This window comes from Hibiscus syriacus, unplaced genomic scaffold (assembly GCF_006381635.1).
Source record: "Hibiscus syriacus cultivar Baekdansim isolate YM2019G1 unplaced genomic scaffold, ASM638163v2 tig00110344_pilon, whole genome shotgun sequence".
NCBI classification, from domain to species: domain Eukaryota; kingdom Viridiplantae; phylum Streptophyta; class Magnoliopsida; order Malvales; family Malvaceae; genus Hibiscus; species Hibiscus syriacus.
In genome coordinates, this window is record NW_024062695.1 from 73,210 (window position 1) to 145,298 (window position 72,089).

The 72,089-nt window shown below is 33.6% G+C and overlaps 2 protein-coding genes and 1 pseudogene across 2 annotated transcripts in view; 1 reads left to right on the forward strand and 2 right to left on the reverse strand.

Annotated features, from left to right (window-relative positions):
• Window positions 1-22,143: 22,143 nt before the first annotated feature.
• On the reverse strand, window positions 22,144-22,386 carry LOC120120669 (protein RADIALIS-like 1). The gene has a single exon (XM_039140244.1). The coding sequence runs from the start codon at window positions 22,384-22,386 to the stop codon at window positions 22,144-22,146; it is 243 nt and encodes an 80-aa protein (XP_038996175.1).
• A 9,686-nt stretch (window positions 22,387-32,072) lies between these two features.
• Window positions 32,073-33,102, reverse strand: LOC120120662 (annotated as a pseudogene).
• Window positions 33,103-68,196: 35,094 nt separating this feature from the next.
• LOC120120663 (probable LRR receptor-like serine/threonine-protein kinase At2g16250) overlaps window positions 68,197-72,089 on the forward strand; it is a 4,721-nt gene continuing 828 nt past the window's right edge. Inside the window, 6 exon segments of the mRNA XM_039140238.1 lie at window positions 68,197-68,899; window positions 68,902-69,279; window positions 69,282-70,377; window positions 70,525-70,653; window positions 71,444-71,466; window positions 71,885-72,089. The exon segment at window positions 71,885-72,089 is cut by the window's right edge and continues 828 nt beyond it. Coding sequence (XP_038996169.1) covers window positions 68,419-68,899; window positions 68,902-69,279; window positions 69,282-70,377; window positions 70,525-70,653; window positions 71,444-71,466; window positions 71,885-72,089 — 2,312 coding nt within the window. The 5' untranslated portion in view covers window positions 68,197-68,418.

Sequence of the window (72,089 nt, forward strand, 5' to 3'; positions counted from 1 at the left end):
AGGGGCTGCTTAGCTTTGATCTCATCAACCAAGGTTGGCTTAACTTGCAATTCTGCTAACAAAGTGCCATCGTCATATAAATTCATCTTGGCCATTAAAGACCTCAACTCCGATATCGTCTTTCGACTCAAAGCATCCACTACAATGTTAGCTTTACCAGGGTGGTAATCAATCACGCAATCATAATCCTTTAGAAGCTCTAACCAGCGATGCTGTCTCAAATTAAGTTCCTTCTGGGTCAGAAGATACTTTAAGCTCTTATGATCCGTGAAAATGTAACACTTCTCTCCATAAAGATAGTGTCTCCAAATCTTCAAGGCAAAAATTACTGCTACCAACTCTAAATCGTGAGTAGGATAGTTACTCTCATGCGGCCGCAGCTGACGGGATGCATAAGCCACCACCTTACTTTTCTGCATTAAAACACAACCAAGTCCTGAATGTGAAGCATCACTATACACTGTAAAATCCTTCCCGGACTCTGGTTGAATCAACACCGGTGCTTGAGTCAAAATCGCCTTTAATTTCTCAAAGCTCTCCTATTGTGCCTCGCCCCAGTCAAACGGCACATTCTTCCTTAACAACTTTGTCAAAGGAGAAGAAATGATCGAGAAGCCCTCAACAAAACGTCGATAATAACCAGCCAAGCCCAAGAAACTACGGATCTCAGATACGTTCTTAGGTTGTTTCCAATTCATAATAGCCTCTATCTTGCTGGGATCGACCTGAACACCTCGCGCAGAAATAATATGCCCCAGAAATGACACTTCTTGAAGCCAAAACTCACACTTGCTTAGTTTGGCATATAGACGATACTCTCTCAAAGCCCGCAGAACGATCTTCAAATGCTCGTCATGCTCTGCCTCAGTACGAGAATAGATCAGAATATCGTCAATGAAAACCACCACAAATTGATCCAAATATGGTCGGAGCACCCGATTCATCAAATCCATGAAAGCTGCAGGAGCGTTCGTCAAACCAAAAGGCATCACTAAAAATTCATAATGACCATATCTAGTGCGAATGGTCATTTTTGCAACATCAGATCCTTTAACTTTCAATTGATAATACCCCGAACGAAGATCAATCTTAGAGAATACAATAGCTCCTTGCAATTGATCAAATAAGTCATCAATCCTGGGTAATGGGTATTTATTCTTGACCGTCATCTTGTTCAATTTCCGATAGTCAATACATAATCTTAGCGACCCATCCTTCTTTTTCACGAATAGAACTGGAGCTCCCCATGGTGAAGTACTATGTCGGATAAATCCTCGATCGAATAATTCTTGCAATTGGACTTTCAACTCCTTAAGTTCATTTGGAGCCATACGATAAGGTGCCATAGAAATATGCGAAGATCCCGGATAAGTCTCAATCTCGAACTCTACCTCTCTATCAGGAGGTAACCCAGGCAACTCCTCCGGAAAAACATCAGGAAACTCACTAACTGTACGAATCTCCTCGATCATGGACAATGCACCTTTGGTGTTCAAAATACAAGCAATGAAGGTCTGATATCCCTTCCGGATCATACGATCAATTTCCATCGCTGAAACTATATTGGAGAGATAACCACGCCGTTCACCAATTAACACAACAGTCCGACCATCTGAAGTCTTCAGAGTAGCCCGCTTGTATTCGCAATCCAGCTTTACCTTGTGTTTATTCAACCAATTCATTCCAAGAATTAGATCGAACTCCCCTAAAGGAAGTTCCATAAGATCAGCGAGAAAAATTTCTCCCTGAACCTCGAGAGGACAACCCCGAAATACTTTATTCACTAATACCGCTTGTCCTACTAGACTTGTAACTGTAACAGTATTTTCAGTGTTCACGATCGGAATCTGAAGGTTTCGAGATACTGAGCTCGATACATAGGAGTGAGTGGAGCCATTGTCCAATAATGCAAAGTATGGGGTAGAATAAATAGTAAATGTACCTGCAATAACCTCAGGCTAATCTCTGTCATCACGACGTCTAGTTGCATAAACCAAAGCTGGTTGTCTAGCCTCAGAAGCTGTTGGCCCTCTATTTTGCTAAGGTCGGGCTCTATTATCTGTCCTGGACGCTGATCCTCGAGTCTTTCCTTGACTACGATCTCTAATTGGGGTCTGTACTGTAGTCTGCGAACGCACAGGAGTTTGGGTAGTGGTCTGCTCAAACGAAACTAGCTGAGGACAATCCATCCGATAATGACCACTAGATCCATACTGATAGCAAAGACCCATCTTCTTACGACACTCTCTTGAGTGCTGTTTACCACAATACTCACAAAGGGGCCCATTATAATAGGATGAGTAACCGCCTCGACTGCCAACTAACGGTGAGGATGCTGCAGGCCTGAAACGTGTATTGCTTCTCTGAGGGGCTGAAGTACGAGTCCTCTTCCCGGACTGTGCTGATGACTCCATCGGGCCTGAAACTTTTTTAGATCGTTCCTGATCAACACGCTCTCTACCAGAACCTAAAACCTCCACCTCTTCAGCATCTTTGGCTCTGCCCACCAGCACATCAAATATTTCATCCTGATGGGTTACAACTTGCCTACGCAGCTCGTATCTGAGTCCAAGGGCAAATTTACGACATCGATCTCTCTCAGTAGGTACCATACTGAATCCATACTTCAGCAACTTCAAGAACTCGATCTCATACTCAGAAACAGTCATGTCTCCCTGAACCAAGTCTTGAAACTGTTGTCGTCTCTGAGCTAAGTAGCGCTCTCCCAGAAAACGACTCCGAAAGCGATCCTTAAAGAAATTCCAGGGCAAACGATCGGTAGGAACACTACTGATCACTGACTCCCACCAAGTGTAGTCATTACCATCTAACATTGCTACAGCAGCCAGATATCTCTTAGTTGAGTCCAAACCCAACTGATCCATACGTCTCTCTGTATCATGGAGCCAATCCTCAGCTTCAGTAGGAGCTCCACCAATCTGTCCCCCAAAAGTTCTAACTCCATTGGCAATCAACGTCTGTGAAATAGGAACCTCAGATACAACACCAGTAGCTCTAACTGCTCCTTGTATTAACTGCAGAAACTGTCTACTAAAATTCTCATCCAATGCAACTCCAGTAGACTCTGACTCAATATCGGTCGCTCCTATGATCGGTGTAGTCATGCCAATACCATCGGTAGGTGGCATATTCGTTGGGGTCGTAGGAACAGGATCACCTATCGGAGGTGGGGGATCTACTCGTATCTCATCAATCGGATCTGCAAATCTAGCCACTCGACCTCGTCCACGACTAGTTCGACGACCACGTCTAGCACTCATTTTGGTAGATCTCGAGATTACTACAGAAGATAAACTTAAGGTTAGATAAGCACTTGGAGTCTCGAACATAGTTAAAATCTTAATAACTTTGTGACATGGCCTTAGTAACTCGTTTTGTAAAATATTTCAAAACTGTATTTTCAAAGTGGACTCATACACAGTCCGAGGGTTAAAAACCAAAAGCTCTGATACCAATAAATGTAACCCCCTAGACCCGGCCTATGCGTTTCGACTAAGTCTAGTGGATCACATTATGATTATTAAAGATATTTTCCGAAATCGTTATTCCATCACATTATAAATAACATGAAATTATAAACAAATTATAATATCAAAATCCAACTCGTAAATATAGTACCAATAAATAATAATTTAATTTAAAACATGTCTTCAAATTCAAAATCATAATAAACCGAGCAGTAATAGCAAAAGAGTCATCATTATAAAATCCGATATTTTAAAATAAGGTCCATGTCACCAAAATAAAGTCAACTTGCAAGATAAAAACATTACTATCTGATTTTACTTCAAGAGATATGTTGATCCTCCAAGTGCTCGAACCGAGGTATCTAACCAATAGTATCTGAAAGGGGGAAAACATTTTCAAAAGGTGAGCTAGGCTCAGTGTGTCCCAACATTTCCATAAAATCACAATAGGTACAAATCATAGTCCTGTAATCTCACAAATTCGTAAAAGAGTTTAACTTTTGAAAATCATAGTTTAAACCCTTTTCTGGTACACCATCAGTAGTTCCCAAAATTATTTTCCATATAGCTTACTTTATGCACATAGCAAAAAGAAAGCCGACTTAAGGATAGGCTCTGAAGCTTGTATCCTTAAGCACAAGTCAATAAGTCCATATAGCTTACCCTAAGCACACAGCAAAGGAAAGCCGACCTAATGAAACATCTTGGGGCCCTCAAGAGTCACATTAGGCCCATTTAGCTTGATCAGAGCTATTCCATCGTAATACAATTCCAAAATTCAATTGCACCGTGACATAAATTCCATAAATCCAAAAACATGGTAATCATATACCATTTCAAAACAAAAATTAGATAGCATCCATATTCCATAAATTGTCGCATAAAATTGGTGCATCCATAAAACAATAACCAATGAATTCGGTGTACCATATATTAAAACCAATAAAACAGTTCAGTAATAAGTAGGGAACACACCTCGACAATAGGTTCAAATAGCAAATCTACTGATTGCTGGTTTCATCACGCTCTGCTACAGTTTTCGAACGCGTGAATAATGGAACACGTGGTTTAACTGATCTAAAAGAGCTGGGTCGAGCTATCGAACGATCCGGAGAGTCTCTTGTACCTTCAAACAATAATAATCTATCAGTCTCAAATCCTATTTAATTGTTCAAAACTAGACTTCTTAAGTATATAAGCATTTTTCGGGTTTGACTATCAATTTGGGGTATTTCGAGTCTGAATTTGGCCAAACGGATTGCGGAATCAGAATCAGGACGTCGAAAAACATAAAGTATGACTTTTCGAAAATTCAGATTCTTGGTCAAAGTCAAAGTCAACCACTTTGACCGTCGATTTGGAGGCCTTTGAGTTCGAATTTGACAAAAGGAACAGCGGAAACGGATTCGGCACGTCGAAAACTATCAGGATAGGTATACTCGGAAAAGATTAACGGTCGTTTAATGCTCGGTCAATGCCATTTTAAGTTTTGGTCAAAGAAAGTCAACGGTCAACGGTCAACGGTCGGGTCGGGTCGGCTCAACGGTCGGGTCGGGTTGGTCGTGTCAGACCGGTCGAAACCGGTTCACACCGGTCAAAACCGGTTAAACCGGTTTCCAGCAGCCACTCTCCCTACGGCGGCGCGTGTGGCGTTCTCCGGTGCCCTAAAAATCCCGAAAAAATTTCTAAAAATTATTTTGAGCGATTTCGAGATACTTACAACGATCGGTTCAAATTTTTGAACGGCGGAGAGCTCGATTTCAAATCGGCCGAATCTTTGACTGCACCACCTCCTCACGCGCCGCCGTCGGCGGCGGACAAGGTTGACACCGGTGAACTCGAAACGACACAAGGAACACGATGGTGCAGGAGGTGTCGTAAACTGAGCAACGATCGGCGGTGAATTTGAGATTTTCTCGGCGATAGAGCTAAAAAAAAGTCGATGTTTTGACTTGAAATTCCCGACGTTTAGCAGCGTTTCGCTTCAATTAATTTAAGTGGATTGTTCCTGACTCGATAACGAACACGATGGTGGTTTCAATTTGACGATCGGATGTCGAACGGCGTCGGAATCGGACTTGAAAGTCGAGATGCGGGAGGAGTGAAAGTTTAAGAAAAGCTTACATTTTTAGGGGAAATTCAGGGCTTGGTCCTTGAATTTCCTTTACTTCGAAAATGGCATACAAGTTTTCATAAATTATACTTTAGTCACTTAATTTCACATATTTTCACAATTTACCTCCAATTTTAATTAATATTATTTTGTAAATAGTCGAGTTGTTACATTCTTGGTCTTTCTTTATCTTAAATATTTATTCGAAAACCCACCGAAAGAGGAGGTCGATGAACAATAAATAAAAATTTTGCTTAGATCTAACTTATCTCGAGGCTCTCCAGTGAAATCCATTAGAGTATTATCTTCGTAAACCCTCAAATTTCTTTTAAAAATTCATTCTGACTTCTTCTCTTTTAATCCCATATTGGTTTCTATTTATCTTTGTTACGTTTTATTATTCAAATAATAATTTTTCATAATGGTAGCATGTTGGTATTGTTTCATCATAATTTATTTTTAATTCAATTTATTTCTGTTTCCTTTTCTTTATTATGCTTAACTTATACTCTAATTTTTATTAATTCGTTTGATTTATATTATATGTCTTGATTTTAGTGTTCTACTTTAATTTGTCCAATGACCTTTATTTCCTTGTTTTGTTATGTTTTAATTTTTAATTTTTTTCTTTATGCTATGGGTTTTATTATTATTTATTTGTTTTTATGATCTATTTATTTTCAGTATTTGTATGTATTTACTTTGCATAAATTTGAAATATTACGGTATTAATTTATGTATGTAGATTGCATTGTTTTTTATATACATCGGTACCCGTGAACCTTTTAGTTTCTTTTTGCAGATTAGACCTAATTTTTTTCTTTTTCTTTTAATCATAATTTTTTTTAATAAAAAATCTTTAAAGGTAAGTAGTATGGATCAATGATTTAAATTTTTATCTAAATTTTAATTTTCGTAGTTAAGATAACTGATAATCGTGTTAGTATCAGAAGGGCAATTTGAGAGTTCTTATCTTTCCTCATTCGTAACCGAATCCGATATTTCTAATATGACACATATAAAATAAAAATAGTAAGTCTAGGGTGTCGGATCTACTAAAGTCAAAAACCATCGGTATAGACTCCATCATAAATCCAAAGTTGAATCGCGAACATGAGATCACCCAAAGGACCCTTGCGACATCTTGGTGATTAGCTGGGGAGATTTGAGGGTCAGTCCAAAAGCGATTATCGGTTGTCCTTTTAAGCGAAAATTGTAAGTTTAGATTTTAATTTTTTTTCAATCCTTTGTATTTATTTATCTTTGATTTTTTTCCAAATAAATAATTGTATTGATGTGTGCTCTCAGTGTTTTCAGATTTTTCAAAAAAAAAAAAACATTTCAAGCTTAGCAATTAGCCTTTGGAATTCATATATCATATATTTTCGTAGGAATTTATTATTTGCGTGGACATAGGGGAATGTATTTTCTCGAGTTTAGCTCAGTCTGCGTAAGCCTACGGTAGGTTTAGGATCGAGGGTCCGAAAGGCCTAAGAGGTAACGACAAGGAGAACTCATGTCCCTTTTTAGAACCAAACTTGTTGCTTCACAAGATTAGAGCCTATCCAAAGTCACATGCAAAACTTATGATGCTTGTCTTTTTATTTTTCTGCTTTAATCTCACTGTTCCAATAATGCTAGCTAGAAATTCATGCGATTAGGTTATTTTTTTGTCGAAAAGCATACATGATAGAAAATCATGATTGGGTAGGAACAAAATTATGTGGGTAAATATCATATGAGGTAGAAATCATTATAATTTTGTTTTTACCGTACTAACTCATTTTTATTTTTTGTTTTTCTTTTTATCTTTTCTACCGTTTATCATTTGCACATTTCATAGAGAAGTGTTTATCAAATCCAGATAGTTTTCATTTTTGGACAATGGTGTTATGATGCAAGAGGCCGAGAATGCAAAAGTATGGCAATGGTTAGAAAAGACTTGAAAAGAAAAATGAGATAGACTGCAAGACGACTATGTTAGTTGGTTATACTTCGATATGGTAGAACGATGTTTAGGAGCTGCGAAGTATGAGTAGCAAGTAAAAGCACGAGAGAAAGCAGAAATTCTCAGTATTTGCCTTATGAACAAATTGGAGAGACTCTAATCCGAGTATATATTAATTTGTTAAATACGTTGGCACCAGTGATTAGGGATGCACAAAGTCGGATTTAAATTCGATCCGGATCAGATAAAAATCGATACGGTTTTTTCACCTAACCAAAAAACTAGATTTTAAAAAAATCGGTTCGGATTCTAACCGGTTTGGATGGTCGGATGGTGTAACCCGATCTGGTTTTTTCACCTAGCCAAAAAATCGGATTTTAAAAAAACCGGTTCGGATTCTAACCGGTTTGGAGGGCCGGATGGTGTAACTGGTTTCGGTTTGAAAAAAACCGATTTTTTAAAAAACCGATTTTTAACCTGGTAAAAAATCCGCTCCATCCAAATAATCCTTCAAAGCTAGTTTTTTTAAACCCCAGACTGAATTTTTTTCGGATAAAAAACCAGTTTTTTATCCAGTTTTTTTCAAACTGATTTTTTATCCGATAAAAAATCCGGTTGTTCAGTTTTTTCCCAAACCGGTTATATTATCCGATTTTAAAATATCCGATCCGGTTTAAAAAAAACTGGTTTTTCCTAAATCCGGTTTCGGATATTTTTTGCACAAAATCGGATATTCGGATTTTTTATGCACCTCTACCAGTGACATATAACATCATTCGATTGGAGGATTAAATTTATTTTAATTTATTAAAAGTAAGATTAAATTAAGAGAATATATAAATAACAATGACCAAATATGTGATTGTACCAAAATATTAAATTGTCACGTCTCTTAATATGTTAAATGGTAACGACAGTTAACCCGTGATGATCATATTTTAATTAAATAAAAATAAAAGTAATCATATATTATATTTTTTAAAATAAAAAAATAAAAAAATAAAATACATACGTAAGCCCACTTATTTATTTCATGAACGGAGTTGAAAAAGAAGAAAAACCGGAAACTCGAAACTTTGTTTGATACCTACGCTCTTAAATAGATGATGACATGCGAGGATTTCATAAATATCAACCAAATGTCATCACGTAAATTGCTTGTAAGTCAGTGCTACGTGTGATGGATGTGATATATATATATATATAGAGAGAGAGCGAGAGGGTCACAACATGCATTTAATGTACTGATTATCTACAGCTCTGTTACGTATACATATAATAATTTAATTGTAAAATGAGGACGTTGTTTAGGAATTGGACATTATTAATATTTAAATATAAATGCTTCATCATTAAAACTTGGTTAACTATATTAAAGGAAGCCTAGCAAAAGATTGTTCACTGTTGGATCACGTTTCTACAATCACAGAATATTCCCAAGTTTACGCGTTTTTGGCATTTGCTTGAATCTCGGAATGGAAAGTATGTTTTGCTTATACATGAATATATATATATATGGGTTACAATTAACAGAATTTATAAAGTGATATTTGGTATAATCATATATTTGATATATGTTATTTATATATTCTCTTAATTTAATTATATTTTTAAATAAATTTCAACATAATATATATATATATATATATATATATATATATATATATATTAAATGAGAATAAAAAATAAAATTTTTAAATTAAGTTAATAATTAAATATGTTTAATAAGTTAATATAAAATATTTTCAAGTTAATATATATAGAATATTATGAATTTAAGTATTTATACATTGAGATACAAAATATATATACTATGTTTTATATTGTCTATTTTAGACCAAACAATGATCTTGACATGACATGTGACATTATTCAATTGAATGATTAAATTTATTTTAATTTATTAAAAATTTAATTAAATGTGAATAAAACATAAATGATCATTCGTGTAATTAACTATCTAATGATTAGCGAGTTATTGATTGAAGTGATCATAAGAGTTAACTTTTGTTTTAAAATATAAATTTTAAAACTATTTTTTTTATAGAAAAATATTTTGAACACTTTCGGTCCATCAAAAATTAGTTTCGAGTTCATAGTGAGTCGGAAATACCTTAAGTTTAAACAAAATATGTATATATAAATCCACTGTGGTTATATTCATGGAGATTGGGGTTCACATGGTAAATAAACACTTAAAAGGAGAAACAAAGATTGTCATTTCGTTTTTCTCGAAGAAGAAAATATACTCAGGTGAGGGGAAGTCTCACATACAATAAATTTAATATATAATTAAAGAAAAATGTTATCGGTTTTATTATTATTATTTTCACATTTTTGATAAAAATTATCTAAAATATTATTATTTCTATCGATTTTGTTAACATATTTAGTAAAGCGTTACTTAAAATATTATTTTTTCTATCGATTTTGTTATTATTAAGTAATTTATCGAAAATATTAAAAAATATTAATATTTTAGATAATTTTTTACCAAAAAAATATTAAAATAATAATAATAAAACCGATAACATATTTTTTTTAATTGTATATTAAGACTGTCTTGAGATAAAATTTAAAAAAAAGGTGAAGGTAAAAAGTAAAAAAGTTTTTAACATATTTGATGTGCAAAGCATGCATTTGATTCTCAAGTTTCAACCAGTAGCTACCTGACGTCTGATGCCAACACATACAGTAGCCTCCACTTGCTCCCTTGTAATCTTTTCTTTCCCCTGTGAAAACTACAGACCCGGAAAAATTAACATGAAGTTTAAATGACTATTTATTGGTAAATTGGTTGTAATTAAACATAAAAAATATTATAATCAAAATTTTAAGATTTTGTTATCGTATTAATTGCTAATTTAAAAGTTAGTTATCTGTCATATACGGCGTGATGTATTTTTGAAGCATGTAGATCAAATTATTCTACAAAACAAGAGACAAGATATTGGGACAAATAAAGAAAAAAAAGTTCCCTCTTATCTCTTATTGAAATGTAAGATGGTACTAACTATAAACTTCGGTGATAAATAAATTATTATTATTTATTGAAGATTCAAATTCGAAAATTATAAATATCAAAGGTATAACCATTTATTGTTAAATGATTAAGAATTATCTATGAACATATATTACCATATATTTATCTTTAAATTAATAAAAAAAAATGTATGCACCCGATACTTACGTTAATTAGCTCTTTGTTGTTCTAAAAAAATGGGAGAAAATTTCTGTTCAACTTTTTTAAAAAAAGTCCTCTGGGTTTTTTAATTTAAATATATTTTAAATAAAATGTATTTTTAGGATACCTAAAATAAATTAATTCTTAAATTAATATCATTTTCTACCACATAAATTAAGCTGTATTTTACAAAGAAATATATTTTTGATGATATGGTAGAAAGTGCATTTGGTATAAGTGTTGATAAAATCGACTACAAAATCACACCGTTAGTACTAAATAAAAAAATAAATAAAAATAAATATTTGATCAATCAAAACTATGTCGTGGTAAAAATCACTGCCTTAGAAATGAATTCGTCTCGATGTGTGTTATCGCTCCAATAGGAAGATCGTCCCCCGAGGTTCACGATCACTAAAAATTCTGTACACCCGGAATTGGAGTGGACAATTGGTGGTACTGATCCTCTGGTCGCCGAAAAAACTAAGAAGCTTAGAAAGCTTTGAGAGAGTTGAGAGATATTTTAATGAATTGTGGGATGAGTTGAGAAGCCAAATAAGCTCTATATTAATAAGCTAGATATAAGGGCATTTTTATCCAACAAAAATCAGAAATAAATCTAATTCTATTTCCCGAAATTAACTTTGTGTAACTGCTATCTTTAAACAAAAGAAACTGTTGAATTAAACAAGTGAATCTGGCTCTAAAAGCGTTTAGATACATTGTATAACTCATAGATATTTGTAACACTTGCAGTTACTTATTTAACCCTCGTAACTGACATAATTAACAACTCAATTCTGATCTTGAATAGAGACGTAAAATTGACCAGGTTCATTCTAACGTTTACATATTAGTTTAAAAAAATTGTTTGTTTAAATTTTAAATTTCAAAAATCAATACAGCTAATTAAACAGTTGTTACTCTATGAAAATATAAAATTCGTATAGACTTAATAGCCTATAAATACCATACAAATTCTTTCACATTTTTTCATTTGATATTTCAGAGAAAAATTCTTTACGACTTTTCTCTAAAAAGATAGCAACCGCACGGACGTGTCGAAGACACATATTGCCATGAGCCACAACCAATACCACTATCATGAGTCGAGCCGAGACGGACGAAAGGACGGCGGCGGTGCGCAGAAGTGCCCCTTATTCTTTATCACTCAACAAACAAGTGGAGAATGAAAACCTTAAATACTCAATCCTAATGTATTTCCCACTCTATGTAGGATTGAGCATTACTAACATTCCCTCACTAATGCGAAAGTATTCTTCTGAAACTCAAAAACAATATTTCCAAAAGAGAAATAGTGAGATTTGCTGCTTAAGCACTAGTGAACATATCTTAAACTAGTACATAGTGATAATGGACAATTATTCTCTTAGACAAATAAAACTAGTCTTGAACCTTTCTAAGATATTGGTAAACTCATAACACACAACTAACCCCTTCATCCACTTGAGTCCTCGATGTGTAAGATATATATATATACACAAAAGTATATATTTGGCCATCTTACCTCAGGATTCTAGTAAGTGTGCTAGAAAAACGACCCAACATTTTTCATAGCAAGTGGTTAACCCTTTTCATTTACGTAGGCTATTTCATCAAGTTTTTCTCGACAAAAACCACATTTAACATGCAAATAATTCTAGATCGTTGAGATTTTTGTTACGAGAGAGTAGGTATCGAAAAAGTCTATACTGAATGTTTAAGTGAAACTTTTGACAACTAGCCTTGCCTTGTACCTCTTAATAGAACCATCTGGCCTCAGTTTGTTTCCAAATACTCATTTGTTGTTAATAGTTCTAAATCCCTTAGGCAAGTCAACCAATTCCCAAGTATGATTAGACATTATCGATTCTAGTTCATCATTAATAGTGATTTTCCAGAAACTAACATCGATAGAACATAGCTTTCTCATAAGTCTTAGGATCCTCATATAACATAAATATTTGAGTTATATGATCAAAAGAGAGTCTAAATCATTTATCTCATAAATAAATAAAGTTATGAAATCTGGTCCAAAAGTGGTTTCAGTTATTTTTGTTTTACTTCTTATAGGTTCAAGTTTAATTTATTGAGTAGACCTGTAGGTACACTATAAGAGTGGATGAGATGTTTTCTATTTGTGTTTATTCGTTCAGTTTAGGTTTCTTTAAGGGAAAAAATCTTCGAAGAAAATTGCATCTCTCGACTCACTAATAGAATAATCTTGTAGAAGCATGAATCTATATGCGACGCTATTTGTAACATGCCCTATGAACATTGAACCAACGATTTTAGGTCGATGGTGGGCTTCTTAAAATCCGATAATCCTACTTTAGCCAGACACCCCACACTTTCAGGTATTATAGATTTGGAGTGTATCCTTTCCACAACTCGTATGGAGTAGAATCTAACTTCTTATGAGGTACTCGATTCAATATATGATTAGCCGATAGAATGACATCCCTCCACATGTTATCAAACAATCCAGAACTTATCAACAGTGAGTTTATCATCTCTTTTAAAGTTATATTTTTTTTCAACTATACCATTTTGTTAAGAAAAATAAGGGGATTAAGTTTCGTGAATTATGTCATTATTCTCACACACATCTTTTAAGAAATTCAATCCGTATTCACCACCTCTATCAGATCTATGACGTTTGATTCTCTATCAAAATAGTTCTCAACTTATGTCTTATAAATAAGAAAGAAGTTTTTAGCATCGTCTTTAGTTCTAAGGAGATAAACCTTTGTGTATCTCGAGTAATAATATGCAAAGGTTATATAGTAGTGTTTTTATCCTTTACTTTCAGTGTTTCTAAAGTTTTTTAGATCAGTATGAATGAGTTCTAACAATTCAATATTTCTCTTAGAAATAGTCTTAAAGTGAGGCTTAACGTGCTTGGCTTCTACACAAATTTCACATTTGTTAAAGCTATCTATGTCTACTTTAGGCAGAAAATTCATTTTCATCAATTTATTTAAAGCATGAACGTCAACTTGTCCTAATCTAGCATGTCGCATATCAACAGATTCAATAATATAAACGGAAGTGATAGCTTTATTCTCATTAAGTTGGGTTTCTATGACAAATAAACTCCTGTTTAAAAAACCTTTCTCTACATAATCACCGTTTCAGGAAAGTACAAGTTTATCTGCATAAAAAACTAACTTAATGGATACCTTATTCAGAAGCCTGACAATTATTAAATTTCTACGCAATGCAAGTACGTACAAAACATTATTTAAGGTTAAAGTTTTACCGAAAGTCAGCTTGAGTAAAACCTTGCCTTTACCCAACATTTCAGAACTGTTGGAGTTCCCCATATACACTCATTCACCTCAGTTTCCATCATCAAACTTGGGAAAAAAATCCTTCCTTGCGCAGAAGTGTTTGAAAGTATCGGTATCAACCACTCACTTCAAACTATTCTCCACCATGTTGACTTCGGAAACCACTATAGTAATGATGTCATCATCGTTCTCTGCAACATATATTTTTGGCTTGTTATCATTATGGCAGTCTGAGAGGTGTTGGCATTGATAAGCTTTGTGACCGACTAGACCGTAAACATAGTACTTGAGCGTCTTTCTATCAGCATTGGCCTTTTTTGGTTTCTTGAAATTGGGGTCTTTATAAGGTTTCGACTTTTTATTCGGATTCACCGTGAGTTTCACGGTCTTTTTAAACTTAGACACTGAGGCTCCACCAGATTCAACCAAGTTAGATTTAAAAGACATATTACTAAAGTAACTTATAACCTTATTCTTTAGACGGTTGGCCTCCTCAATTTTCATGTGGCCTACCAGTTTCTCAAGTAAAATATCTCTCTTTTTATGCTTGAGAGAGTTGCGGTAGTCGAACTAGGACTTGACCAGCTTTTCGATGAGGACATTGGCTTGGAGTACTTCACACAATTGTATTCCTTCAGTAACGATGTCAGCTACCAGATTCTCGTAATCATGGACTTGATCCATTATGGGCTTAGCGTATGTCATTTGGAATTTGAGTCATTCTCCGACAACGTATTTCTTTATGTTAGCATTGTCAGCGCCATACTTTTTCTCCAGAGTATCCTATATCATTTTTGCATTTCTTTCTCTAGGGAACATGTCAAACAATTTGTTAGACATGTGGCTAAGAAGATGTCATCGCACCGTCTTATTGTCCTTCTCATATTTCTTGGTAGTCGCAGCAGCATTGACTAAGGCGGCATCAGACTGGACCGCATCGACATTATATCCGATAACTGAGGTGGTTGGTGAAATGATAGGTGGTGGCTTGAGTAAAACGTAATACATGTCAAGCTGCTCGAAGAATATCAACAATTAGGTGGTTTCAACATATGCTTCCGAGAATGATTATGTGGAAGAACTACAGTGTACGATTTCAAGACAAAATTTTGAAATTGTGCATCTTAAAGAAGAAATTGAAACACATGTTATGAACAAGTCATACTCGTAACAGAGGAAAACAGAGTTGTTTGAGGTTATTTGGTTTGGAAAAGATTATTGTCGTCTTGGAGGTAAAGAGTTTATTGAAGGCCAAAATCCTGTTGGTATCAATTGTCTGTTTTAGAAAAGCAAGTTAACACCCAGTTGTTGGAGGCTGAAAATTCAAAATCTAAAGCAGAGGAACTTGGTACCAAGTTGGCCGAAAGCCAAGGTCGTGAATGTTATAGCACACGAGGGCCCAGTGAGGGTACAGAGGCCAGAGACGTACAAGCAATGGCTAATTAGTTGGGATGTACTTCCTTTTTGCAATCTGAAAGGATTTTGTGGTCTTGCTATCACAAATTCAATACTTTGATCCTTAGGGACAAGGATCGTCTAAAGGGAGAGGAATTGTCACGGTTGGGAGAGAGGAGGAAGTACGAAGCGAAGGGCATTGGAGATTCAGAAAATGAATTAGGATTGAACCAGGGATTGCACATTATGAATATGGGAATTTTGATCAAGAGGAATTAAAAAGGGAGCACATTACTCACATGGGGAAAATTATGAAAAAGAGCATAATTACTTGAGGAAGTGAAACAAGGGCATTGAGATAAACCTAAGCCAAAATAGGAGGAAACCTAGTGCATTGTGATTAAATAACCATGTACTGCATAATATAATTTTCACAACTGAAAAGAATGATTTTTTTTCTCTCTTGAATCTCCATTCTCTTGTCTACTCTCTCATGTTTTCTTTTGTTCTTCTTCTATTTTTTCTCTATTTCTAGAGGGTCATAACAATGAAGAAAAATAGTTTGGTAAAAATATGAAAAAATATACAATTTTATAATAAAAAAACATAATATGCGTTGGAAACACATAATTACATGAGTACGACTCACTAATATGAACAAGACAATAACAATGAGGCACATATACTAATATCTAATCATTCATTAAATGTATTTAAAACTTATATTTAAACCCTTCGATTTAGTTGTAATGTGATTTTTTTCTCGACAGAACAAATACACAGGGTTAAAACTTAAAAGATTGGGCACTAAAGAATCTGTCCAAGCCCCAAGGATTTTAATATCGTTCTCCATTTCACCGGAAACGCTAGGCAAAGCCTTAGATGATAGGCTAAAGCATAGACTGTCAGATTGGCAGTTTTCAGGCCACAATTAACACTTGACGTACGTTTTCCATAAAACTTCGTGGCTCTGCCCTAGAACTGTGGTTGTATTTCCATGTCTTCTACAATGTCGCTTTCTGCCTTTAATATGGGTTCCTTCTCATTATATACTCTATCGTGTTGAGGCCCGTGGGTCTCACCCTCGAACCGGTCTAGGGTTAGGGTTTCAGGAAGCAGAGATGCTATTTTATTGGCTCGTATATGTATATGGGCCATGTTAGGCATCTTTCTTTGGTGGCAGAGCTCTCATGTGTAAACAACGTCTAGTCTGAACATATTTTTTGTTGTTGAAAATAGTCTGAACATAAATTTGGTTGAATGTAATTGTCCATTTTCTACGTAGAATGTCAGATTGCTCTCATTGTTCATTTTATTAATAGTGAAATGGATATTAAATTACTACATGGCAGAACTCAACAGCAGTAAAGACAAGGTTCTCTTACGTATATATGTCGCACATGTGTACGTGTATATATACAGCTACGTGAGCATTATCATGATGAGGTCGGTTGCTGGTGAAACACTGAAAACTGCAGAAGTAAAGCTAGGAGCTGGTCCATCCACGAATGACGACCCCATTAGTTTCAATGTCAGTTAATATGATTTATATGATAGGCATCAGTGCAGAAAAATAAAAAGAAACTACTTATTTAATCATTCAATTATTTTTTAAATCATATTTAAACTTACATTTTTTATTATTTTGGTTAATCATCATTAAAAAATAAACGGTAAATTGACGTGTCAACATAAGATTATACAATTATTGAAAGAAATAAAATATCACGTCAATAGTTTTATATATTTTTTTTAATGACGGTTGACGAAATGAAACAAAATAATTTTATTTATGATTTTGAAAAAAAAGTTAAACAACTAAAACGAATCATGAGAATAGTTGGATGATTAAATTCATAATTTACCGTAAAGCAAACAAATAAATAATTTTTTGTGGGACAACGGTGCCAAATGTTCTGGTTAGAACTAATTTTGAGGTCCTCACATTAATGGCGCCCATTGAAGATGTTAATTCTTAAAGATTGAGCAGACTAACATTGGTTAAACACCAAGCAAGCATCGCTGCATGAAAATCTGATGAAGGATAAGAACTTGCCTTAAACTATCTCTTTAGGTGATTTAGTCACAGAATTATAAGATCAAATTTATTCTAGTCACTAAAATAATTATGAATTAGGTGATTTAACTTTCAGTTTGATGTCAATTAAGTCGGTTACCTTTAAGTTTTAACAGAGTCGGTGATGTGGCTTTTTTATTGGGATAGTAACAATTTCGATCCTTTACATTCACACGGTCATCAATTTGGTCCGTCCTTTTAGATTTCATGCTCAGGAATGGCCATTTTTATGGACCCAATATGGGCTACCATTCATTTCACATCTTATTATTCTTATATTGTACAATGCATAGCAAAATTGACCCAATATCGTAGGCGGTTAAATTTCGCCTAATACAGGTGCAAAGTAAATTATTTAGGGTTTATCCTAAACTGTAACATTTGCGTAGATTACAAATAATTTTAAACTGACCTATTAGTCAATTAATTTTTCCACCTGGTCTAATGGCCGAAAAACCTATAATTCATGGTTATCAAAGGCCCATATCATCCACAATACTGGCACCAAATTATGGAGTTAAATCCATATAAAATTTAGGGTTTTTGGGCCCAATAAGACAAACAACTTAATTAACTAGTCTAACAAACATATAAAAATTTATTTAAGAATTGTGGCATTCTGTATATACAGAGTTAAACTCGTCCATCGAGGTAATGGGTTTCATAAAAATATTTTTATTTAAAGTTTTTATATTGATGATAAATTTAATAAAATATATTTTATTAAAATTCGTCTTCTCAATGTGACGAGTTTAAATAAAAAATATTATTTGGACGAATAAATTTCTTGAACATTGTAACAAATACCATATATCCCAAAATAAACTTTTATATGCCCTATTGAGTTAATTAACAAATAAACAGTTTAGTCTTGTAGAAAGATTGAGGTGTCATTTTAGTGACTTTTCTTGTTTCCATTCTTCATACAACACCATATTTCTTAATTTTTTTCTTGGGGCGTTTGCCGGTGCTATTCTACCATGCTCTAGTTTGATTCTGATTCCAAGTCTTTGATTCCTGATTGGACAACTTTAGATTGATTAGCCAGAGTAAAAGTGTCTTCAAGTTGTTTTTTTCTTGGAGTGTTTACCAGTGCTTTAATGAATATTCACCTATTACTTTTATTCTTTTGACTAGCTTGGTCATGTATTTGTGCCATCTTTTTTTCTTCCAAATTCAGTGTCTTCTTCTTATACTTGATACTCTCCTTGTTCAAATATTATTTCTTGATATGAGCATTTGATTAAAATGACAATTGAATGCCTGAATCCTGCAGAATAGCTGCTTTCAGAGATAAAGAAGTTGACAAATGGCAGAGGAAGACAGAAGTCACAATTGGTGCTGCTGCAATAAAAAAACAATTGCAAGCTTTTAATCAGGTTTGATCCTTGGCTGACACCGACTCACTGATATTAAATCCATGCCCTATTGGATGTAAAATGAAATTTTCCAAGTTCCTTTCCTATGCCAGAACATTAGTGAACAAGTACAGCCTGTAGGAGGGATCCAAACTAGATTGATAAAGCAAATGCAACAAAGAATCAACAATCGGCATATTTGGGGTGCAAGTTACAATTTCTTGTTTGAGGGTTCTGAATTTACCCAAAACATTAGACATAGTTATGGTCTGCATTCTACACTATGACTTTTCGTTTCATGTTTTCTGCTTCTATTATTTACCCCACCTTTGTTTGACAGGTTACTGAGTCCGGTAGTATGCTAATGGAGAGGTAATGGTTTCTTTTTTTACTCTAGGCTTTAATGAACATGGTGTTTGTATTCAACTGCTAGGTTCTGGCCACTAACATACACCATGTAGAATGCATGATAGGCTATATGGGTTTGCTTTCGAGGATGGAAATTTTGCCCATGCCATTTAGAATTCAGGGTAGTTGGATAGGTATTACACCTATAGGATACAGAGATGCTTGTTCTTAAGTTCCTGTTCGGATAAAACTTAGGAAAGTGAAGTTGCTGATGATGAAGTCGTGAGGAGTGATGGTCCGTATTTAGCTAAAGTAAATGATGATTTGGATACGTTAGAATATGCTTTTGTTATCAATGCATGTTTTCTCCTCCTGTCAAAATTTTTATCTTTGAATCGTTTGTATGCCCAGGAAGCACATCCCGAAGGTGATCCCGAACTTCTAGATGATTGAATTTTACCACAGTTGCTGACGGAATTTTTTGAGACTGTTGACCCTACATCGTCAGGTAAATGTTCTCTACCATCTTTTAAAATTTTCTTGCATTATGAAGAATATTTTAATTTTTACTTAAAATGACATACTTTTTTGACCACAGAGACGGCCTTCTATGCCTTGAAAAGACTGCAAACTAAGAAGAGAAAATAGTTGATCATCGTGCATCAAAGAGTCGAAAGATCAGGTACGCTTTTCAAATGGATTGGATCGGCACCTTGTATAGAGTCGAGTTAATCTAACGTTGGAATTTTGTCTTAAATAACACCTTGCAGGTACCATGTTCATGAGAAAATAGTCACTTCATGGCTCCAGAGCCCGTGAACCTTCCTCCCATGGCTCTTTGAGAACTTGTTTGGACTGAAAGCCCAATAACCTAATGCTGAAATCTGATCCTTTTTACCAGGGCATTTGGAATTTTGTAGTGTTCATTGTTTGAGCTATTTAAGTAAAAGACATGTTTTTAACTATGAGTATAATATATTTTTTTCACAAGTCCAAAGAAAGGGGCTTTCGCATCATAATTATAATTGTGTGTGTTGGAGGAGGATGTAAAACCGGTCCTTTTATGCCATCATTAAGGGCGCTTTGAATGTTAGGGAAGGGTATATTTCATTTGTATTATAGCACATTTTATATGCAGTTAATTACAATGTGATGCGTCTGCTTCATTCTTTAAGCAATTAATTTCAGTTATTTTTCTAAGGTGAATCTTCACCTCTTTCCCACGTATAAATAAAGAATAAGACATCATTAAAAATTATTTAAAATTGACGGATACGATTCACTGAAACCATAATGATGGGTGAGTGAGAATCATGAAATAATTTCTCCATTTGAATGGTCTGAATTTTGATTTCCTAACGTGACGTGTTTTACCAATGGAAGTTATGGGCCGAGTCTACTGTTATTGACTTGTTATTGATGTTCATTATCTTTTTCATTTTTTTTATATTATACATAATAATTTAAATCTTATATGTATTAAGAAATTTAACATCTCGTAATAATCTTATGATATGCTAATTTTTTATATTTTATTTATCTTTATATAAAATCCACAATTACAATAAAGATCTCTAGAATTGATCTAATTAAGCAGATTGGGAGGGTTACTCAGTTTTTATTTTCATAATTTTTAAATAGTAATATAGTTTATTCGTGAAAATTAATATGTAATTAACATAATAAATGAAATGCGTTAAAGTACTATAAGCTGACCTTCATATCCCCTTCTGTTTTGTCAAATTGTTTTCGGACCTTCTCATCCTATAATAATTTGAGGGCTATATATAAATTTGACATATCAATAGTCCCCCATACAACTTTATATGTCTATTTTAAAAATTAATAATATTAGTACTACTGGATAAAGAGAATATAGTAAAATTTATAACATTGGAGTAGATTAATCAAATTAATTAATTAATTTTAAAAAATATCAAAATGTACAAATTAATTAATAAAGATGAAAGATGAGAGAGGGCAATGGGGTTCATCCCGCATATTGAGAGAGGGTTGTTCACCAGACGTACCTAACAGCCACGCTTCTCACTGTTGTTGTGCACCTCACCCCCATCGTCATTATTATCTTCCCGACTTAATTAGGTTCATTAATTATCCTAAACCTCAGCATCTAAAAGAATTGCGGATGCTGTCGCCTACTAGCATGCATGCAAGCTTAATTAACTCACACTAGTTGAGGTACCCATGCTTAATCTTATCCATCAATGATCTAGGTCTTGATCCCTTTTTCTTATAATTTTTCAATCGATTAATTCGATATGATTGTTCCATTTTAGGTAAATAAAGGATGACCCAAATCTTAGCATCGACGACATGATATTGATTCTTGGACAGTGAAACGATCAGTTACACTTTAGGGAATCTATAATGATTTGCACTATCAATTAAAGTTGGTCATATAGAATATATTCCGAATCAGAAAGATGGCAGATTCTTCTTGGTAAACGAATTGAGTTAATCTTTTAGTTAGTAACGAATTGAGTTAATCTTTTAGTTATGAAAGATCACGATTCTGGTCGTGTGCTTATATTAAGAAATAGTTTCACAACACGGAGGGAGGAAGCAAGTATCACAATTATGTGCCACTTTCCTCGTACAACATAAAATATAAGAGCACAACAAAACTTAGAAGATAATCACTAATGGCAGATTCTTCCATAAATTAATACTACTAGCAGATCATCGTCTTATTGTAGCTGAGATGCAAACCCATCCTGCATATCAAAACTACGGTTAAAATAATGGAAGGTGCTGCAATTTGAGCAATGTGAAAAAGTGCTTCACATGAGAGGAAAAAACCAGAAAGTTTGTAAGTAATGGACCCCTTTGTGCATATATTGTTAAAAAATTATGCAAATGAGTCCTCATGTAGGAATATACTGGTTTACATTGTACGACATATAGTTAGTTACCTTGGGCTAATTGGCAGAGGACCTATAGGGGAAGGGAACTTGGCCAGACTCGATGTACTTGACATCGGCCACAAGCAGCTCGTAGTGCCTCTTAACTTCGTCGGCAGTTTTCCCTCCGACGGCCTTGGCGACATTGTACCAACGGTCGGGAGTGTCCTTGTCGTAAACGGCCAAAGCCCTTTCGAAGTCTTTGTTCTGCTTGGCAGTCCATGAAGAGGACCCACGGGAGGACATTGAGCTTGATGCCATTATGTTAATCAATGGACTGCACAAGCTACAAAGGGGGGTATGAGCAAAAGAGTTGGCAATGGCTGCTCTTTTATAGGCAGCGAGGAGAGGTGGGCTATATGATATCTGTTGGCGTAGAGAACCTTGGAAAGAGAATTTGTAGAATTTTAGTGATTTGTTTCCTTCGGAACCACAAGAATTGTTGAGGACCAAGAAGTAGAAGAAGAAGAAAAGAAGAAATGCAAGAGAATCAGTAAAAAACAAAGACAAGTATATTAACAGTCAATAATATACGCATGCTAGCAATCCATGTCCTTTTCTTCGATTATATTATTCTTCCAATGATATGATGCAAGTGAAAAAGAAAGTTTCTTTATTCTTCTCCTTAGAATAACCAAGTAAAACCTGTTCAGGCTGATATATATGTATATATCAGAAAACAAGGCAATTACAGGGTACATATTATGATGAGAAGACGTAAATAACAGTGGATGGTACTTTGTTTGATATCAGATAAAATAAGCAAACATATCCTTATGGTTCATAGAGTTCCTTTGTAGTATATTTGTTTTGAATGGAAAACTGGCAGATTTTGTTTCACAGTGTATGAATTTAAGAAGTTATATAAAATTTAGGTATACGAAACTATACAAATTTTAAATAGTAAGAAACTATATTATCAATAAAAAATAAAATAAATATTTGAACTATATGGGGATTTAATATTTTCAAAGGGTGCATCCGCACCTTAACCTCGCTCGGTGCATCCGTGCTCACATCTATGTACCTCCAACTTTGAGGATCCAGATTCATGCACCAACCGACTTCATATAGTCAGCTGCGCTAAATTGCAATAATTGACAGAATCTTTCATGTTAGTCAGGCTCCATCTCTTCCATTGGATGTGCAATGCAAATACTGTGCATGTTCACTTGCAACTTGAGCATTATTTACAGTTCTCTACCATTACATGCAGAGAAAGATAAAGGGTCACAAAAATGGTAGGTTAAGATTGTGGAAGTAGTGCCATTTTGATAATCAACATGATCTTTACTTAAGAGTACAGATTCAAAATCAGAAAATGACACCAAATTCTGGGGACAGACCTAAATCTGCGCTGGGAATAACAAGTCAAATGTACAAAGCATCGGAAGCATCGGAATTCAAGAGGACGGTGGGATGACACACCATGAGTTTAACCTACAAGTTTTAAAACAACAAAAAAGGAATTTTAAGCTCTGCAAGTTGAGTTAGGGTTAGCCCCAACCTACAAGGGCTTACCCCTCACTAAAATTCCCGCAACTAGTTGGAACGGAATGTCCGGGGACGAAGTTATAAAATTTAAAGGGCGAAAACAGATTATTAATGTCGTAACGGTTTTCGCCCGGGCACGAATTTTTACTTGACGAGAAAATTGATGTGAATAAATGGTTTTTGAAAATAATTTGAGAGTCGCCATCGGCCTTTGGGTCAGGTAGGTCGAATACCTAAAAATTATTTTTTTAAAAGAGTTTTAAGAAACATCAATTAAAAAATGAACTGATCTGCATTTATAACCAAAAATTCGTTCTTTTAATAATAAAAAGGGATTCGTGGTCGGTTACGTTTAGGGAAGGATTAGCACCCCTACAATGCCCAAATTGGTACTTTTTAATTATAAATTGTCTCTATTAAAAATTTCAAAATATATTTAATTATAATCTTATTATTTCGAAATTATAAAAAATTTATTTATTTAAAAATATCGGAAAAGGACTTCTAGGTGCCTTAAGAAGTTCTTTTCTTTGATATTAATTAATTTACATAAAATTAAATAATATATTTTTTATAATATTTAATTTTAAAATACCAGAATAGGACATCCATTGTATTAAGACTGCCCTTTTCTTCGATATTGAAAAATAAATGTTAAAATAATTTTTTAAAAATAAATTTATTTATTATATATATATTTATGACTACATAATAAAAATATTTAAATATATAAACAAGTAAATTAAAATAATAAAAATACAATTAGAACTATATATTTAAAAGCAATGAAATAAATAAATATTTAAATTATTGACTAAATTATAGTAAATTAAAATTAAAAACCTAAGTCAATATTAATCAAATTAGGATTAAACATGCTATTTTTATTTATTAATTTAGTGACTAAAATAAACTTATCTAAAATTCGAAATATTAGATTAAAATAAATTAAAACTCGGGTTTAAAATATACTTATTAAAATTAAGGGATTAAATCTGTTATTATCCTAAATATATTATTTTAATACAAAGGACTAAAATAAAAAAATTAAAATTAAAGAACCGAATTAAAAGGATATAAATTGATTTAGTGACTAAAATGTAAAGTTTACAAATTAGGCTGACTGCGGAAAGGATTTAACTATTATTTAATTACACGAATAGCCCTCCCCAAAACGGCGTCGTTTGGGAAGGGCTATTTAAGCCCCTAACCGGCTGGCCCTTCGGGCCAGCTATCCCATTTTCCTTTTTTTTTCTCTCAAACAGAGAGAGAGCCAGAGTTCTCTCTGGCCTCTCTCTATCTTCCCTCACCAGAGGGAATCCGGCAGCTGTCTGCCGCCAAATTCTGCCGCCGACCACGCCTCCGGTGGTCGAATTCCCCAAATTCACCTAAAATATAGATCTAAACACCCTAAGACCGAATCCGGCCTTGTTTCCCCAAAAAGACTCTTAATCGGAGTAAATCTATGAAAATACCTTCGGTATTTTCTGTTCTCCGGCGATGTTTAGTGCTTCCGGCGATGGTCAAGGCTTCTTTGGTAAGCTTCTTTCCTTTCTTTTCTTTTATTTTTGGTTGCTGTGTTGTGGATTTCGTTTTTTTTTTTTCTTGTTTTTGCTGGTCTCTCCCTGTTGTTCTCTATCTTTGTTCGCAGATGGGGTGATGGCTTTATAGCCATCACCGGCGCTCGTCTTGGACCGGTCCGAAGGGTGGAGTTCGTGAGTCACCGGACTCCTAGTGATGACTCACCGTTGGATGACGGTGTGCGGCCGGAGTGGCGGCGAGGCTGAAGCAACGCCGCGTGGTCTTCTGGAATCTACGGCTGGCGCTGGGGACGTGTCCCTAGGGTATTGATACCCTAGGGTTTCCTGGAAACTGTGGACCGTTGGATCAAACCGATCCAACTGCTGAAATTGAGCGGCGGCAGATGGATAGAAAACCCTAATTGGGTTTTAGGGTTTCTGATTTGGGCCAGTTGGGTCTTTGTAATTGGGCGTCCAATCTGGGACTGTTGTAATATTAATAAAATATATTATTAATAATAATAATTATTATAATAATAATAATAATATAATAATACTAATAATAAAATGAGTAAAAAAAATTTTTAGTATCTTCAGCTGCCCCTCTTTGCTCATTCTTGTGTTAACAAGAATAGGACAAAGACGAAAAGATAAATTTTTTATCCATTTGGCTTCACTTGATAGCAATGTTGAATAAATCTTCTCTTTCTTCAGATGAGTTCTTCTCATTATGAACTTTCCGCTGGGATGATGTTGACATATTTCTTCTGTGATAGAGTCATTCCAAGGTTGAATAAGTTCTTCTCATTATGAACTTCTTCATTCTTTTTCAGATGAATTCTTCTCATTATGAATTTCTCTGTAAAGGTGATCTATTAAGTGATGAATTCAAGCAAAAGTTGAACAAATTCTTCTCATTATGAATCTCTTCTTTCAGATGAGTTCTTCTCATTATGAACTTCTTCTTCTTCAGATGAGTTCTTCTCATTATGAACTTCTTCTTCTTCTTCTTCAGATGAGTTCTTCTCATTATGAACTTCTTCTTCCTTCTTCAGATGAGTTCTTCTCATTATGAACTTTCTCTTCCTTCTTCAGATGAGTTCTCTCATTATGAACTTTCTGGAAAAGCTGATCCATCGATGATGGATTTGAGCATAAGGTTGAACAAATTCTTCTCATTATGATTTCTTCTTCCTCTTCAGATGAGTTCTTCTCATTATGAACTTTCTCTGGAAAAGCTGATCCATCAAGTGATGGATTGAGCATAAGGTTGAACAAATTCTTCTCATTATGAATTTCTTCTTCATCCTTCAGATGAATTCTTCTCATTATGAACTTCTCTGGAAAAGCTGATCCATCAAGTGATGGATTTGAGCATAAGGTTGAACAAATTCTTCTCATTATGAATTTCTTCTTCTTCTTCAGATGAGTTCTTCTCATTATGAACTTTCTCTGGAAAAGCTGATCCATCAAGTGATGGATTTAAATCTTGCTAAAATCTTTGAAATTCCTGTCAAAAATTCAACATGGATGAGAATGAATGAAAATGCACCTATTTTTGCAAATGCCTAAATATGATGCATGATGTTAAGTTATTTGATTTCAGATTGGTGAATTGAATATTTCTTCAGTTGTAGAACCCAATAAATCTTTCTCTCAAATCAGAGAATCTATCATCTTTGGCGCGTCCTCTTCTTGGCTCAGACATGAAATTATGTCTTTAAAACTCTTCTAACCTCTTCAAACCATTTTTACTATAATTTTAAAAAATTATAAAATGTCATTAAATTTAATGAATTATTACAAATAGTCACTATAATGTTGTAATAAATTATAAAAGTTCGTTAATATAATAATTATTTATAGTATTAGATAAATTTATTAATAATTTTATAATCTTTTAATAAATTTATAAAGTATTTTATAATTTTTTAAACTTTATTGACGAAATAATCATTTGTATATAACTCACCGATATCTAATATACTTTATTTAAAAAAATATATTAAACTTAGTAAAAAATATTATACAATTAACTTAGTAAACTTTTTTATATAAACTTAGAAATCACGAGACATGCAATTATAGCATTAAAAGGCAAAATAAATGTTTTAATAAAAAAATATTCACACTATTGAAAAATCTGATTTTATCATTTAATTCTGGTAAAGTACGAAAGTCCCTTTATACAGAATAAATAAATAAATAACAAATAATATATTTTTCTAAATAGAAAAATACTAATTGATTATATTATATGGAGTATATATATATATTTTTTGTTACTATAATCGGATTGTACCACTCGAATAAATTAAGATGATTTAAATGATATTATAAATCGAGTATTGATATATTTGTGAATCCATAATAATTGAGAATTAAAATATACTTTTTTAATAATTACTTAAACCGAAACAAACAGATTGAATTAAAATCAAATTGATTCATTATCGATTGATTTAATAATTTTTTAAAATGATATAATATTAAAACCAAAATCTAATAGTCCGTAGATGTAATAATTTATAATAATAAATTCGTATATATATTATTTAATATATTTTTTCAAATAAAGTATATTAGATATCGTTGAGTTATATACAAATGATCATTTCGTCAATAAAGTTTAAAAAATTATAAAATACTATTAATTTATAAATATTATAAAATTATTAATAAATTTATCTAAATACTATAAAATAATTTATATTATCAAACTTTTATAATTTATTACAACATTATAGTGACTATTTTGTAATAATTCATTAAATTAATGACATTTTATATTTTTTAAAAAATTAATAGGAAAAATGGTTATTTGATAGTTTAAAAACCAGTTTTATTTATATTTCAATTTACTTTAGCAGTCTGCAGACGTTAAAAAACAAACAGTCTTTCTTGCAGACTGCAGACTTTTGGTCCACCTCTCTGCTGTAGATGCCTGCAGATGTGGTCCGCAGACTGGTAAAGTACTCAAATGATCACTTAAGTATGGACTTGGTTTGATATGACCACCATATTTTAATTTTGATTATATGATCACATAATTATATAAGTGGTTCAATGTAGCCAATGTTGTTACAAAACAAACGAAATGGATGATGTGGCTATTATTAAACTAACGACGAGTCAGAGGTCCACATCAACTACGTCGTTTGTTTTGTAACGGCATGTGGTACATTGAAATCACTTAAATAGTTACGTGGTCATATTGCTGAAATTGAAAATATGATGATCATATCGACACCAACCCCATACTTAAGTGGTCATTTGAGTAGTTTATCCTTTTTTTAATCCAATGCTATGTTTGTGTTATTATTTTCATGTTTTAGTATAAATTATAAAAAAAATTCATTGGTAATTTTTAGTCACGTGACTTTGTGTAGGGATGCTTTTAGTGCACGTTTGGCATGATTTAATTTGAACAAAGAGAATGAATACATATTGTTTGTTTTGAATAAGTAATATGTTTACCAGTTTTTACTCATATTGATAATTTTAAGTTTATATTTTCTTTATCTTATGATTAGAGGTCTAAATGAACAAAATATTCGGTGAACTGTTCGTGAATTCATTTATGTTCGTTTGTTAAGTTAAATAAATGAGCATGAACAAAATTTTTATGTTCATTTAATAAACGAATAAATACGAATAAAGATGTGTTTGAGGTTCATTTATGTTCATGAACAAGCTCGTTAATGAGCTCATTTATCGATTTGTCCGTTTATATTCATGAGCAAACTCATTTAATGGCTCTTTTAGAAACTCGTTTTCCTGGTTCTACTTTTTTTTCCTTATTTTACATTTGAAATATTACTGGAGATAGGGACTAGGTTGAATATATGATGAAATTTGGAGTTTAAATTGTAAATATTAAGGAGTTTAAGCACTAGTGACTTAATTTTACATTTTGCTTTAACTAGCAAATGAATAAGTAAACTAAAAAATTCTACACATAAACGAACATGTTCGTAAATGCTAAACGAATATGTTTGTGAACGTTAAATAAACACATTCACGAACAATAAATAAATAAACACAAACAACTTCAAAAAAATGAATATGAACACGACATTAAAAAATTAAATGAATATGAACCGAATATAAACACCTTCAAAAACAAATAAATAATTACAAACAAAACGTTTGCTCAGTTCATTTACACCCTTATTATGATTTAAGGATTAAACAAAAATCAAATAACGGGAAGGATTAAGTTGTCTATTCAAAAAAATAGGTATCCATCAGTTTTTCTTTTTATCAAATGGTCTCTTTTAGGAAAGGTCAAACTATCTCCGAGGTCACATTTGTTTTACTTATATCTTATTTTGATCATCAAAATTACTCCACAATCCCTAAATCCTTAACACATGAAACTTCCATAGCTTCTCATTCTTCTTTTTTCTATCAATTTTACCCCACAATCCCTAAATCCTTAACAAATGAAGGAGTTAAATAGAGGATTCATGTTCTTTTTACCTTCGAGAACAATTTTTCCTTTAATATCTTTCTTCTAATTCTAACTTAGATTTTTTTTTCTTTTTTATTAATCACCAGTATTTGATCTAATGATCGACGCGGATTTTGTAGAGGCCCATTATAGGATGACCCTCCCAATCCAGTTTGTTTCATTCGCAAACGACATAATTCAAACTCTTGACCTTGCTTGAGAAATATGTTACATCATCTTACTAGATCAACTGATTGTTGAAATTTTTTCTGCTTTTGTTTCTCATATTTATCTCATTTAATTAAATGTTAATGAAATATTTAATTAATTTTAATTTGCGAAACAAAATCTTCCATTATTTTTGATAATATTTTTCGAAAAGTTACTATTGTGTAAAATATATAAATGGTTATTAAATTATGTTGAAATAAATTTTAAACCATTAAACTTTTTGAAGTTATAAAATTATCATTGAACTTTAATTTTGTAAATGAATCAAATGTTTAAAAGTAATTTTATAACTTTCGAAAGCTTAATGACAAAAGAGATTATTTTAAGATAGTATAATGATCATTTGTATACTTTTGTCCATTGCTATTTAAAATTTAAAAAATAATTAAATAATAATATTTTAAAATTTATTTTAATAATTAGATGAATAAAATGATAATTTAATTTCATCGATTTTAAATGACAAAAGAATAACGGTAAAAAAATTATGGACTTAATAAAATAATTTTTAAACCATTAAATATTTTATTGTCGCACGAATCAACACACCTCAGTGGTTAAAGGAATCGTCGTTTTTTTTAGAGATTACTAGTTTGAGCACCAACGGCTGCAACAGGGAGATGAAGTTTTCATTGTCAAATAATTGAGAGTATTTAAATATAAATTACTTTATAATCACTTTAATTTAATAAAAAAAATTATTGCCAACCCAACATATACATTTTAAATTGCAGGGTTTTTTTTAATTAAAAAATTATAAGAAATTCATGTAATTTTTCTTCATTTAATCATAGTACCATTACTACTTAATAATCAACATTCAAATCAACCTCAATAGTTGAATCATTTCAATGCAAAAAGTTCAGATACTTGACATTTTATCCAAAATTCGACAAAAACATAGAACAACATAATTCAATATTAATTATAGTTTATTTGATAATTTATTTGTTTCCTACTCTTCATTTACTTTAGAAAAATGTCTAATCTAAAAATAAGAAATAAGTGCACAAATTATACTGAAAAATAATTTTTGGTGCTTAAAGAAATTTTAGTTAAAAATAAATATCTAATATTTTTTTTATTACTTGACGCGTGTTACGTTTATATTTATATTTTTAAAAATAAAATATTATTTAAAAACATTTTTTTTAAATTAAACGTGACATGTGTCACTTAACATTTTTTTAACGATAAACACTTAAAAATATAACGGAAAAATATTAGATACCTATTTTTAACAAAACTTTCTTTAGACACCAAAAGATAACTGAGTATAGTTTAGACCCTTATATTTACATTAAACCTTAGGAAAACTTCTAAAATTTAACATTTTTTATTAAGCTTCTAAAATTCTTTTTTTATAAATTATAAAATACTAAAGTTTTGGAATTTATTTTTCAATTTTTTGTTGAAATTATAGTTATCATTTTAAATAATTCCCTAACCTTATTAAAATTATAATTTAGAATTATAATTCACCTTCACAAACTTTTGAAGATGTTTCTTCATCAAACTATTGATATATATGACTCACATCCTTGTTAGCCACAAAAGATATAGAAGTCTCCATAATCCAAAACAAAGTTCAAATATGTATAGAAAAAAAAGAGTGTAGATGAACCAAGCATTCAAATAGTTCGGATAACATTTATATATGTTTTATCTGTTAAATTAAATAAATAAATACAAATAATTTTTTTATATTTATTTAATAAATAAATAAACATGAATAATTATTTAAGATATTTATTTAATTCATTTATTTTGATGAATTAATGGGACGAAACTATAAAATTTATTTAAGACTGTCAAATTTAGAAAAAATTGTCAAATTTAAAAATTATATGAATTTTTTTTAAATGTGTAAAAATGAATACTTAGTGTCAATTTATGTTTAAAGATGTAAATATTTCTTAAAAAACAAGTTGGAAGTTTATTTTTTTTAAATTATTTCTACCAACAATCAGAAAACTACGGCACACACTGCGGAGAAATAATTGAAAATTATTAATCTATGATTTGCCAAAAACAACAATTTACACCAAAAATAACTGTAAAATATTTATCAAACTCATCGCCCACAGGATTCTTTGAAATGTAATTAAGGATCCTAATCAACAATAAATAAAAATAAAAGACAAAACTGCTTCTGAATTAAAAAGATTAGAAATAGTTAAACCTATTTATCCATAGGCTCTTCATAAGATTGGTGAATAAATTAAATTAAAGAGAAATGCAAAAGGAAATGGAAAAGAAAAATACTGTTTTGCTTCATTGCATTTTTATGTTTTTAAAAGACGGTGACAGATAAGCATAAGCATCGGTCAAAAACAAGATAAGAGAACCCAAACAACCCGAGAACAGTAACAGAGAACCATAGAACCAACACCGAAACGAAATACTAACTACCATTTCCTCCATATAGGCTAAAGCCCAACCATAAACCTAAAACTTACGACCTCCAGCTGCCATCAGAGTCACCGCCTCCTCTTGAATATCGGGAACCGCCATCTCCGTAACCTCCTTCACGTCGACCACCTCCATATCCTCCGCCACCATATCCTCCGCCGTTACGATATCCACCTCCTTCACGGCGTCCACCACCGCCATATCCTCCTTGGCGACCACCATATCCACCGCTTCCTCCCCCCAAAACCACCGCCACCTCCTCCGCTTCGGCGTGATTGAGCTTCGTTGACCGTAATATTCCTTCCGTCGAGATTCTGACCGTTCATTCCTTCGATGGCGTCCCTCATAGCCTTCTCGTCACGGAAAGTAACGAATCCGAATCCTCTTGATCTTCCAGTCTCACGATCATTAATGATCTAACAAAATAGCAGATCAATAATCAATTAAATGAACAAAATCAAAAAGAAAAAAAAAATAACTTTTCGAATCGATCAATCTTCGGCCCAAGGGGATGAAGAAAGAACGTACCAGTGAGAGAATTAAAAGAGAACAGTAACAAGAAGAGTATCAAGTAACAAGTAACAAGTAGCAGTAACACAAAAGAACAGATCAAGGATCACAGATCATAGACATGGAAGGCCCAGTTCGGGTCGGATCGAGTCAGATCTGGAGTCCGATCACAGCAACAAACGGACCTTCGATTCGATAATTTCACCAAAAGTACTGAAGGCTTCTTCAAGGGCCCGGTCATCGGTGGCCCATGCAAGCCCTCCAACAAAACACCGGAACTCAACATCCGCGGCGGCCATGACGTAAAACACTAAAAAAGTAAACACAAAGATATTGAAAGGGTAGATATTTTGGAGCAAAAGCTGCGAGTGAAGAAACAAGTAGCCTAAACCATGATTTTATAGACAGGGTGTGGGGGTTGAACTAGGGTTAAGTGGACCTAGATACAGCGAATTACGGTTAGTTTTAACCATGATTAAAACGACAATGGCCCTGAATAGCAGATCAGGGCCAGCGGGGGAACTGGTGAAGTGATAAAAATAAACTATGGTTAGTTATGTGGTGACCGAGTCGGATGTGGCCTATGGGGACCAACCGTCACGTGATTCCCGAGTTGTTCGAAAAAGGCATTAGGAAAATATCTCCCGAACTTCAAAAATATCTCTCACACCCTGATTGACTGCATTTTGCGTCCACTTGGTACCGAATGTTGTGGCGTTTAAGTCGGATCTATTTCTGTTGGGCTACCAAAACGGCCCGATATGGGTACCGTTTTTGTTTTTACCTAATTTCTCTCTTAATAAATATTTTTATAGAAAGTCGTTAGTTTTATTAAAAATAAAAAGTATTCAGAATTAAAATAAAAAAAAAAGCATAATTGTAAACATAAACTTAAAATAAATTATAATTAGGATATTTTCTTATGAATTGACACAAAAAATAACCACCTAGATCACACAAGGACAAAAAAAGACAAAATTAAAAAATTCTAACAAATGCTCGAACAAATTAGATTGAATCAAAGAATAAACCACAAAAGGAGATGAAGTTATTGAAGGTAAGTGATAAATCGTAAATCAGAGTCAAGCGACATGCACAAACTATCCACGAACACATAATACGTATCCAAATCAATCCGAGGGTTCAAAGCAGAGAAGATCAACATGATAACAAATAAGTGTCATATTGATAAGTTATGATGATATCAAATCCAACCCTGAGAAAAAAAGATAAATGAAAAAAAAAACGGTAAACTACCAAAAGGCATAGAAAAATGTGTCACAAAAATAGAGATAAATGTGTCATAAAGTAAAGAACATGTCATAAAGACACAAGTATTCTTATTAAAAACTAAAATAAAAACTAAAAATAAGAAGACAACTGATGGGCGGCAAACAGTGTCAAAATCGATGCCGCCGCCAATTAAACAAAATTAAAGAAGAAAAAGTTGGATTGATCAATAAAATTGACACAAATTGTAAAGAAAAAATAACCTCAGTGATCGAAAAATGTTTAAATACGATTTAACCAACTTTTTTTGGATTTACAAAAATGACCAACAAATTCGCAACGCGAACTCCAATTTCGCAACCTAGTTTCCAAATTCGCAACGCGAATTATAAATCGCAACACAGAAGTTAAATTCGTAACACAGAAGTCAAATTCGCAACGCGATAGTCAAATTCGCAACACTGAAGTCAAATTCGCAACGCAAATCTGTAAATCGCAACGCGAATTTTTAAATCGCAACACAGAAGTCAAATTCGCAACACATATGTCAAATTCGCAACGCGATAGTTAAATTCGTAATACTAAATTTCAAATTCACAAACTGAATTTCAAATTCGCAACTCGATTTTTGAATTCGCAACACAAATTAATTTCGTAACAGGTTTAGTTTCGCAACACAAATGTTTTGGGTATATAACTACGCAGCAACAACAACTCATAACCTAAATCCCTAAATCGCAACTCATTCCATCTCCATCTATCACTCTCTCTGGCGACATCCGTTCCTATATCCAATGACATCCTTCCCCATCTCTAATTTTTTTTACATAATTTTATTTCTATATAATTTTTCAATGATTTCTCTCCCAAATTATCAATTATCAACTTAATAAAGGTATGTTTTTCTCTAAGTTAGTGATGATATGTAGTTTATAGCTCGTTTGTTTAGTAAATTAATTTACAATTTGTAGAATGAAATCATCTAATGTTGATCATGTTTGGATAAATTTGTGTTTTGGAGGGTCATGGGAGAATGTTCATGGTGTTTTACAATATGTGTCTTTACCCATGAATCTTCAACTAAAACTGTCATTAAAAAAGTTAACTTATGAAACTCTAGTGTTACGTGTTGCAAAGAAATTGAATTTAGAGCCTCTAAGTGGATTTAGGTTATCTTATCAGAGAAAAGGTAAAGTTTATTTGTTAACCGACAATGAAGATGTTGAACGATTCATTGCTTACATTAGTGTTTCGCAAGAAGATGATGTTACATTGTATGTTGTTGAACCTAGAAGTAATGAAGTTGGGTCAGTAGCGGGTAGTAATCAACTAAGTTATTCAACACTAGTTTATGGTGCTCACAATGTACAACGTTGTTATCAATCTCAAAATTTAATGGTTCCACCACAATTTCATCACCAAAAAAATTTTGTTTCACCACATTTCCAATACCAAACACAATATCAAACACAATCTCAAAACCCACAACCTTTTTCTAATCCAAATCCCAATCAACTTTCAGCACCAAATTCTGATTTTCGTATTAACCAGTTAGACGATTATGAGCCAACAGAAAAAAAATGTGAGTACTAGTCAGTATTCAAAATTTGATTTTGGTCAATACCCGGACTTTGATCTTGGTCAATACTCAGATTTTGATGATGTTTCAGAAGAAAAAACAGACCCTGCATGTAATGATTTTGATATTGGTCAATACCCGAATTTTGATGATGAAACAGCCGCTGCCGAGGAAGATGTTGTTGATGATAATGAGGAGGAAGTTACGACTGTGAATGAACATGTTGAACATCCATTCTGTAATTCATATAACCCTGAAGAAGAAAAAAAAGAAGAAAAAAGTCCCTGAAGAAAAGAAAAAGAAGAAAATACCACGGGAGTATAACTGGAATATGCCATAATTACTTCAGATACCGGAAGAAGAGTTGGTAAAGATAGCAGTTGATTATTACACAAAAGTTATTCATATCAAGAAAGATGATTGTTTTGATACAAAGGAATACTTGAAGATAGCTTTGTATACGAAATGTGTGAAAGATGGCTATCAACTAAAAGTTAACAAATCAGGCAAAAATCGTTTCGAAACAAAGTGTATGATTGACAAAAATTGTACATGGCGTATGATTGCAAAGAGGATAAAATATTGTGAAATGTTTCAAGTTAGGACTTTTATTGATAAACATACATGTTCAAGCACCCAAGTTTTTCCTCACCATAGATAGACAGACAAACAAAAAGGTGTTGGTGGTTTTCTGGCTGAGTTAATGTTTTTGAATGGAATGGTATATCGGGACATGAAATTATGACTGACATGATCAAGATTAGTATCTCATATTCTCAAGCTTGGAGAGCCAAATATTATGCCTTGGAATTGTTGAGGGGGTCGCCATAAGCATCGTTTGCCCAACTGCCGGTTTATTGTCACAATTTAAAGCTGAAAAATCATGGGTCGGTAACTCATATCAAAACAGATAGAGATGGACGCTTTGAGTTGTTGTTTATCGCCATTGGTGTTGTGATTAGTAAATCATTATAATTTTGTTGACTCATTTTTGTTAGTTGCATGCATTTCACATTTAAATGATTATATTTCTTGTGTATATGATTTTGTAGATTCGTTCGTTTATTACTTGCATGCGCCCAGTTATTATAGTTGACGGATAACATTTGAAAGGTCGATACCTTGGAGTAAACTTATTAGCAGTAGCCAAGGATGCTAACAATGGGATACTGCCAATAGCTTACGGGGTTGGCAAATCTGAAACCTCTGATTCATGGACATGGTTTATGGGGCATCTTAGGGATTGCATAGGTCCTATTAGCAATCTGACAATCATATCCGATAGGGCAAACTCAATTGACAACGCTGTTAGAAGGTGTTTCCCAGATGCTTTTCATGGACTTTGTGGTGTTCATTTGTATAGAAATCTAAAATCAAGGTCTACTGGTATAAAAAATCACAAATGGATATACTGGAAGAATGTAAAAGCTTATCGGGAGGTGGATTTTAATAAGCATATAAATTGTTTAAGATGTGTTTTGCCTCAATGTGCTCAAACACTAGAAGATGTCGGGTTTGAAAGATGGTCAAGAGTACATCAACTTGGAGCAAGATATGGTTTCATGACGTCTAATAGTGCAGAATCAATCAACGCTCTAAAGTCGTCATTCCTAGAAATTACCCATTACTATGTTAATGGAGTTTTTTCGAGTCTCTATTCAACAGTGGTTCTACAAGAAAAGAAACCATGCAGGTATTATTTCTTTAAATTCGTAACTTATCATATTTAATATATTTTACTAAGTATTATTTATTTAAATTTACAGGAACATTGGAACGTCGTGTTACACCATAGATTGAAAAAAAGATAACGAAACGTGTTGTGAAGTCAACGTCATGGAGAGTTGAACCATGTTCAAACACTTTGTTTAAAGTATTGGATAATAACTTAAATGAGCTTGTCAATCTAAACACAAAGATGTGTAGTTGTAAGAAATGGCAAACATCTGGTTATCAGTGTGGCCATGTTATAAAAGTTGCTCTTCATCTAAACCAAGATGATTCAAGCGCATACGCTATGGATTGCTATACTACAGAAGTATATCGACAGACTTATGTCGAGATTGTCTACCCTATTTCACATCCTTCTGAGTGGGACATACCAGATGCCTTACAAACGGTTTTGCCACCAGTCATGGACAGCAGGCTACCTGGCCGACCAAAAAATCACGATCGTATACCGTCTAAGGGTGAAGAGAAGAGGATATCGACATGTAGTCGGTGCAAGGAAAATGGTCATACAAGGTTGACCTGTGGATCACCAGTGTCATCACAATCATCTCTTCCTCTACTAAAATATGGATCCTCATCAAAATCCAAAGCTCATATGGTGCCAAGCAAAAGGAAATCAAAATCAAAATCGCAATCAAAATCAAAATCCCAATCACAACCGGCTTCACCTTTTGAGACTTATTAACTTAGGTAATTTTTAAATGCAAACGTTGTATTATGTGTATTTTTAAGTGTGAATGCATACGTTTTCAGTTAGACATTCATTAGTAACTTGAGTTTGAACATTGCTATGATATGTTCAGTTGTTATCACTTATCAGATTGTTGTCTGTTATCTTTTTGAAGGTGTTTTCCTTGAATTCGCAACTCGAAATCGCAAACCGAAAATCGCAACGCGAATTTGACTTTCGCGTTGCGAATTTCACTATCACAACGCTTATTTCGGGTTACGAATTTGACATTTGCGTTGCGAATTTGTACCTTTAACAGGTCTTTTTTGCCTTCAACATAATGCAAATTGAATTTAAAACAACAAATCAACTTTTACAAATCAATTAAACAAGCAAAAAAATAATTCTTATTTACACATCAAATTAAACAAATCAACTTTTACAAATCTACTTTTACAAATCAATTAAACAAGCAAAAAATAATTCTTATTTCCTCATCAATTAAACAAATCAACTTTCAATGTAAAATTCAATTAAACAAGCAAAAAAAGTGTACCCCAGACTGTTGTTTATGGACAAATACATCAATTTCACACATCTCACTTCAGGATTAACCTGCAGAAACCAAACATTTGCTCAAACAACACTTTCTACACATCTAAAACTAACAAACAACAAATTACTGAATTCTAGGTACTTGACCAAATACTTTCAAACCAATTAAAGAGTATATATGTTAACAACACTTGCTCAAACTTACCAATTGTTTATACATACTTTCAGCATGCGGATGCAGGTAGACAGTGTCTAGCATATATCGATCTAACCATAAAATATCGAAACCACAAGCGTACTGCACCTCTATCTCTATTTGTAGGAGGTATAAAATGTTTACTTCCTGTCGTCAAACGTTCCAAGCACATGCATACGAGAGAACCACAATCCCCTCTGGCTCCCTGCGTTTGTTGTAGCGCAATCTCTCGTCTCTGATCATTGTAACTTTGAACTTCTTTGGCTTCTTGTTTCCAAAACTAGTCCAATAATCAATCGTAACCAAGTATTTAGCCAAATGAGCGCTCCATCCCTTTGTAATAATATCTCTCAAATCAGACAATGGTATGTAATTCAACATACTGTCATATACTATTGTCTTCAGGGATGGGAGCTGAAGCTCGACGAGAAGCCAATGACGATGTTCCAAAATAGGGATAAACACATGCAATCATAAATAATTGCGCACATCAAATAAAAATTATGAGCACCTTTAAAATATTCAAAAAATAAATACTAACCTTATCGATCTCCCACCACGCAGGATAAAGTTTAGTTTTTCCATTACCCAACATATATGAAGAATCTCTCGGATCCTTCAAGTGAGCTACGTGAAAAGACGTCGGCATAATAGTCCATCGAGTATTTTTTATTTTCTTCAATTTCCTTATTACTAGAAGATGTGACACCCATGCATCAATATGTTGTTTTATAAAAAAAATACATATATTAGTGATTTTATTAATAAATTTAAAAAAAATAATCAAAATGCAATATAAGAAGAATATAAGACTTACCCCCCTTCGAAATAGACATTATCTTCAACCCCTAATAAAATACCTCACCAAGGCTGATCAAGAAACAAATGTATAACATCGTCGAGTTTGCATAAGTCAGAATAACACCCCTGGCTCCGCTCATGTAGATAAAAATCAACTGCAGTCTTAGCCCAAAGGGTATTATCCGTAATTGTGTCCGGTAGTGTTTCCCTCTCCTCCTGAGGAATGATAGTGGTCGATAACTCATACGAAAGCCAACACGCATCCATCATATCGGGCACGGGAGAAGGTTTATCAATATATCGACAAATGACGTGTTGTGAATCGAGCTCTTAGACGGTGGGAGGGACCAATTGAATGATGACATGGGCCTCTTGAACGGTGGGAGGGGCCTCTTAAACGATATGAGGAGCCTCTTGAACAATAGGATGCGTCTCTTGAATGATGACAGGTGAATCGGGCTTCTTCTTACGGAGTCTTGGCACTAGTGGGGTGAAAGGAGACGTAATGGCACGTGCACGACGTCTGATGCGTGAACCCCGTCGTGCAAGAAAAACCTGACGTAAAACATCTACCTTATCGGGCCGCTGAAAATAAATTAATACATAAATCAATAAATAAATAAATAATACCGAAAAAATGTTATTTGCATTTGTAGTATATTATTAAACAAATTTACCTCATTGAGTAGAGTATGAACCTCATTTTACAACAATGAAATAATCTCACGTAGAGCAGCTACCTCATCACGTAGCGAACCATTGTCATCGCGTAAAATATCCACCTCACCACGTAAAGACCGTACCTCATCACGCCATGCACCATTGTCTTCACGTAAAGTACCGACCTCATGATGCAAAGCACAAACCTTATCACGTAACTCATCCCGTGGAGGTGGAGAACAGGGAGATAAATGTCGTGGCCTCTTTGTCGGTCACCTATCATGAGGTGACGGTGGAGAAGAGGCTCGATGATGTGATGGAATAGGTGATGGTGGAGGTGGAGAAGAGGCTCGATCAGGTGATGGCTCCGGGTGTCGAGCTGTAGAATCGGCCTGATCAGGTGATGGCTCTCGAAGTGGGGGTGCTCATCATCCGTCCCATCAAAAAACCGCTTACTAGCTTGCCACCAATTAGTGGCAAGCACAGCCTCTGTAATGGATAGTTGGCCTCCTAACAATATAAAAGCTCAAACAAAGTTAAACGTGTACTAGTAATAACTTGTTTAACTATATGGTAGTATTTGTGTGTTAACTTACATCATTCATCGTCGTATATGGTAGTAACTCTTCCCAATCCAACATACGGATCCTCTTCCAGGTAATAGCCCTAGGAATATCATTTGAATTTTTTTATCGCATATGTCCGCATACTGGGAAAAGCCTCAAATATCCAAATCTACAAACAATATAATACATAAACATCAATAATTGTTAAATAATTAATTGTAAATTTGGAAACATTATATAGAAATTCTAACCTTAAAGGCCCAAATAAAGCCTGCCAAAATGTATTTAGAACCATCGCCCCGCAAACTTTTTCGGTCCTCAAAGGCAGACGACAACTTCTTCCAGGTAGCTTTCTATAGATATGAACCCCACGAAAACATATTCCATCCATTTAGGTCATCTACCAATAATATTAGGTCCTCAGAAATAGGTTGTCTGCCCTCTTTGCCTAAAAAGCCGGCATGCAAAAGTAATAAATGGCATACTCGGACAACATCAAGGTCATCCATCCGAGTAAAACCATCTTTAACAAATAATATCTCCAAGTCGTCGACGTGTAAACTCGGCTTCGACTTTGCCAGATCAGGAAAAACCCGAGATAACCATGATGGGCGGGAGATATGACTAGTGTATCGGGTTACTTTATCGTGTCCGAAGTGTAGACCAGTGATTAAGCAAAACTCCTCCCGCCCAAAACAAGTATACGCCATAGGAAAATGAAACCATATCTCTTCATCACCACGTTGTATCTTCTCAGGTAGATCGTTAGTTATGGTCTGAAGAAACAAATGTATCAACATAGCATCTCCACTCGAATGTTGTACTTTCAGCCATGGCTCGAAGCAAGTATCCTCAAACAATTTTCTTTGTAGAGGTGTAAGCGTCAACGCAATTTTAGTGGCTAGTCTTAATTTATTCCTTAAGGTCAATTGAGCCAAAAAAAATTTCTACAAAAACAATAAACATACCAAGTTAGATATACCAAAAACTACAAATTATACACTATAAACAGACATGATATTAAACAGTGAAAACAAAGCCAAATAGGTTTCAAACTAGCACGGTATTCACCCAAGTCATTATTCCATCATAGTTCACAAAATGCATCAGATAACATTTCAGAAGTAAGCACTTATATAAACATAAAAGGACAACATATAGGTTTACTTCAGGTTCAAGGACAACATAAAGAGTAGTAGTTTATTCTTGAAACTTAAATTAGCAACACTGTGAAGTTAGTATTTGTCTTTGTTTTCGCGTTGTGATTTTCTCGTTGCGATTTTCATTTTCGCGTTGCGAATTTAAGTTTCAGAAACTACTCTTATTCTGCAAATTGAAACTTGAATGAATTGCATTACTTCAACCAAAAAACAAAGACAAATACTAACTTCACAGGGTTAAAGACTAAACAGTTTAGCAGTATTTGCAGCAACCGAATGAATTTACTAAGCAATCTCAGTGAAATGGTTAATCTATATATATTGAAATTACCAGAAAATTTATCATCAATATAAGAAAAATCTAATAATAATACAAAAATTTTAAAATAAAAATAAGAGATTAAAAAACTAACCCTCGGTGGTTTATTTTCAATTTCTGACCGTGAATGGTTATGAAGATTGCTCTGAGAGATGGAGATAGACGGATTTCACCGGAGATGGGGATGGATTTCGTCGGAGATGGGGACGGATGTCGCCGTAGAGAGTGAGAGATGGAGATGTGACTGAGTTGTGATTTAGGGTTTTAGGTTATGATTTGCGATAATATTGTTTACATTTGTGTTGCGAAATTAATATTGTGTTTCGAATTCGAAAATAAAATTCGCGTTGCGAAAATAAACAAGCTTTGCGAATTTGACTATCACGTTGCGAATTTGACTTTTGTGTTGCGATTTACAGATTCGCGTTGCGATTTACAGATTCGCGTTGCGATTTACAGATTCGCGTTACGAATTTGGAAACTGGGTTGCGAAATTAGAGTTCGCGTTGCGAATTTGTTGGTCATTTTCGCAAATCCAAAAAAATTGGTTAAAATCGTATATTATAAGGCTTTTTCGGTCACTGAGGTTATTTTCTCAATTGTAAATAATGAATAAAGGAAAGATAGAGGGGGAGGAAAAAAGTGGCTAAGGTTTTTGTATACTATTTCTCTTAATAAATATTTATTTATATTTAAATACTATAACATAAATCTTATAAAACTTTACATAATTTGATAATTTTCTTAAAAATCACTAACATAAATGCAATTTTAAGTAGAAACAATTTTTAAATAAAATATTAAAGCCCAAGGTACTTTGAGTGCATTTGATTCATGGAATGTAAGATTACTTTTGGGAATAAAATTATTGGAATATATCATTACTCTGAGAATGATGCGTCACTTTGTTTGGTTTGTGCATCATGAATGTAAGATTATAATGTTTGATTGGAGAAATATAAGATTACTTTGATGCATGGTTTACCAAATTATCCTTGTGATATATCTTTTTTTAACAAGTTAAATTTTATTTTTAAATTATAAATATTTGAATAAAAATATAAAAATATTTTAATTGTTACACTATCCAAGTTTAAAGAAAAAATAAATTTAACATATAATTAATATGCATGAACCAACTTATCTCGGTGGTTAAGGAAACAATGTTATCCCTAGAGGTCACATGTTCAAGCACCAGCTGCTGCAACGGGGTGATTAAACGTTTATTGTCAAATGGTTGAGAGTATTTAGAATATATTACTTTCTAATCATCTTAGCTTAATAAAAAAATATAATTAGTGGACAAATATAAAATATAAAAAAAATTATTTTTCAATGTATAAGATCCACTTTTTTAATAACTTAAACTTAAATATTATTTTAAATAATTACATTTTTACAATAATAACATTTTTCACCTTATAAAATTATAAAATGATTAATATAAAAATATTTAAAATATGAAATAATTTTAGCTACTCAAATTTATTAATATTTTATCAAATTAAACTCTTTGTATATTATTATTAAGTTAGTAATTTTGAGTAAAATACGAAGAACGAAAATTGAGAAGGATCCATATGAAAAGAATTCATTATTTTAGGGGTAATTATGTCCAAAGTGGTAGGAACTGTTTATTACCTAAGAATTTGGAGGTGATGACATTCACACAATTTAAACTCTTTGTATATTATTATTAGTAGTAATTTTGAGTAAAATACGAAGAACGAAAATTGAGAAGGATCCATATGAAAAGAATTCATTATTTTAGGGGTAATTATGTCCAAAGTGGTAGGAACTGTTTATTACCTAAGAATTTGGAGGTGATGACATTCACACAATTTTAACCAAAAAATGCTATTATTGGTAATAAATTATTATATGGTAATGATCTTTTCCATAAACCAAACATTGGAATACTATTCCAAAAAAAGATTATTCCCTTTAGGGATTTGGTTCACGAAATTTAAGATTATCTTTGGGAATGACATTACTAGAATGTTACATTACTTAACATATTACTGGGAATGTTGTATTACCTTGTTTGATTTGTTTGACAACAAATGTAAGATTACAATGTTTGGTTGAATGAATATAAGATAATAAAAATGCATGTTTTACTAAATTATCCTTCAAATATATTTTTCTTTAACACATTGAATTATCAATATTAAAGTCAAAATATCTACATGAAAGCTCATAGAAAATATATTTTCTATTATTTTTAATTTTAATATTTTTTAATAAAATTTGTACATGAATAGCTTAATATATATTTTTATGGGAGACATACATACTTACACCAGTGTATAAGTATGCGTTTATTTTTATGTTTGGAGATATATATACTTGCACTAATGTAAATATGTGTTAATTGCTACATTTTTTATTTATGTTACAAGTATGAGTTGTACAATGAAATATCATATTAAATTATATGGAAAAATTAATAGAAAATATTAAAAAATATAATATATATTTGTTTTATGAAAATTAATGCTAAATAATACACTTAATAAAAATAAACAAAAAATAAAATTTGAATCGAACGCATACATAAAAATTGATATATATTTTTTACTTTTTATTTTATATGCATCATATTATTTTAAAATAAGTATTAAAAATTCTTAAATCATTAAAAAAATAAATAAAATAGATTTATACTTGTGTAATTATATACAAAAGAAATTATCATTTTGAAATAATTTTATTATTTCAGGGGTATTATTATTCAAAGGGAGAGAAATTATTTAATACCTAATAAAATGGGGGAATGTGATTCCTGGGAATGCAAGGTAAAAAAACATTGTAGGTAATATTTCATTACCTCCCGGTGAGAATGCTTTTGAATCAAACGTTAGAAGCAGTAGTAATCAGAACGGAGGCAAAGGCGGAGTGAATTCTGAGGGAGATCAAGGTGTAGCCAATGAAGCGGAGGAGATTCTAGCGGTTGCTGATGTTTTGGGGGTGGAGTTTGCAGGGCTGAGAAGCATTACATTACAAAGGTTGGAATCTATTGTGAAATCTGATTTTCCATAAAGTTAAGTTGTAGGTTGGGGTCTGCGAGTAATATTTTTCGGCAGCTATTGATTCCAGTAGTTAACGTTTCGTGTGTAACCCGGAAGCTTTCGTTTGTGGGTAGCTTGTGCAATTTGGGGAGTAGTTTTTTTCGGAATTTATGCGAGCAATTGATGCCTATTTTTTAGACTGCTTAGCTCTTTAGAATATCGAGCTTCAAGTCCTTCCTTCTCCTTTAGAATTGTTTCAGCAAGTAAGTATCTCCTTGTCTCAGTGCTTGTCTTCGTTCAAGCTATGGTTGTTGTTGTTGTTAAGTCAGAGGTGTTGTTTTGTTCCATTGGTTATGCTGTCTATGTTTTGTTCCCTTTTTAGTTCTCTTTTCCTTTTTATGGTTTGTCTGGTTTGGTTTTTTGTATTGCTGGGGGGAGTGTTGTAGGACTGGGGTTTGGATTGTGTGATGTAATTTTTTCGTGTATTTAGATCTTTGCCACCTCCAAGGTACACTCTTTTTCCTCCATTTAGGATTAGAAAGGTTTTTTAATGAGGTAATTGAGGTGGTGTACTTTGTAATCCATCCTAATACAAAGTATCCTCTTTAAAAAAAAGTAAATGTGATTCCGGAAAAGATTATTCTCCTTGCTAATAATCTTTTCCTCTGTAACAACCCGACTATTTACAAAATAATATTAATTGAAATTTGAGGTAAATTGTGAAAATAGGTGAAATTAAGTGACTAAAGTATAATTTATGAAAACTTGTATGCCATTTTTCAAAGTAAAGGAAATTGAGGGACCAAGCCCTGAATTTCCCCTAAAAGTGTCGGCAGGTTTGGTTATAACTAACGTGTTTTCTGATTTCAATCAGAAAATACAAAAGCTTTTCTTAAACTTTCACTCCTCCCGCACCTCGACTTTCAAGTCCGATTCCGACGCCGTTCGACATCCGATCGTCAAATTGAAACCACCATCGTGTTTGTTATCGAGTCAGGAACAATCCCCTTAAATTAATTGAAGCGAAACGCTGCTAAACGTCGGGAATTTCAAGTCAAAGCATTGACGTTTTTTTTAGCTCTATCGCCGAGAAAATCTCAAATTCACCGCCGATCGTTGCTCAGTTTACGACACCTCCTGCACCATCGTGTTCCTTGTGTCGTTTCGAGTTCACCGGTGTCAACCTTGTCCACCGTAGACGGCGGCGCGTGAGGAGGTGGTGCAGTCAAAGATTCGGCCGATTTGAAATCGAGCTCTCTACCGTTCAAAAATTTGAACCGATCGTTGTAAGTATCTCGAAATCGCTCAAAATAATTTTTAGAATTTTTTTCGGGATTTTTAGGGCCCCGGAGGATGCCTCACGCGCCGCCGCAGGGCGAGTGGCTGCTGGAAACCGGTTTAACCGGTTTTCAACCAATTCTGACCGGTTTGACCGGTTTCGACCGGTTCGAACCGGTTTAACCGGTTTGACCAGTCCGACCCGACCATTGACCCGACCCGACTGTTGACCCGACCCGACCGTTGACCCGACCCGACCGTTGACCGTTGATCGTTGACTTTCTTTGACCAAAACTTAAAATGGCTTTGACCGAGCATTAAACGAACGTTAATCTTTTCCGAGTATACCTATCCTGATAGTTTTCGACGTGCCAAATCTGTTTCCGCTGTCCGTTTCGTTAAATTCGAACCCGAAGGCCTCCAAATCGACGGTCAAAGTAGTTGATTTTGACTTTGACCAAGAATCTGAATTTTTGAAAAGTCATATTTTATGTTTTTCGACGTCCTGATTCCGATTCCACAATCCGTTTGGCCAAATTCAGACTCGAAATACCCCAAATTGATAGTCAAACCCGAAAAATGCTTATATACTTAAGAAGTCTAGTTTTGAACAATTAAATAGGATTTGGGACTGATAGATTATTATTGTTTGAAGGTACAAGAGACTCTTCTAGATCAGTTAAACCACGTGTTCCATTATTCATGCGTTCGAAAACTGTAGCAGAGCGTGGTGAAACCAGCAATCAGTAGATTTACTATTTGAACCTATTGTCGAGGTGTTCGAAACTGTAGCAGAGCGTGGTGAAACCAGCAATCAGTAGATTTACTATTTGAACCTATTGTCGAGGTGTGTTCCCTACTTATTACTGAACTGTTTTATTGGTTTTAATATGTGGTACACCGAATTCATTGGTTATTGTTTTATGGATGCACCAATTTAATGTGACAATTTATGGAATATTGCTGCTATCTAATTTTTGTTTTGAAATGGTATATGATTACCATGTTTTTGGATTTATGGAATTTATGTCACGGTGCAATTGAATTTTGGAATTGAATTACGATGGAATAGCTCTGATCAAGCTAAATGGGCCTAATGTGACTCTTGAGGGCCCCAAGATGTTTCATTAGGTCGGCTTTCCTTTGCTGTGTGCTTAGGGTAAGCTATATGGACTTATTGACTTGGGCTTAAGGATACAAGCTTCAGAGCCTATCCTTAAGTCGGCTTTCTTTTTGCTATGTGCATAAAGTAAGCTATATGGAAAATAATTTTGGGAACTACTGATGGTGTACCAGAAAAGGGTTTAAACTATGATTTTCAAAAGTTAAACTCTTTTACGAATTTGTGAGATTACTGGACTATGATTTGTACCTATTGACATTTTATGGAAATGTTGGGACACACTGAGCCTAGCTCACCTTTTGAAAATGTTTTCCCCCTTTCAGATACTGTTGGTTAGATACCTCGGTTCGAGCACTTGGAGGATTAACATATCTCTTGAAGTAAATCAGATTGTAATGTTTTTATCTTGCAAGTTGACTTTATTTGGTGACATGGACCTTATTTAAATATCGGATTTTATAATGATGACTCTTTGCTTACTGCTCGGTTTATTGTGATTTGAATTTGAAGACATGTTTTAAATTAAATTATTATTTATTGGTACTATATTTATGAGTTGGATTTTGATAGTATATTTGTTATAATTTCATGTTATTTATAATGTGATTTTATATTGATGGAATAACGATTCGGAAAATGTCTTTAATAATCATAATGTGATCCACTAGACTTAGTCGAAACGCATAGGCCGGGTCTAGGGGGTTACATTTATTGGTATCAGAGCTTTTGGTTTTTAACCCTCGGACTGTGTATGAATCCACATTGAAAATACAATTTTGAAATATTTTACAAAATAAGTTACTAAGGCCATGTCACAAAGTTATTAAGATTTTAACTATGTTCGAGACTCCAAGTGCTTATCCAACCTTAAGTTTATCTTATGTAGTAATCTCGAGATATACCAAAATGAGTGCTAGACGTGGTCGTCGAACTAGTCGTGGACGAGGTCGAGTGGCTAGATTTGCAGATCCGATTAATGAGATACGAGTAGATCCCCCACCTCCGATAGGTGATCCTGCTCCTACGACCCCAACGAATATGCCACCTACCGATGGTATTGGCATGACTACACCGATCATAGGAGCGACCGATATTGAGTCAGAGTCTACTGGAGTTGCATTGGATGAGAATTTTAGTAGACAGTTTCTGCAGTTAATACAGGGAGCAGTTAGAGCTACTGGTGTTGTATCTGAGGTTCCTATTTCACAGACGTTGATTGCCAATGGAGTTAGAACTTTTGGGGGACAGATTGGTGGAGCTCCTACTGAAGCTGAGGATTGGCTCCAGGATACAGAGAGACGCATGGATCAGTTGGGTTTGGACTCAACTAAGAGATATCTGGGTGCTGTAGCAATGTTAGATGGTAATGCCTACACTTGGTGGGATTCAGTGATCAGTAGTGTTCCTACTGATCGTTTGACCTGGAATTTCTTTAAGGATCGCTTTCGGAGTCGTTTTCTGGAAGAGCGCTACTTAGCTCAGAGACGATAACAGTTTCAAGACTTGGTTCAGGGAGACATGACTGTTTCTGAGTATGAGATCGAGTTCTTGAAGTTGCTGAAGTATGGATTCAGTATGGTACCTACTGAGAGAGATCGATGTCGTAAATTTGCCCTTGGACTCAGATACGAGCTGCGTAGGCAAGTTGTAACCCATCAGGATGAAATATTTGATGTGCTGGTGGGCAGAGCCAAAGATGCTGAAGAAGTGGAGGTTTTAGCTTCTGGTAGAGAACGTGTTGATCAGGAACGATCTAAACAATTTTCAGGCCCGATGGAGTTATCAGCATAGTCCGGGAAGAGGACTCGTACTTCAGCCCCTCAGAGAAGCAATACACGTTTCAGGCCTGCAGCATCCTCACCGTTAGTTGGAAGTCGAGGCGGTTACTCGTCGTATTATAATGGGCCCCTTTGTGAGTATTGTGGTAAACAGCACTCAGGAGAGTGTCGTAAGAAGATGGGTCTTTGCTATCAGTGTGGATATAGTGGTCATTATCGAAGGGATTATCCTCAGCTAGTTTCGTTTGAGCAGACCACTACCCAAACTCCTGTGCGTTCGCAGACTACAGTACAGACCCCAATTAGAGATCATAGTCAAGGAAAGACTCGAGGATCAGCGTCCAGGACAGACAGTAGAGCCCGACCTCAGCAAAATAGAGGGCCAACAGCTTCTGAGGCTAGACAGTCAGCTTTGGTTTATGCAACTAGACGTCGTGATGACAGAGATGAGCCTGAGGTTATTGCAGGTACATTTACTATTTACTCTACCCCATACTTTGTATTATTGGACAATGGCTCCACTCACTCCTATGTATCGAGCTCAGTATCTCGAAACCTTCAGATTTCGATCGAGAACACTGAAAATACTGTTACAGTTACAAGTCCAGTAGGACAAGTGGTATTAGTGAATAAAGTATTTCGGCGTTGTCCTCTCGAGGTTCAGGGAGAAATTTTTCTCGCTGATCTTATGGAACTTCCTTTAGGAGAGTTCGATCTAATTCTTGGAATGGATTGGTTGAATAAACACAAGGTAAAGCTGGATTGCGAATACAAGCGGGCTACTCTGAAGACTTCAGATGGTCGGACTGTTGTGTTAATTGGTGAACAGCGTGGTTATCTCTCCAATATAGTTTCAGCGATGGAAATTGATCGTATGATCCGGAAGGGATATGAGACCTTCATTGCTTGTATTTTGAACACCAAAGGTGCATTGTCCACGATCGAGGAGATTCGTACAGTTAGCGAGTTTCCTGATGTTTTTCCGGAGGAGTTGCCTGGGTTACCTCCTGATATAGAGGTAGAGTTCGAGATTGAGACTTATCCGGGATCTTCACCTATTTCTATGGCACCTTATCGTATGGCTCCAAAGGAACTTAAGGAGTTGAAAGTCCAATTGCAAGAATTATTCAATCGAGGATTTATCCGACATAGTACTTCACCATGGGGAGCTCCAGTTCTATTCGTGAAAAAGAAGGATGGGTCGCTAAGATTATGTATTGACTATCGGAAATTGAACAAGATGACGGTCAAGAATAAATACCCATTACCCAGGATTGATGACTTATTTGATCAATTGCGAGGAGCTACTGTATTCTCTAAGATTAATCTTCGTTCGGGGTATTATCAATTGAAAGTTAAAGGATCTGATGTTGCAAAAACGACCATTCGCACTAGATATGGTCATTATGAATTTTTAGTGATGCCTTTTGGTTTGACGAACGCTCCTGCAGCTTTCATGGATTTGATGAATCGGGTGTTCCGACCATATTTGGATCAATTTGTGGTGGTCTTCATTGACGATATTCTGATCTATTCTCGTACTGAGGCAGAGCATGACGAGCATTTAAAGATCGTTCTGCGGACTTTGAGAGAGCATCGTCTATATGCCAAACTAAGCAAGTGTGAGTTTTGGCTTCAAGAAGTGTCATTTCTGGGGCATATTATTTCTGCGCGAGGTGTTCAGGTTGATCCCAGCAAGATAGAGGCTATTATGAATTGGAAACGACCTAAGAATGTATCTGAAATCCGTAGTTTCTTGGGCTTGGCTGGTTATTATCGACGTTTTGTTGAGGGCTTCTCGATCATTGCTTCTCCTTTGACAAAGTTGTTAAGGAAGAATGTGCCGTTTGACTGGGGCGAGGCACAACAGGAGAGCTTTGAGAAATTAAAGGCGGTTTTGACTCAAGCACCGGTGTTGATTCAACCAAAGTCCGGGAAGGATTTTACAGTGTATAGTGATGCTTCACATTCAGGACTTGGTTGTGTTTTAATACAGGAAAGTAAGGTGGTGGCTTATGCATCCTGTCAGCTGCGGCCGCATGAGAGTAACTATCCTACTCACGATTTATAGTTGGCAGCAGTAATTTTTTCCTTGAAGATTTGGAGACACTATCTTTATGGAGAGAAGTGTTACATTTTCACGGATCATAAGAGCTTAAAGTATCTTCTGACCCAGAAGGAACTTAATCTGAGACAACGTCGCTGGTTAGAGCTTCTAAAGGATTATGATTGCGTGATTAATTACCGCCCTGGTAAAGCTAACATTGTAGCAGATGCTTTGAGTCGAAAGACGGTATCGGAGTTGAGGTCTTTAATGGCCAAGATGAATTTATATGACGATGGCACTTTGTTAGCAGAATTGCAAGTTAAGCCGACCTTGGTTGATGAGATCAAAGCTAAGCAGCCCCCTTGATAGCTCCTTGCTTTCCATCTTTGAGCAAGTAGAGCAGGGGACAAACTCAGATTACGCAATTGATCAGGATGAAGTTTTATGCTTTAAAGGTAGATATTGTGTGCCTGATGATGCTGAGTTGAGGCAGACTATCCTTACTGAGGCTCATAGTAGTCCATATGCTATGCACCCCCGGAGGAGATAAGATGTACCGGAATTTGAGAGAGAGGTATTATTGGATTGGTATGAAGAAAGACATATCTGACTTTGTGGCTAGGTGTTTGACTTGTCAGCAAGTTAAGGCAGAACATCAACATCCATCAGGTTTGTTACAGCCTATCAAGATTCCTGAATGGAAATGGGAGCGTATTACTATGGATTTTGTTACTGGCTTGCCTATGACTCCTTCGAAAAAAGATTCAGTTTGGGTGATTGTTGACAGACTTACAAAGTCAGCTCACTTCATTCCTGTGCGAGTAAATTATACTTTGGATAAGCTGGAAAGATTGTATATTTCAGAGATTGTCAGATTGCATGGTGTTCCATTGTCTATTATTTCTGATCGAGATCCGAGATTTACTTCGAGATTTTGGAAGGCGTTACATACGGCTTTGGGAACAAGATTGGATTATAGTACATCCTTTCATCCACAAATTGATGGTCAATCTGAGAGAGTAATTCAGATTCTGGAGGATATGTTGCGGGGTTGCGTAATCGATTTTCATGGTAATTAGGAGAACTTTTTGCCGTTGGCTGAATTTGCTTACAATAACAGTTATCATACCAGCATTCGTATGGCACCCTATGAAGCACTCTATGGGCGTAAATGTCGCACTCTGATCTGTTGGACTGAGTTGCGTGATAGGAAAACGTTGGGACCTGAGTTAGTGCGAGAGACGGAGGACACAGTCAGATTAATCCGTGACCGTCTGAAAGAGGCATTTGATAGGCAGAAATCTTATGCAGATCAAAGAATGAAGGATATACAATTTGAAGTGGGAGATCAGGTCTTTTTGAAAGTTTCACCCTGGAAGAAAGTATTGAGATTCGGGCGTAAGGGTAAATTGAGTCCAAGATTTATTGGACCATTTCGTATCTTGAAGAGGGTAGGACCTGTTGCATATCAGCTTGAGTTGCCTTTTGAGCTAAGTCGTATTCATGATGTCTTTCATATATCATTGTTGAGGAGATACCGTCCAGATCCAGGTCACATTATTCAGGTTGAAGAAGTAGAGCTGAGACCTGATTTGTCATATGAAGGGGAGCCCATTCAGATCTTAGAGAGAGATGAACGAGTTCTTAGGAATAGGCGAATTCCAATGGTCAAAGTTCAGTGGAGTAATCGAGGCCCCTCAGAAGCTACTTGGGAGACATTGGAGTCAATGGAGGCTCAGTTTCCTCAACTATTCTCATAAGGTAAATTTCGAGGACGAAATTTCTTGTAGAGGGGGAGAATTGTAACAACCCGACTATTTACAAAATAATATTAATTGAAATTGGAGGTAAATTGTGAAAATGGGTGAAATTAAGTGACTAAAGTATAATTTATAAAAACATGTATGCCATTTTCAAAGTAAAGGAAATTCAGGGACCAAGCCCTGAATTTCCCCTAAAAGTGTCGACAGGTTTGGTTATAACTAACGTGTTTTCTGATTTCAATCAGAAAACACAAAAGCTTTTCTTAAACTTTCACTCCTCCCGCACCTCAACTTTCAAGTCCGATTCCGACGCCGTTCGACATCCGATCGTCAAATTGAAACCACCATCGTGTTCGTTATCGAGTCAGGAACAATCCCCTTAAATTAATTGAAGCGAAACGCTGCTAAACGTCGGGAATTTCAAGTCAAAGCATCTACGTTTTTTTAGCTCTATCACCGAGAAAATCTCAAATTCATCGCCGATCGTTGCTCAGTTTACGACACCTCCTGCACCATCGTGTTCCTTGTGTCGTTTCGAGTTCACCGATGTCAACCTTGTCCGCCGTAGACGGCGGCGCGTGAGGAGGTGGTGCAGTCAAAGATTCGGCCGATTTGAAATCGAGCTCTCTGCCGTTCAAAAATTTGAACCGATCGTTGTAAGTATCTCGAAATCGCTCAAAATAATTTTTAGAAATTTTTTCGGGATTTTTAGGGCCCCGGAGGACGCCTCACGCGCCACACGCGTCGCCGCAGGGCGAGTGGCTGTTGTAAACCGGTTTAACCGGTTCTGACCGGTTTGACCGATTTCGACCGGTTCGAACCGGATTGACCGATCTGAACCGACCGACCGACCCGACCGTTGACCCGACCCGACCCGACCGTTGACCGTTGACCGTTGACTTTCTTTGACCAAAACGTAAAATGGCTTTGACCGAGCATTAAACGACCGTTAATCTTTTCCGAGTATACCTATCCTGATAGTTTTCGACGTGCCAAATCCGTTTCCGCTGTCCATTTTGTCAAATTCGAACCCGAATGCCTCCAAATCGACGGTCAAAGTAGTTTACTTTGACTTTGACCAAGAATCTAAATTTTTGAAAAGTCATACTTTATGTTTTTCGACGTCCTGATTCCGATTCCGTAATCCGTTTGGCCAAATTCAGACTCGAAATACCCCAAATTGATAGTCAAACCTGAAAAATGCTTATATACTTAAGAAGTCTAGTTTTGAACAATTAAATAGGATTTGGGACTGATAAATTATTATTGTTTGAAGGTACAAGAGGCTCTCCGGATCGTTCGACAACTCGACCCAGCTCTTCTAGATCAGTTAAACCACGTGTGCCATTATTCACGCGTTCGAAAACTGTAGCAGAGCGTGGTGAAACCAGCAATCAGTAGATTTGCTATTTGAACCTATTGTCGAGGTGTGTTCCCTACTTATTACTGAACTGTTTTATTGGTTTTAATATTTGGTACACCGAATTCATTGGTTATTGTTTTATGGATGCACTAATTTAATGTGACAATTTATGGAATATGGCTGCTATCTAATTTTTGTTTTGAAATGGTATATGATTACCATGTTTTTGGATTTATGGAATTTATGTCACGGTGCAATTGAATTTTGGAATTGAATTACGATGGAATAGCTCTGATCAAGCTAAATGGGCCTAATGTGACTCTTGAGGGCCCCAAGATGTTTCATTAGGTCATCTTTCCTTTGTTGTGTGCTTAGGGTAAGCTATATGGACTTATTGACTTGGGCTTAAGGATACAAGCTTCAGAGCCTATCCTTAAGTCGGCTTTCTTTTTGCTATGTGCATAAAGTAAGCTATATGGCAAATAATTTTGGGAACTACTGATGGTGTACCAGAAAAGGGTTTAAACTATGATTTTCAAAAGTTAAACTCTTTTACGAATTTGTGAGATTACTGGACTATGATTTGTACCTATTGACATTTTATGAAAATGTTGGGACACACTGAGCCTAGCTCACCTTTTGAAAATGTTTTCCCCCTTTCAGATACTGTTGGTTAGATACATCGGTTCGAGCACTTGGAGGATCAACATATCTCTTGAAGTAAATCAGATTGTAATGTTTTTATCTTGCAAGTTGACTTTATTTTGGTGACATGGACCTTATTTTAAATATCAGATTTTATAATGATGACTCTTTTGCTATTACTGCTCGGTTTATTGTAATTTTGAATTTGAAGACATGTTTTAAATTAAATTATTATTTATTGGTACTATATTTACGAGTTGGATTTTGATAGTATAATTTGTTTATAATTTCATGTTATTTATAATGTGATTTTATAATGATGGAATAACGATTTCGGAAAATGTCTTTAATAATCATAATGTGATCCACTAGACTTAGTCGAAACGCATAGGCCGGGTCTAAGGGGTTACATCCTCGATCCAAACGCTCTCTTAGTAATAATCTTTTCTGCGAACATTGAATTTAAGATGTTCTTCTTAATCAAAATATTGCATTTTTTATTCTCATAAATTTCAGATAAAGTAAGATGTTGTTGAGGCTATACCAGAGAGTTATATCGGTTAGATGGTTAATCTACAGATAAAAACATTCAGTCTTCTAATCATTTGTAAAAGTAATAATATATAAATGAAGTACGAATGATCTTTTGGTAGTTATTTGATTAAAATTGTGCATAAGAGTCGAGAATAAATCATAATTGATTATTTGAATAATTTTTTAATAATTTAAATAACTTTAGTTGTATACTTGAAAATCAAATTCCTTAAAAAAACCAAACTATTTAATTAAAATTATTTACTTTACTTGATTAAAAATAAATAATTCAAATAATGTAAACTTAAATTTAAACTTAATAGGCATTGTTTTCCACTTTTTTATTTTAAACTAAATTATTAAATTTATTTTTTATAAAAAAATTAAAAAATCATTTTTATTTATCTCTCTATGTCACCACTCGTGTGTACTATTAGTCATACACATATCATTGTTTCCATTGGATTTTTGTTTACTCAAAGACTCCATGGATTACAAACTTAGAGCGACCTCAAAGCTTTACCATCTTTATACAATTCTCCATAACTACTATTTGAATAGAGACACACTCATAAATTTTGAATTTAATTCATAAAATAAATACAAAATACATTAAAATTACAAAAAAATAATATTAATTTTAACATTTCTTATGATTTTAAAACCTCCATGATAATTAATAATTTGTATTTTAAATTGATGGCTTAGTTTCTAATTTAGCTTCTAACACAAAGTAAAGAACTGGTAAGGATTAAGGAATGATTGTGTAGAATGGATTCAATAGTATTTTTTAACGTACTGTTGATGATATTTGAGATTTGTCTTCGCTGCTATCATCAATGGTATTCTTAACTACGTTGGGACTTACAATTATTGCTCTAATAATAATAATAATAATAATAATAAACAAAAGGGTAAAATACATAGATGGTCCCCCAACTATAAGGTATTACTTTATTAAATCCCTCATCTATTAAAGTTACAAAATAGTCCTTCAACTATAGAATATTGCTCTTTTAAGTCCTTCTACTGTTAAAATTTACAAAATGGTCACCCGACTATTCATTATGTTACAAGCCCTCCTTTTCCGTTAAAAAACTTGATAAATGTCTAAATTGGACGTTAACCCGATTACTGAGATATGATAGTCGCTTGAGATTTCGAGACCATATTCTATGATATCGCAGTCAGCATGTTAACGCCCGGCTCATAAAACTGTCGATTTTTTTTTTAAAAAAGAATGAGTTCGAAACGCAATGAATAATCATGTGACCATTTTGTAAGTGTTACTAGTCAGAGACTCAATAAAGTAACAATCTATAATTTGTATACTTTACCCTAAACAAAATGAAATGTTGAGTCCCAACAAGAAAAATAAATATATAATACATATTTGATTTTAGCTCGACTGAAGACTACGCATAAAACTAAATCAATTCGTGCTTTAGTTGTGTGCTGTATGCAACTGAATCGAATAACTATCAGGCAACGTATTTCAATAATGTCTCATAATTGCAGAAGATTTTTTTCAACAACTCTACTTTTTACTTACTCCCTTAAATATATGGATTGATGATTAGCAGACACGTTCTCAGTGCCATCTACACATATTTTAATATTTTAAACATCGAGTTCACAGATCAGGTAAAACTCACATAGGCTGAGTTCATCTCAAAAATAATTATTCCAGTATATAACATTGGGAGCTAATAGTTTAATAAATAATTAAAAAGGACCACATTCGAATAATAACTAAAAAAAATAAACATCAAAACATCGTAATCTACCGACAACTATAATGGGTGGTTCATGGTTTGACTATGATTGAATTATCATTATTGATCTATTTGTATTTGTTTCGTTAAATACTGACTAAACATGTTTGATGTAAAAGTTGTAGAATCACATTTTTGTTTATTAATGGTTGAGTCAATGTGTGCCGGATCAAACATTGATTTCGATAGCTTTGATTAAAATGTTTATGTAATACTCCAAATTTTGACTAGTGACTAAAAAGTTTGGTGGCTAAAGTATAAATATTGTAAAAGTTTAGGGACAAAAATATAGTTTTGAAAAGTGATATATTTTAGCCCTCTGAATGAACAGTTTGGCCTAGTTATAAAGCGTTAAAGTTTAATATAGAAATCAAATAATCGAATCGAGTCAGAATATCATGAAAATTTGAAGGATGATGGATAAGTGTTGGAAATGTTACTTCCATATTTTAGATTTGAGAAATTTACTGTAGATCGGTGTAATTTTTCATATTTGCCCGATCAGTAGAATTTTAGGGACTAAAATGTAATTTTTGAAAATTTCATGGCCAAAGCAAAAATTCAAAGCCAAGTTGATTCATCTTTGACTATGGAATATTTTAATGGAGAATATAGCAATGACATTTGGTAATTTTCAAGATTCATTAATGGTAAAAATGAAATTTCTCAATAATTGAATTTTAAATTCAATTATATTGATTTTAAGACAAGTGCAACATCCTTAATATCGGGTTAGTGATCAAATTGTAAAATTTTAGAATTTAGTGATTAAAGTATAATAGTTGAATAGTTCAATGAGTTATGTGGAAATATTTCCTGAAAATTGTTAGTAATTATTAAAAGAATTAAAGATAAAATGATCATTTGACATAAAAGATTTTTATTTCCCTTATAAGATAAGGGAAACACACATGGAATCCATTTTTTTTAAGAAATGAGTTTCCACACAATTCTTTCATCATCATCTTCTTCTCCAACGTGAAACACCCCAAGCAAATGTGAGTTTCTTAATTAGTTGATTATTTGTTGAATTAAAGGTTGGGTTATGATCCTTAGGTGATACTTAAGCTTAAGGAAAGCTTAAGTTGTATTATAATCAAAAGATGAAGAAGTTATAAGAGATTAAAGGAATGTGTTTCTAAATAAATTTCTGGAAAAGAGTTGATAAGTGGAATTGGAAACTAAAATTGACTTGTCATATGTATGAATAAGAAGTTATAAGTGTTAAATCAAAGTTTGGATTACATGGAAAATTTAGTAAGATTTTTGGTTTTAAGAATTTGGATGAGATATGAGAGATAATAAGATGTTGAAATGATAGAAGATAATTAAGATGGTTGTAGTTAAGTTTGGTGGTATGAAAGGAGCTTTGTATGAGGAAATTCAGTGAAGAGTTGATGAATTTTCGGGTGAAAAAGTCTATTTTGAGCAGAGTGTATCGGTACCCTATGTATGTGTACCGATACCCTCTTGAAAGAAAAATAACAGAATGCAGTAAGGGTACCGATACCTCAAGGAGTGTATCGATACCCCAAAAGGAAAAAGTGAATATTGGTCTATTAAATTCGTTTAAGTTAATAGCATCGAAGTATAAGGTTTAGGCTTTTAATAATTGTCTTGGAAATCATGTTTATGTAGATATTGAGCATAAGCAAATTCTGAAATGACTGCAAAGTTAGGATTAATCCAAAGAGATAAATCATAGAAGTGGATTTGAATATATATAAAGTGTCAAGGTGAGTGCATGTTATTATGTATATATGGTGTTTTAGGGAAATAAGACTTACGATGAGTCTATTTCCAATATTCGATTGCAAGAACCCATAATACAAGCATGTTATTGAGATGAGTATTATATGTATATGAGTACATACATATTTTTATATGTGTTATATGTTATTATATATGTTACATGATCTGTGTAAACATAAGAGCATAAATCATAAGCTATATGATATGATATACATGATTATATGCACATGTGATATATGCTATGAGATAATAAGAGACATGACCAATGTGAGATAAGTTATGTGACTATATGAAAATGTAACATGAGCTATGAGATAATAAGTATGTGATTACATGTTATGTGAGATGAACCTATGTGACATGCAATATATGATAATGAACTATGAGATTTCATACCATGCGTCTACATGTGAAATGATATAAGTAATGTGATGATTTGTATGACTATGTGATGTATATGTGAAATAATAAAAACAATGAGACATGATATACACAATTTCCTGAATATATGATACATGTTATATGATATGAGATAAATGTTTACACATACATGTGGTATGTGACAGAAGAGTGAAAACATGTGAATGTGAATCATATGGAAATGTTCTACGTGTAAGTGAACTATGTGCCTATATGAATATGTAAATTGTTATAAATGATAATGCCCATGTTATGTGATATGAGAGCTAGTGGTATAGTTGGCATGCCAAGAGTCGAGGGTTACCTATGTTCTTCGGGACATATGGACTATTTACCTATGTTCTTTGGGATATGTGGATGTTTACCTATGTTCTTCGGGACATAGGGACTGATTACCTAGGTTCTTCGGGACCTATGGACTGGTCCTTCGGGACATTTATACGAGTTGTGGTGACAGCATATTTGTGCATAACCTTAGTGCACTCACATATCTTTAGTTCTCACAAGTGTGCATGGGAAAATAAAAGGAATAAATTGGCTTTCATCTTCCATGATGTGAGATGTTATTATGTGTTAAATGCATGATTATATATGTTACAGATTCCTATGTTCTTCGGGACATATGGACAGATTACCTATGTTCTTTGGGATATATATAAAAAGATTACTTATGTTCTTCGGGACATATGGACAGATTATTATATGAGCTGTAGTGACAACATATGTGTTTACAATGTCAAAGTACTCATATAACTTTAGTTATCAATAATGTACACGGGTCTACAAAAGATATCAAAAGTATAAATGGGCTAGTATATGGGGTATTGAAAGAGATAGTATAAATACATTGTATGTGATGTATATGCTTTGTTATATGAAATGTATTATATGATATGTTACAACTGGTAAGTACAAGATGACATGTTACAAAGGTTAAGTGTACGATAACATGTTTTAAATGGGTTAATGATAATGATAGAGATCATGGTAACAATATTGATGTAGTTAATGATGGTATTTATGCATGTATGCATTATGTTATGTGAAATGTTCTATGGTTTTATTATATGTTTTATATGCCTCACTAAGTCAACGACTTAGCGTGTGATTGTTTCACGCATAGGTTCCAAGAAGAGGAATAATGATAAAAGTTAAGCAAGACACGTCAGTTTCTTCTTTCCAAAGATCAAATCAGAAAAGAATTGAATAATATGTATTTTGTAATACTGATATTGGTTGGCATGTAAATAAAGATTTGAATACGATATGCTTTGATCGAGTTTTGGAATGTTTTAAACATATTTATGTAAATGGTAAATGTATAGTGATGAAAGTTTAAATTTTATGAGTTTTATACAAGCGGACGAAATTACTGTAGCAAGGGTATTGGTACACTGTAGCAAGGTATCGATACCCCTGTAGTGTTCTGGAAAATCTTAGCATTCGGTACACTGTTCATAATATTGTTCATACCGTATAGTACTATTCATAAAAATGTTTCTTTCCTTAAATTTGTTATAACGAACATAATTAAACAATATGTTATCGTATTTTCTTAATATAAGTCAAAACGCTCTATGAATTTGTAAGAACATTGTTTTAAAAAGTCAATGTGACATTTCGGACTCGTATCCGGGTCGGGTATGGGTTGGGGGTGCTACAACAAGTGTCTTATTAAATTATACTAGAATAATCAAGAAGAGAAAATTTTCAGCTTAAACTCTCTCTTGGCCGAAACTTCAAAGCTTGATAAGGTAAGAATTTCATTTTGATTTTTCAAGTTACATGATTAGTTTTTGGATTAAGCTATTAGATAGAGAATTAATCTACATGAAATTCTCTATCAATTGGTATATAAATTGCATAGTGAAGATGATTGTGTGTTGAGATTTGGTGATTAGAGTTTATGTAGGGTTTGGTATTTTTAAGAATTGATTCAAGATTATTATGTTTTTAAGGTTGGAGATTAATTCTAAGGCTTGTAAGATGACTAGAATTGTTTATACATGCTTGTGTGGGTTCAACCAACTTAGGGTTTATAAGGAGTTATTGGATTTTGATTCAATTTGATGTTTGTTATGATTGGAAATGCATTAATTTGATCATAAGAGGTTGAATTCATGCTTGGAATTGAACAAAAAGTATACCTTAGGTAGTAATAAACATTCAGAGATAGGGGATAAATTGGGGGGGGGGAATTGAAAAAAATTCTTATGGTCTATAATTTATATTAAAAGTATTTTATGCGATTTGGAGATAAATTTGAGTCAATTTGGAAGTTTGATTTAGAAAAAGGACTAATTTCCAAATTTTGAGAATTGTGGGATATTATTGCAAGAATGTGATATTTGAGGTGCTAAATGTTAACTTCTAGCATTGATATCCTGGAATTTTAGGTTAGAAAGTTGGTTGAAACCAAATTTCAAGTTTGGTAATTTTAATGGTGGAATGCGAAAGGTCCTAAAACTTTAGGGACTTATTTGTTAGATTTGAAATGTGCTGGTATTATTTTGAACAAGAAATTTTAATGCTGGAAATTTTATTTAGTATGCTGAATTTCTGGTTTAATTATTTGAATTTGGATCAAATTACAAGTTTATAAAGATTGGGATTGAATTCGAAAGGTTTGGATATTTTAGGGACTGAATTTCAAGTTTATTAAAAGTGAAAGTATTGATTTGAGAAATTTATTAAGGTGATGAAAATTTTAGTAATTAAGGTGAAATGATCATAATGACGAAGGTTATTATGAAGTTAATGGAAAAGTTAAGGTGAATTCTATAAAGAATTCATAATTAGTAGCTTAATTGTGGAATTAGAAAAAGTTGAAGGATTTATGAAGAAAATAAATATTTTTAGAATTGAATGAACATTTTGAGAAGTTTGAAATTATGTTGGAATATGATTCAATATGAAATCAATTTAGTATCGATTTTTATTTTATATACTTTTATATTATTAAATTTAGACTATGTTAGTACGATACTAACATATAGTCGAATATTGTGTTATTATTATGATATTGTTGGACCACAATAACTTAGCGATCCAAAAGGAAAAGAAACAACACGCGAGTAAAGAATATCACATAAGGTTCGATAGTGAGACAAATGTGAGTGTAATTTATTTATTTATTTAATTATTATGATCAAAGAATACTTGCGATAAGTCAACCTCATATTATTATTTTTGAATATGATTTATAAGTTTTAGTTATGAATTATTTCCACAATATTTTTAGCAAAATTTATGAATAATTTAGGATATGAACTACCAAAGTTTATGTTTTATGATGATGAATTAAAATGTTTATGACAATGAAATGTTGACTATAAAATGACTTGAAATGATTTGGAACCCAACTATATGTTGCATCAAGAGTCTTGAGTACAATTAGCATGTCACGAGGTGGAGTGAATATGATTCTGGTTAGTACATTGGTATATTAGGTATAGTCCCGTTGGTGCATATTAAATGATTGCACTTGGAGCTATAGGTGTTACAATTTATATATAGTTTAATGATAATTAATTGTGTGTTTTTAAGATGTACCTATAACGATTGTTAAATAATTAATGAACACTTTTTAAAGAAGAGAAAATTTAATTTAATATTATTTGATAAATAGCTACAATTATCGTGTGTAATTAGATTAAAGATTTATGTCACTTGTATCAAGAGTCTTGAGTACAATTAGCATGTCACGAGGTGGAGTGAATATGATTCTGGTTAGTACATTTGAATTTATGAAGGCTAAGAACTAGGGTAGCGGACTTAGTTTAGGTTTTAACCCATTTGACTTCATTCCTCCACATAACCTACTATCGTTGACTTCTGTGTATCATTCTCTTCATGTTTCCTCTTTTTAAATTTAGTCGGGTCTTACGTTGTTTTCTATATGCACAGAGTTTTACGCATGGATTTATTTGCAGGGATTTTATTTCCCATTACAGATCCGCATATGAAGACTGTTCAACTATGTATTTATTTATTTATTTATACATGAATTGCATTTTATCTTTATTTTTTTGACTGCCGGAGGTCTTCCACGGAAGCTGCTCTCAACCTGGCGTTGGGGGCAGCCTACTACACTTATGTAATATATCGAGTAAAACTAATTATATATATATATATATATAATTATTAATTGATTTAAACTATATAAATAAATGCTCTTTTATTGTATATCACAAAGTTGTAACTTATTCAAATAATGCAAGACATACTACACTTATGTAATATATCGACTAAAACTAAATCTAGGGTCAATTTGATACACTTTTTTGATTTTTTTATGTAAAACGAGTTACCTAAAACTTTTTAATGTAAAATAAACTACACGAAAATTATTTTAAATAAAATAAATTATATGAAAACGATTTTACGTAAAATGAATTATATTTTCTATAAAACTGTTTCCTGAAACTATTTTACAGTGTGTTGATGATATTGCGTAAACCATTTTTCACTAATTGTTTGATACATTGTATTTAGTTTTATGAAAAATGGTTTACGTAAAATGAACAAAGTTCGGTTCAATTAATATTTTCAAAAAAAATTTAGTTCGATTAATGGTTAAAGAAAAAGTTTGATTAATGATAATTTAGTTCGGTCGATAGTCGAATTTAATAGTTTAAACATTAATTTTAATAATTAATATTTTATTAACATAATACTAAATTATTATATTACTAATAAATGTATAAATTAATATTATTTATTATTAATAATGTGATAATATTATTTTTGTAAAAATAATAGATAATATTAATTATATTAATAATTTATTATATATTATTAAATAAAAATATAATATCATATATTATTATAATATAATTGAGTATATAGTAATACAATATTGAAAATATTATATTATTAAAATTATATTATATATATATTAAATACTTTAATAATTATTGTTTTATTAAAATATAATAAAATATTATATTATTAAATAAATAAAATAATATTATTTTGAGTGAACATACTCTAAAGTTAAAAGTCAAAAAAAATATTTCACTAAAAACAGATAGTAAAATATTTTACAGAAATACAAAAGAATTAAGAAAATGAACAACATTGAAGAAAATCATTTACAATTGTTGAACTCTGAAAAATATTTTTTTTAAAAATATTTTTCAACTATTAAATACACTCTTAATGTAACGTAATTTAATGACAAAAAAAAAGGAAGAAGGAATAAGTCAACGTTCGATACTCTTCTAGATATCCACGTCATTTTCAAATTCTAATAATTACTAACTTCAAATCATAAGAAAAAAAATCTTTGTTTCATTTTTAAAAATTATTATTATAAGGAAATAAAAAACAATTCATTTGTGGCAAAATATGTTAGTAGACCCAAAAATGAGATTACCTTACCAAAAAAAAATTAAAATGTAACATGCAAAAATCAAAATTAATTTAAATTTGATGTTTGAAAAAAAAATTCCCCCTTAATTTAGGCGTAAAAGTAATACGACTACAATAAGATTTAATAAAATAACGTGGGTGCGTTGTCGTGTTGACCTGAGTAACTTGTTGAACAATCAATAAAAAGAAAAACACTGCTGCGTAGAACAACTTCTCAGCGTAGGATATGCTGCTGCCGGTGGTAAAAATTGAGCAATCATGGTGGAACTTTGAGGCGAGGGCGGCTCAGCTACCCTATCTCCGCAAGGCTTTATTATTACAAAAAAAGCCCGACAAATTCGAAAACTAACTCTCATATTGTTCACGTATCCGAATCCGAATTTGACCCGACCTGAACACCCTGAACTCGAATCCGACCTGAACACTATATTTAAAAAAATCCGACTGAACCCGAATTAAAAAAAAACTTTACCCGATCAGGTCGGGTTGGAACCCAGTTTGAAAATATTTTTTCCATCGATGATGTTTAAGGTTACTTTTCGGAACCCGTCGGAAGCAGTTTGAAAGTATTTTTTCCATCGATGATGTTTAGGGTTACTTTTCCAATAATATATTTTGGGTTTTTATTTATTTATATAGATGCATCTCTCCACAGGCCACAAGGTATCTTTCTTGCATGAATTAATGAAACGCATTTTTGGTGGTACAAAATTCGGCTCGTAATCAGCTTTCACACGGGGAATTTTAACGTTTAAAAGCGATATTTGTCTTCAAAGTGGGGTGGTTAGTTGGAAACATGAGAAATTCAATTTTGGTACAACTCGTTCTTGTCTATTCTCTTTCTTAAAAGCCCTCCACCGCAGGCAACCATTTCAGTCCATATTTGTACTCAAAGAGAAATGCAAGAGAATCCCTCTACCACGATCATCATCGTCGATGTGATTGAGCGTTCATTATCAAATGATTTGAAAGTAATTAAAACAAATACTATTTTATAATCACTGTAACTTAATAAAAAAACTAAACCAAGTTTAAACTTAAAATTTGAATCACTAATTTAACTTAACTTGAATAATTTAAATATGATTCAAACTAAAAACTAAACCCCTAATTTAAAGGAAATCACATAGCTTGAATAAATTAATTAACCTAATTTGAATAACTTAAAATTAAAAAAAAAATCAAATATTTTGAATAAAATCAAATTGTACTCATCCTACACTAACCTGTTACCCCACAATAACCATAAAATGGACATTTAGGATCCAATTTTAACTTTTATCCATGTTCTTATCCTAGGAAAAGCCAACAAAAGTGTTGAACTTGGAAACAAATTGGGTGGCCTAAGTGTTTGACTAAGGAAAGCAATGTCATTTACTGCCTCAATAAACCCATCTCAGCCCCACGTCTAAGGCCGTGTAGAACAAAATTCGACTCAAAAATTAATATTTTTGGCTCGAATTAATTTAAGAAAACTCGATTTGAATTGATTTTGAATTGAAATTTTATAAACTCAACTCGACTTGAAAAAATTTAAGTTCAAATCGAGTTGTAAAATACAACTCGAATAATTCAAATTTTTTAGTAATTATTAGATTAATTTCAAAGTTTGAATTGAGTCCATCGAATCTGTATGATATATATATATCACATATGGAAAAACATGAAATGAATATGTTTTAAAAAAAATCATTTAAATTGAAATAAAATAATATCAATATACTATAAATGTTTAAAATTAAATTTAATCAGGAATTCAAAAATTCGACTCGACTTAAAAAAATTTAAAGTCTATTTCGAGTTGTAAAATAAGACTCAACAACTCGAATAACTCAATTTTTTTACTAGACTAGACTCGACTCGATCGAATGCTCATCTCTATCTACGTCAATTCATCGCCATGGGTGGATTAAATTCGGTTTAAATCAATTTAATTGATTTAATAAATAAAAATTGACCAAATCAATTATTAATAATTAGAATGATTTTGCATGTGATTAAGTTAAATCATCAATTATTAATTTTTAGATCAAATCAAATGAAGTTAAATCAATCAATTATTTTATAGGAATAATAAATTCATTAATTATTTTAATTTTTAATATTTTAAAATGATTTTAAAATAATACTTATTCAATTTTAATTAACTAATATTTAATATAATATAAAAATATAATTATTTAAATTTAAATCTTTTAAAAATTAACATTATTTTTTATCCCTTAAACCATTAAATATTTTTTTAAATTCAAATCGATTATATTAATTCTTATAATAATTATCCATTTTTATTATATTCAATGGAATATATAATAAAAATTCTTTGTCTTAAACTCTTATTAACGTAATCTTATTTTGAATATACTGTTTTGATTGAGAAGACATTCTCATTTAATTATTATTAATAATGAAATTATTTAAATAATATCTGATATTTACAAATACCGATATGGGCATCCTCATAATAACTAATTAACAATACTTTAACATTTTAATTGTTACGTAATTGGGGTTTTTCTTGTATTAGGATGAGTTTCTAAACTAAAACACACACACAAACAAAATAACACGAGAGCCGAATCCGAAACAAAGTAACATGAGAAGCCCCTGAGGCAATGAAATAAAGAGAAGTTACAGTGTAGTGCAGTAAGTTTTGTTTGTTCCTTCTAGTTCTAAAGCTTTGCTTTGCTGGCTTGCCGGAGTTCAGACAAAACTCGTATCGGCGCCGTACATGTCTCTGTTCTCAGACCAGAATCAAAATTGCCTCCGGTTTAAACTTTACCCACTGCTCATGCATGTTACTATATTTATATATATATTTACCTCAATCATTTTTTTTGGTGGAACATGGAAAGGGCAAGAGAGAGAGTGAAAAGTGCATCACTTGAGTTTTTGACCGGCCTCCTCCTCCTGTCTCTCTAGAATTATTGATTAATTAAATTAAATTTAGTACTTTTTATTTACTACTACAACCATTTCCCCCTTCTTTTCTGTCCCTCACCCCCCTCCTTTTGTCAACTGAAGAAACTGAAGGTTTAGAGAGAGAAAACAAAAAAGTAGGTAGAGAGAGAGAGAGAGAGCCAAGAAGGAGAATCGAAGTTGATACGGATTGGTTACCAACAGTTTTGAAGATTTTTTTTTTTCAAAAAAAAATTAGAGCTTTGGTGCATCAAAGGTAAGAGCTTTTCTAGACAATTCCTTTTTCTTTGTTCCTTCTAAAGTGGGGGTTTTTGGGGGTCAAATTTTCATTACATGTATTAAGAGTAGGGAGAAAGGGGGGAGAAAAAAGAAAAGAAATTAGAATGTTTTTGATGATTCGGGGTTAGAGTTAGAATCCATGAGCCATGTTGGATCAGCGTAGCATAGGAGTAGTAGCTTTGCTATATCTCTTGTTGTTGCTGTTATTTGAGTTTACATTTGAGCAACAAGTGCAGCAGCAGCAGCGGCTGAGTTCAGGCATTGAGTTTACTGCTTTGTTTGAACTCAGGTCCTCTTTGGGGCTTAGAAGCAGAGACTGGCCTAGAAAAGTTGACCCTTGTGCCAGTTGGAACGGTATAACATGCGAGAATGGCAGTGTTACTTCCATTAACATTTCCGGGTTTAGAAGAACAAGGATTGGCAGACAAAACCCGCAGTTTGCCGTAGATTCGCTTGCGAATTTTACGCATTTGGTTTCGTTTAATGCTTCTAGATTCTTGCTTCCTGGTTCCATCCCTGATTGGTTCGGCCAAAGGCTGTTGACATTGCAAGTGTTGGATCTCAGGTCTTGCAATGTCTCAGGTGTTGTACCTTTGAGTATTGGTAATTTGACTAATTTAACTGGTCTTACTTGTCTGATAATAGGCTGACCGGGCAGATTCCTTCAACTTTGGGTTGGTTGTTACGCCTTTTACTTCTTGATCTTTCCAAGAACTTGCTCACTGGATCTATTCCATCATCACTTTTTTCACTAAGGAATCTTACAAGACTTGACATTTCCTCGAATAACTTAACGGGGTCAATTCCTCCTGGTGTTGGATCGCTTTCAAAGCTACAAAGTTTGAATCTTTCGAGCAATCGTTTAACGTCTTCAATACCTTCACAACTTGGGGACCTTGATAGCTTGGTTGACCTTGATCTCAGCAGCAATGGTTTGTCAGGGTCAGTGCCACCAGATCTTAGAGGGCTAAGGAATTTGCGGAGAATGGTCTTCGGGAACAATGGTCTCAGGGGTCTCTGCCGGTCGGGTTGTTCCCTGCCTCAAGTCAGTTGCAGGTTATAGTTCTGAGAAACAATAGTTTCAATGGTACTGTTCCTGAAGTATTATGGTCAATACGTGAGCTGAACCTGTTCGATATCTCCCAAAATAATTTCACAGGGCAGCTGCCTAATTCTACTTTGAATGATAATGCCACTGCTGCTGTACTTAACATCTCACAGAACAAGTTTTATGGAGGTCTCACAACTGTCCTTCGAAGGTTTAGGTCTATTGACTTGTCTGGAAACTATTTTGAAGGCACGGTTCCGGACTATGTGCAGAACAATGCGTTTCTTACTACTAACTGTCTCCAGAATGTGTCAAGCCAGAGGACTTTAATGCAGTGTGTATCATTCTATGCCGAGAGGGGCCTGAGTTTTGATAATTTCGGACGCCCAAATTCCACAGAACCTCCTGCATCCGAAAGAGGAAGCAGCAACAGAAAGACAATTATATTGGCTGCAGTCTTGGGAGGAGCTGGGCTTGTTGCGCTACTAATCTTGCTGCTATTGCTGGTCCTATGTGTCCTTAAAAGGAGGAGCACAAGGAATCATAGAGGAGTTGACGTGGGAGCAGTTCCTGCTAAAGATACACCTCCTTCACCGGGAGTTGAAATTAATTTTTCGAGTCTAGGTGATCTATTTGCCTACCAGCAGCTTCTTGAAGCCACTGGTGATTTTACTGATGCAAACCTCATCAAGCACGGTCATTCTGGTGATCTTTTCAGGGGTATCTTAGAAGGCGGGCTTCCTGTTGTCATCAAAAGGATTGATTTGCAGTCGATTAAAAAGGAAGCGTACCTTTCGGAATTGGAGTTCTTTAGTAAAGTTTCACATCCACGAATCGTTCCTCTATTGGGACACTGTTTAGAGAGAGAGAATGAGAAATTCTTGGTTTATAAATACATGCCGAATGGGGACTTGTCAAGTTCGTTGTACAGGAAAAATAATCCGGAGGATGATAGTTTACAGTCATTAGATTGGATAACAAGATTGAAAATTGCTATAGGAGCCGCAGAAGGCCTATCTTATCTGCATCATGAATGTACACCACCCCTTGTCCACAGGTATTTTTGCATCTTCTCATTTTACGCTTAAACTGCCTTCAGTCACTGCATGATGCTTTTCTTATGCGTATCATATATTCTTTGTGAATGGAATATCGAGAAACCGAAAAGAACTTGCAGTGACGTGTTTTCTTTTTATTGTTGAAGAGATGTTCAAGCTAGCAGTATACTTCTTGATGATAAATTTGAAGTTAGAATGGGGAGCCTGACAGAGGTCTGCGCACATGAAGGTGATGGTCATCAAAAGAGGATCACAAAATTACTGCGGTTGCCACAGTAAGTATTCTGTACAACTGTATCTATTTATAGATGTTTTCAGAATGCGAATTATATACATAGATGAACATTTTTATCTCGCCTAAGATGTTCATTGAGCAAGTTCTTGCATGTTGATTGTGGTATATCACTTTATTGGCTTCATTTTTATGCAAATATTTATCGAGCACCCCCCCGGGGGAGGGGGGTGTTTCCTACACAATAATGAACAACACTTAATCCTTTTTAGCAAAATGAAGCTGGGGACTAAAATGTCTCATAGTTTTCAGATGGAGAATATAATTCAACAGTGCAGTACTTCTACGTTGTTCTATGTTTTAGCTAGAAACAAAGGACTAATAGAACATGGTGTCTCATGAATGAACTTTTAGACACTCAAGTCCACCTATATTTCTTATTTGCTCGGTTCTGAGATTTACTTCTTTCTTTTCCCCTGCATATTTTTTTCCTGGATGCAAGCGTGTTTCCTTGACTCAAAAGGATAAACCCAAGTTCAGGTTTTAACGTCCGATACAGTAGAGTTCTGGCATTTTAAGTGTCGAATAAAAATCTTATATTTTGATATGGATCAATGATACATGGATATTTAGATGCTTCAAGCTGTAGCAATGCCAGACACATATGCATCGAGAAGTAATTATAAAATAGCATTTAAAATTTTTCCGTCTTCATTTCCTCCTTATGGATTTTATTACTGTTTCAAACGAAATGTTCGAGTTGTATTTCTTGCTTTCTATGCTTGTTTAATCGGTAAAGGTTGTAATGCGGTTCTATTCTTTCTCGCGTGCAGGTCATCTGAGCAAAGTTCTTTAGGTATGTGCACATTTCCCTTGTAAAAAACGAGAATATTTAGATCTCAATTGTTATCTCCGAGCAGTTTATTCGTCGACTTATCGTACATTGCACTTTAGCTCCAACATGATCATTGCATGTATTCGGCCGTTTTACTTATAAGCAACCATTTTCATTCTACGTTCGGGCCCGGTTATCATTCTACCTCAAAAATCAACCACTCTTTCCTTCCTCACGTCCCCACTTTTTATTAGATCGGCAGCTTATTGCCGTGATATACCTACTCAGTCAGACTTACCAAATAAATACATAATTACTCGGACCAAAAAATCCACACGAAGAATATTAGTAAATTTGAGCATAGAATTAATGTTAAAACATTTCTCATCAAATCTGAAAGCTTTTCTGAAATTTCTTTTCATTTTGTACAATTGGACAGGTTCATCTACAGCAATATGTGCCTACGATGTGTACTGCTTTGGGAAAGTTTTACTTGGGTTGGTAACCGGTAAGATGGACATCGGTGCATCGAGTGATACCCAGATGAAGGAATGGTTAGAACAAACACTACTATGCATCAGTGTATATGAAAAGGAACTTGTGACGAAAATTCTGGACCCATCTCTTCTTGTGGACGACGATCT

What these genes read in the sequence shown, in the direction of transcription:
- LOC120120669 (XM_039140244.1), bottom strand. Translation starts at nt 22,386, where the DNA reads ATGGCATCAAGCTCAATGTCCTCCCGTGGGTCCTCTTCATGGACTGCC.